Genomic DNA, 71,232 nt, shown 5'->3' on the forward strand with positions numbered 1-71,232 from the left:
GCAAGATTTTCACCAAGCTAGACCTGAGGGGGGCGTACAACTTGATCAGGATCCGGGAAGGCGATGAATGGAAGACCACGATGTTCACGCCTCTGGGCTCTTTTGAATATCTGGTGATGCCCTTCGGGTTGCAAGGGGGCTCAGCCTGCTTCCAGGCCTTCATGCACCACGTCCTGGGGTCCCTCCTCTTCAAGAACTGCCTGGTCTTTCTGGATGACATCCTTATCTATTCCAATGACCCAGTGCAGCATGTGAAGGATGTCAGGGAGGTGTTGCAGCGCCTGAAGGACAACCACCTGTATGTGAAGCTGGAGAAGTGCAAGTTTCACACCAAGGAGGTGGACTTCTTGGGCTACAAGCTGTCAGACAAGGGACTGGCAATGGACAAGGACAAGGTGCAGACCATCCTGGACTGGCACAGCCCCAGGACGCGCAAAGATGCCCAACGACTACTAGGCTTCGCTAACTTCTACAGGAAGTTCATCCAGAACTTCTCTCGGGTCACGGCTCCCATCACCGACTGCCTGAGAGGCAAGCAGAAGTTCAGGTGGACACCAGAGGCACAAGCAGCGTTCGAAAGCCTCAAGAGGGTGTTCGCGTCAGACCAGCACCTGTTCCACGTGGTGCAGGATGCGCCCCTACGCCTGGAGACAGATGCTTCTGATAAAGCTGTGGGAGCGATTCTGTTGCAACTGGACGCCAACAGAGAGTGGAGACCCTGTGCCTTCTTCTCCAGGAAGCTGACCCAGCCTGAACGCAACTACACAGTGTTTGATAGGGACCTTCTCGCGATCCACGCGGCGTTCCAGCACTGGCGACACTTCCTGGTGGGCGCCAAGCACCCCATCCAGGTGTGCACAGACCACAAGAACCTGGAGTTCTGGAGAACGGCCAGGGTGCTCAACCAGCGGCAGATACGGTGGGCAGAGTTCTTCTCGAACTTCAACTTCTCCATCCACTACATCCCGGGGGAGCAGAACGTCAGGGCGGATGCCCTCTCCCGCAAGCCAGAGTACATGGAGGAGGAGTTGCCACCAGCACCCAGGCACGTTTTCCCCCCATCTGCATGGTCATGCGGTGCAGCAGTGGTGAGCGAGGCAGAACTCACAGCACTGACGGCAGCGGATGAATTTGCCACCCGCATCTTCAGAGACCTGAGAGGGGGGAGGGAGCAGGCCAAAGACTTTGAGGAGAAGAGGGGTTTGCTTTTTTACAGGGGAGCCCTGTACCTCCCGACCAAACAGCTGAGAGGTAAGGTTCTCAAGCAGATGCACGACAACCCAACGGCGGGTCATTTCGGAAGGGATAAAACCACTCACCTAGTCATGAGACACTTCTGGTGGCCAGGGGTGCGGGAGGATGTTCGGGATTATGTCAGGGGATGTGACACCTGCCAGCGAGCAAAGGTGGTCAGAGCGCCACCAGCAGGTTTGCTGGAGCCATTAGCCACACCGCACAGGCCGTGGGAAGTAGTGTCCATGGACTTCATCACAGACCTGCCGTCGTCCAGGGGCAAGACCGCAGTGTTGGTGGTGGTGGACCTCATGTCCAAAATGTGCCACTTTATACCGTGTGCCAGGGCGGTCTCGGCAGAAGAGACGGCCAAACTGTTTGTGGACCACGTATTCCGACTGCATGGATTGCCTTTAAGAGTTATTTCGGATCGTGGCCGCCAATTTGTTTCCAGGTTCTGGCGACGGCTCATGAACCTCCTGCAGGTGGAGGTCAGCTTGTCGACGGCTCGGCACCCGCAGACCAATGGACAGGCGGAGCGGGTCAACGCCATTCTGCAGCAGTACCTGAGATGTTACGTCAGCCAGAGGCAAACGGACTGGGTGGATCGCCTGCCACTGGCAGAATTTGCCTACAACAATGCGGTGCACGTCTCCACAGGGGTGTCGCCCTTTAAGGCCAACTATGGGCGCGACCTCAGATCTTTCCCGGAGAGGGAGGGGGAGGAGGAGGAAGAGGGCCCACAGGCCGAGGAGTGGGCAGAGGACCTGGAGACGGTGCACCAACAGCTCAGAGAACACTTGGAGAGGGCCAAGGAAGCGTATAAGAAGGGGGCAGATCGCCACAGGCGGCCGGGAGAGGTCATAAGGGTGGGGGACAAGGTTTGGTTATCCTCGGAAGGTCTTCCCACCAGGGGGCGATGCAGAAAGTTAGCACACAGGAGGCTGGGCCCCTTCACGGTCACGCAACAGGTCAACCCGGTAGCCTTCAGGCTAGCACTGCCGGAGGACATGAGAGTGCACCCAGTGTTTCATAGATCACTGCTGTCGCCGTACAGGGAAAGTACCAGGTTCAGGGACAGCGATCAGCCTCCAGAGGGAGGGGGGGAGACGGGAAACGCCCGACAGCTCAATGAGGCAACTGAGATTTTAGACTCAAGGAGAGGGGTGAGAGGACTGGAGTACCTGATAGCATGGGAGGACACTCCGCCATCCCACAATGAGTGGATACCGGCCACGGAAGTACCTGAGGAATTTTTAGTGGAAGAATTCCACGCCCTGTTCCCCCACAGGCCCAAGCCCTGGCACATGGAAAGGGAGGGAGAGGGGGAGGAGCAGGAGGAAGGGATAGCAGGCAGCAGCTCCCCATGGAGATGGGAAGCGGAATTTGAGGACACGGAAGAAGAGGTGTGGGTTTCACCGAGGTCAACGACGTCAGAGGCAGGAGAGGACTGGCAGAACATTTTTACTCCCACCAGCTCTGATGCCACTGACTTCTTGGGATTTCCGTCTTCTCAGGGGGAAGGAGAGAGATCGCAGGATTGGGGGGAAATTTTCACACCCACAGGCTCGGATGCCACAGACTTCTTGGGATTTCACTCGTCCCCAGCAAGCAGAGAGCCACTGGGGAGGAGGAGAGAGGAGCCTGGGAGGGGGGTGGATGTGAGGGACAAGGGATACAGGGAAGTCCCTCCCATCTTAAGTTCCAGCCCATCACCAAGCGCTGGAGAGAGTAAGGAGAGCTCTGCCTCCAGCGGAGAGTCAGGAAGTGGTGTCCGAGGCTCAGGCAGGGTTGTGGAGCCCATGCCTCAGGTGGGACAGGAAGTTGGACGCACGGGGGGGAGGCCAATCCCCCCAACTCCCGAATTGCGACGCAAACGTAGGGGGAAGAGGTTGGGTCTGCCAAAGTTGTGGTGCTGGAAGAAAACGCGCCAATCGCCATTCGGGAGTTCTGACACCTCACCTTAAGGATGCATTTTTACTGCTCTGAACACTGTAAATAGTCAGCACTTAATAAAAGCCTTAAAAGACCATGCTGGAGTCGTTACTCTAGAGTAGCCATACCAGGCCCTCTGACAGTACATTATCTCAACCATCCTTATACAACTGCCCTAGGAGGTAGAGTGGTGCTGTCCATGTATCGTAGGTGAAAGTGGCTGAAAGAGTAGGAACTTGCTTTAGACCACCCGGGGAGTTGAGAGCAGACCGTGAACTTTGAACCGGAGCCTAAAAGAGACTTACTAAAGGCAGTCCCAGAAGCAGGAAGTATGGATCACGCAATGCACTCTGCTGGATATCCAGGTTCTATTCAGTTTTGCAGGCAGGTGGGGCTTGTCAACCTGGGAAGGTAGCCCATCTAGAAGAAGGAAAACTCTGATCATAAATATCCACTGCTTTGAGGGACATCTTTGGGAGAAGCAAAGTCTAAGGAATTTTTTTTACACAAATCCAGAGTGGAGTCCCTAAGACGGTTGGGTCGCACCTTGTATGCCTCCTTCTGGCAATTCTTACAGCCCAGCTGGTGCCAAAAGTATTGCTCTGCTTTCCTTTCGACCACATCAGCAAGGCTGAGAGGGGGGTCCTGTTGTCTGGGCAGCCCAGGGCCTCCATAAAAGGCAATGGTAAAGGACCCCTGGATGGTTAAGTCCAGTCAAAGGCGACTATGGGGTTACGGCACTATTCTCGCTTTCAGGCTGAGGGAACCGGTGTTTGTCCACAGACAGCTTTCTGGGTCATGTGGCCAGCAGGATTAAACCACTTCTGGCACAACAGGACACTTGTGAGGAGCGCACAGAAATGTCGTTTACCTTCCCGCCGCAGCGGTACCTATTTATCTACTTGCACTGGCGTGCTTTCGAACTGCTAGGTTGGCAGGAGATGGGACAGGGCAATGGGAGCTCACCCCGTTGCGGGGATTCGAACTGCCAACCTTCTGATCGGCAAGCCCAAGAGGCTCAGTGGTTTCGACCACAGTGCCACCCGCTTCCCTAAGACCTCCATACACCCTGCCCAGACTTTCGCCCCAGGGAAGTGACTTTGGTGCTGCTAAGGCAGTGGCTCGACTTCACCCCCTGAGGTGCATTCCATTGCGTCTTGAGACAGATGGTTGCCAGTTTAGGTTTCCTAAGCAGCTGTGGAGGAGTCAAGGACGGCAGATTCCAGAAACAAGCGCGCGCGCACACACACACACACCAAAATGATGCTGCCATTTTTGGGAAACTAATCTGAGTCCAATCCCTGCAGCCCAAGGCAGGGAACCCAATACTGTACCTAAAGCATGCAACACACAAAATCCCACTTCATAGTCTCCACTGATGAGGGTATCGTTACTTCCTTGGGGCAATCTGGTTAAGGTTTAGCATCCAGCTGTCCCAATATTTAAGAGGATTTCCCCCCTAATCTTTGTAACCGTCATGGGCTGGTGGTGGAGAGGAACAGTTGCACGGCCTTTCTGAAAGCCTCCAGAGATTCTGAAATCTCTGGTGGGGAAGGGTGAGACTGAGCCGTTGCACATCTTCTTTGCATGCAAAGGATCCCGGGTTCAATCCCTGCACCCAGGACACCCCTGTTCTGCCTTCTTCTGGGTCCAAAAGGACCTGCACGTTGGCACAGGCAGAGCTAGCTGCTTCAGCACCTGGAGCGGTACACATGCCGTGCACCCGAGGGCGGGGTTAGCCGCCCGCAGGCTAGCTGCCCTCAGGGGCAGGGCAAGCATCCCAAGGCGGGCGCCGCCCACAGCAAGCGTCCCAGGGGGGTGGGGGCGATGTCATCTCCCTCGGGGATGACACCTGGGGCAAGCCGCACCCACCGCATCCCCTTCCTCTGCCAGTGCACGTTGGCAATCGCACATCAATTGGACGTGCCTAAAATGACGCTTGCTTTTGGACCACACTTCTTTTCCCTTGAGAGCTGCATTGCAAAATTCAGCGCTGTGTGACTTTCAAAGGATGAGCGTCTCCCAATTTGCGTCTTGTTTCAGCGAGGGTGAGCTAAGCAGGCCAGCATGGAAATGTGAGTCGAATGGGTGTCTCTTAGCGGGCAGCCGGTAGGTTCCACTTTGCAGAATGATGATTCGTATTCTGCTCGTACCTGCAGGACAGTTTGACAAGTGCACATTCTGCAATGATTGCCTTCTTGGATCAGATCAAGGTCCATCTAGGTCAGCGTTCTGTATTCAGCTTTGAAATATTTCCCAAATACATTATCACTTATCCCCGGCTTCTAACTGCTTGTCAATCTCAGGAACATCTTTTACCATCTCTGTTAGCGTCACCTGTGTTGCTGTGCCAGGTGTTTCTCAGCTGGGTCCTGGTCAAACCCTAGAGCTTCTCTACATCCAAACCTCAACCAGGCTCACAATTTTTTAATTAATTTGTGGGATTTACACATTGAGAATCCCCACTTGTTGTGGGAGGTTATTGGACAATTACCTTAAAAAAATTATTTGGTTTTTCAAACTAAAAGTTTACAGCGATATATCAAACATAGATCATAAAAACCAGGTTCCAAGGAATCTCCTGGACTTCCCTCCTCCCATTTCTGGGTCCTTTTATTAATCATTTCCTCCTGCATCTTTTTTGATGAGCCAAATCTTTTACATCTCCATTGTGTCCAGAATTCACCCTTAAACTACAAGTGATATTCCAATCCTACTAACAATTTTAACTGTTTACAATGGTTATAAATTTCCCCCATTCCTTATTAAAATTTTGGTCTTCCTGATTTCTGTTTCTTCCGGTCATTTTCACCATTTCAGCATAGTCCATCAACTTCTTCTGCTATTCTTCTCTGGTAGGAACAATTACCTTAATATACCTGAAGTAGCATCTCTACCCCCATTATTCAGCTCAGAGGGCCTTTTGGTGGTTCCCTCATTGCGAGAGGTGAAGTTACAAAGAACCAGGCAAAGGGCCCTCCCATCAGATATCAAACAGCTATGTGATGTTTAAAAGAAATCTGAAGTCGTCCCTGTTCAGGGAAGTTCATAGTGCTTGCAGTTGTATTTATTTATTCTTTCTATTTTGTCTTGGGAGTCCCTCAGAGTGGCTTGGACAACCCAGTCAGACGGGCAGCATACAAATAAATTGTTGTTGTTGTTGTTGTTGTTGTTGTTGTTGTTGTTGTTGTTGTTGAAAGTTCTTCTTCACGAAACACATAAACTATGGAACTCCCTGCCACAGGAGGCAGTGATGGCCACGAAACCAGATGGCTCTAAAAGAGGATTAGACAAATTCATGAAGGAGAGAGTTTTTGGTGACCACTAGGCCCAATTGACTACACTCTGTCTTCACAGTTAGAAGCAGCAATGCTTCTGAATAACACTTGTCGGAAACTACAGGAGGGGGTTGCTCCTGGGGTCACATCCTGCTTGTGTGTTTCCCCACAGGCATCTGGTTGGCCCCCGTGAGAAGGGGATGCTGGGCTCGAGGGGCCATCGACCTGACTCTGCAGGCTATTCTTACGTTCTTACCTCTCTAAGAGAGGTCCAGTTTGGGAACGTTCTCATCCTGCTCTCTTGTTCTCCTCCAGAAGGGATGACCGACGTGGTCAGCTCGGCCCGGGACTGCCTGCAGGCTGGCGAATCCTGCACCAATGACCCCAGCTGCAGCTCCAAATTCCGGACCCTCCGGCAATGCATCGCCGGCAACGGCGCCAACAAGCTGGGTCCGGATGCAAAGAGCCAGTGTCAGAACACGGTGACAGCCCTCCTGTCCAGCCAGCTCTACGGCTGCAAGTGCAAACGGGGGATGAAGAAGGAGAAGCATTGCCTCAGCGTCTACTGGAGCATCCACCACACCTTGATGGAAGGTGAGTCGTCGGGGCTCCGCGATGTCGCAGGGAGCATCGGGAAGGAGCAGGCCGTTGGGGGGCAAAGGAGGGTGGAGAGGACCCACTGCATAAGCGCTGGAGGGAAATGGCGGCCTAGGACCCTCGTACCTACGGGACCGCCTCTCCTGGTATGCCCCGCAGAGGACCCTAAGCTCCACGGATAATAACAGTTTAACAGTCCTGGGCCCTAAAGAAGCCAGATTATCCTCCACAAGGGCCAGGGCCTTTTCAGTGATGGCACCGACCTGGTGGAATGCTCTGTCCCATGAGACTAGGGCTCTGTGGGATTTGATCTCCTTCCGCAGGGCCTGTAAGACAGAGTTATTCCACCTGGCCTTCAATTTAGCCTGATCCCCCATTCCTTTTTCCCTTCCCTTCCCACATTAAAACTCTTTCCTGGTCTCCTTGCTGGCCTTAACAGAACTAACTTGGCCATTTAGCCCTGGCGATGCCACATTGATGTTGTATTTTGTGCTGTTTTTGAGCTGTTTTTTAAGTTGTTTTATATTTGTTGTTAGCCACCCTGAACCCAGTTTCTAAACCGGGAAGGGTGGGGTATAAATAAATTATTATTATTATTATTATTATTATTATTATTATTATTATTATTATTATTTCCTCCTGGCTTCCTCAGAGGAACAGACACCAGCAAGGAAACCTCACCCAGAATTAATGGGGCTGAGGCAATGGATACCTCCCAGGCCAATGGTTTTCAACCAGTGCTGGGGCACCCTGGGGGGGGGGCTTGAATGATGGTCATGGGTGCCATGGGCAACACTGGCCTCTGTCCCTCTTTCCTTCCCTCCTGTGATGCCCTCTCACCTCTCTGCCTCCCAAATCCTTGCAAAGCTATTTGTTGCAGTAGCCCTGGCTACAAGCTCCACAGATGAATGGTGCCTGTGGAAGGCACCTCTCTCTTTGGGGTGGGGGGGCAGCTCAGAGACTAGGGGTGGCGGCAGCGGCTGCCTGGAGGACTCCCAAGGAGAGGGGAGAGGAGAGGAGGCTGAGGGGACACTCCACAAGAGAGCATGTTTGAAACGGCGGGAGACTCTGCCAGTTCTACAGGCAAGAGGTGACGTAACTGGGCTCCTGAGCATAGCTGCCAAGTTATCCCTTTTTTAAAGGGATTTCCCCTTATGCTGAATAGGCTTCCTCGCGAGAAAAGAGAAAACTTGGCAGCTATGCTCCTGAGCCCCAGAAAGAATATAGTTGGCCAAGGGAGCAGGGGACTCAAAAAGGTTGAAAACCTCTATCCTAGGCACATAAGAAGGCATCGATTTCTGTACTGCCCTGTTTGCATGCAGCTGCGGTTCATCTTCTGCCAAAAATGACACCATTCATATCACTGTCTGCCATGGCGACATTACATGACTAAGAATAGTTATACGCTTTAACTCTCTGAGAGTTTCATTGCTTTTCAATGACTATTATATGCCTTCAGCTTTCTGTATTCTATCTGTGTCGTTTGAATTTATGTACGCTACCTTGAGTCCTGGCGTGGGTGTAAATAAATACAATAGCAATTGTCATTATGCATCCATCCCAAGGAGGACAAATGGCCAGTAGCTTAATTCTTTATTGACAAAGCACAAACTTGCAGTAGCTCCTAAGGCCCAATAAACATGCACGCACACATGCTTCCGGTGGGCAAGTCGTTGGCTCCACTCTCTGGGCTTGTGCTCAGAGCTGGACTATTGCAGCAATGCACACTCCTGCATGGGAGCTGATGCTGTGCTTGCCTTTTCCAAATCCCTCCTGGGAGACATTGGGGTGGGGCAGAGGGGATGCTGCCACCCCCTTCCCTTCAGGCACTGCCCCTCCCTGCAGCTCCTGGTCCTCTCCACATCCTGCACCTCCTCCCCCATCTCCATCTGCTCATACTCCAACTGCTCCATCTTCCAGCTCTGACAGTGGCCTCGTGGGAGGTGTGAAACTCCATAAATTGTGGACCCCACCCACCCTTCCCCTGGATCAGTCTCTCTGGCCCTGATCATTTCTCCAACCACTCCTCTGAGCCCTTCCAGTTCCGGGCATTACGTAATTTAAACACTGCCCATTATGTACACGGCGTGATTCCGTCATCGTTGCCTTCTTCCGCCCCGCTCACTTCAGCGCAAAGGAAACGCAGTGCAAATGGATGGGGGGGCATGATCAATTGCACAATGTTTGCAGACTGAAAGCAACAGCCAGCGGAGAATACCGATTGTGTTCCCTGGATTGATTTCTGTTGTGGACATGGGACGAGTAAGCAAACACCGGCGTTTTCCACCCTCATTTCCGTTTCCATACGAACACTCTGACATCCTCAACCCCTCCCGTTGGCCTGAAGCAGACCAAATACCATTTTTAAAATCTGTTTATTAACTAGATTCTTATCCTGCTTTTCAGGTAGTTAAGCATTTGTCAGAGAAAGGGGGGGCATAGCTCAGCACCCCACGCTGCATCTGCAGAGTTCAAAATTCAATCCCCAGTGGCATTTCCAGCTATGGCTCAAAGAGAACTCAGCAAGAAACCCTGGAGAGGCGCCAACCGTGATGGCAGGCTATACTCTGCTAGATGAGCCAAGCAACTAAAAAACAACAACCTAGTTTAGAGAGTGTCAGAGGATGTTGTTGCGACTACTCTAGAGTAACGACGCTCCACATTCTTGTCTTTAGACAGTTTTATTTAGTGCAGTCTATTTGCAGTGGAACTGGTGTGTAGAACATGTCTGCTTAGTCAGATGCAGAATCCGGCAATGGACCGCCCCTCGACTTCTTCCAGCATAAGAGTCTCGGGACGGCAAACCTCCTTCCCCTCCTTCTCCTGCGTAATTCCGGAACCGGGGGAACAAAGGGTCTACGCTCCATGTTTTCCTTCTCCCCCCTTCCCCCCCTCTCTTCCTCCCTCACGTGTAGCAGGGGCTCTTCTGTGTTGCCAGAGCCCTGCATCCCTCTTCCTCCTTCCTCACTGGACTCCTCCCCCTCCCCGCTGGCATTGCTGCTATTGGAGGAGCTGCTCTTGATGATGGGAGGAGGATCCCTGTATTCTCTTCCCCTTACAGAGAGGTAAGAACCTAAAGAGAGCCTTCTGGATTAGGCCAACAGCCCATCTAGCACAGCATCCTGTTCTCACAGTGGGAATACCTGTGGGAAACCCGTAAGCAGGATTCAAGCAGAAGGGGCAACTCTCCCCTCCTGTGGTTTCCAGCAACTGGGATTCAGAAGCATCACTGCTTCCGACCATAGCTGCCAAGTTATCCCTTTTTTTAAGGGAAATTCCCTTATGCTGAATAGGCTTCCTCGTGAGAAAAGGGAAAACTTGGCAGCTATGCTTCCGACTGTGAAGGCAGAGCCGAGCCATCCTGGCTAGGAGCCATCGAGAGCCCTCTCCTCCTCCAGGAGTTGGTCCCATCCTCTTTTAAAGCCACCCAATAATTATAATAATTATTCCCTAGTTTGACGATGCGCTGCATGAACTTTCGTTTATCTGCCCTGAACCTTCCAACATTCAGTTTCATTATTTTTGCAAGCTGCCTTCAGTCAGAGTCAGCTGATTTTTTATGCCACCGATCCCACAGGCATATTTGTGTTGAAACTGTCCACGGAAACAAAACAGTCTACACTCTACATCATAATAATATATAGCAGGTGTTTTAATATCCCCGCGACATAAGCCTTGCAATCGAACAATTAACAACCCATTCAAAATGCATCAAAAAGAATGCATGAAGCAGCAATGGGGAATCTCAGGGCCGGTGCTGGAATGTGGCCCTCTCTTTCTGGCCCTCTGGCCACACCCCTCCCTTGCCACACCCCTCAAAGGTTTTGCCCCTCCTTGAGTGCTTTTGCCTAGCTAGAATTTGCCCTGGAACTCAGACAGAGCTTCTTGCTTGCCAGGGCAGAGGACAGAGATGGGTGTGTGAGTGGTTGATAGAAACAAGCCTATTGCATTACGTAAAATTAACACTCATTGCTCCACCTACTTCTGCCTCTGGCCCCGCCCACTGCTGGCATGTGGCCCCTGGAAAGTTGCCCAGCAGGGAATGTGGCCCTTGGGCCTTAACGGTTCTCCATCCTTTGCATAACGATTGCCAGATGGTCAGTTAACAATACAGTATTGGATCGACACCTTCACATGCCAAAAGTATTTAAATTGCTCTGCCTTTATTCTTATTTTGTTTTATTTCCTAAGGGTTATGTGCAACTGGATTGCAGAAAACAAACTTCAAAGCAGTTTCCAAAAAAGAGAAAGCAATAATAAAATTATCGCTAAAAAATTTACAGCCATAATTTAAAACACAGGAAGTTGAAACCACAATAGACTAGCACGAAACAAATTGAAGCTCATATAAACTTTCTAAATATCTGGGTAGGCTTGCCTGTATGCTGTCAGGCTGCAGCCCCTGATGAAATCTACTTCCTCATAGTTCGCTCCTCATTGCCTTGGCGACACAGAAAAGCACCAATCACATGCAGGGCCCAGATCATGTGGCCGTACCCCGTAATGGCATCAGCAGCCCCAGCGGAGGTGCCACTTTGGTGTGAGAAGTGGGCTGCATGATTGATGTTCCATCCATTTATCGAGGCGCTTTGGATCCTGACCAAAGGGAGCCGTTTTCCCCCTGATCTCACTTCCGTCCCGACTCTGCTGCCCTCAACAGAGAGTTTGTCACCATTGATCTCCTCTGCGTTTGAAGTGTCAAATAACAAATTAAACAAGCACACACAGGCTAATTAAACGCATGCTATTAAACAAGAGGCTGCTCTTGGCATTTATTCAGACATTTATTCCCCTTCTGGCTGCCTCCCAGCCCTCCATGATGTCTCCCTTCCATGTCACATTGCCACTGAGCAAAGAGGCCCTCGTGGACATCCTTCTCTAGGAGTGGGGGGGGGGGTGGAATGCCACAATCCTGGCAGCAGGGCCCTTTCACCTCCATACCTCCCAGAGTCCTGACAAGGAGATCTGCCCAGTCCGTGGACTTAAGGGACAGGCAGATCTGCTTCTCTCTGTTCCTTGTTTTTCCAATATTCAGTTCAGTTTGCAAATTCCTTTCTAAGCTCCCCGTGAAAATCCATCAGCAATTTTTAATGCTATTTTGCCTAGTGTCCACGGAGTCCTTTTTCGCGAGTAGTTTTCCCCAATATAATAAGAACATAAGAAAAGCCTGTTGCATCACGCCAATGGCCCACCTGGCCCAGCATCCTGTTCTCAGGTGGTAGGAAACCCACAAGCAGGATTCGGACGCAAGATCACTCTCCCCTCCTGTGGCTTCCAGCAACTGCTATTCAGAAGCATCGTTGCCTCCAACCGTGGAGGCAGAGCGTAGACATCAAGGCTAGTAGCCGTCAATACCCCTCTCCTCCATGCATCTGCATGTGTTACTGTTGACTCATGTCAAGTTTGTGGTCTACCAAGACTCCTAGATCCTTTGTTCTCTGTCCCAGCCTCTTCCAGCTCACTAAACCCTGTTGCATCTTCAGTTTCCAACACCTCCTCCTCCCATTCTTCTCCCTCAGACCACTCATCGCTATCCCACGACCCAGTTCCCTGGCTCTGAGCTTTCTTCCCCTCGGGGTTCCACAGCTGGTACTTCCCTTGTCAATAGACATATTTCATCCGCAGATGAGTGTCCATTTGCAGATGCTAGGCAACCATCTTTCTTTCAGAGTTGCTGCCATTCCATCCTGTATTTAGAAGGAACATTGAGCAGAGGGTGGGATAGACGACTTCACAAGTCCCTTCCAGCTGTAAAACCCTATGATTCTATGGCTTTGTCCAGGGCTGGCTGGATGCAGAGGTGTGTTAGGAGGCACCAGCTGGGGAACCCCATTTATTCCTGACAGTAAGAGCTGTTCGGCAGTGGAATTTGCTGCCAAGGAGTGTGGTGGAGTCTCCTTCTTTGGAGGTCTTTAAGCAGAGGCTTGACAGCCATCTGTCAGGAATGCTTTGATGGTGTTTCCTGCTTGGCAGGGGGTTGGACTGGATGGCCTTTGTGGTCTCTTCCAACTCTATGATTCTATGATTCTATGATTGCCTGAACTATCCATGGCAAATTTGTATCTATGCATATAATTTAGCATATGCAGTTGACGGTACTGTCCCAGCCCTGCCTGAAGATGCCAAGGATTTGAACCTGGGAACATTTCCATGCAAGGCTCTGCCACTAAGCTATGGTCCTTCGCATAGCTGCCAAGTCTCCCGTATTCCCCGGGAAATCCCCGTTTTTCCAGCTGTTCCTAGCTGAAAAAACAGATTTTTTTGTTTTTTCCCCGGTTTATTCTGGCGCGGCGGCCATTTTGGAACTGGGCGGAGCATGCTCAGAAGTGACTTTCTGCCCAGTTCCAAAATGGCTGCAGTGCGACTTCTGGCGTGGCGGCCATTTTGGAACTGGGCAAAGCAGCATCAAAAGTCACTTCTAAGCATGCTCCACCCAGTTCCAAAATGGTGGCAGCGCTACTTCCGGTCTGCTACTTCCGGTCCAGTCCCTTATTTCTCCAACAGCAACTTGGCAGGTATGGTGGCCCGCAGTCTAGAGTTTTCCAGAAGGCCCTCCTCAAAACTGGGCTCCCATCTCCTCTGATAGGATTTCAGCAGGTTGGAACTCTTGAACTTTACAATTCTATGATTGCAATGTCCTGGTTTTCGACAGAATGTTCGTGCACAATTTTGCAAAAGCGTGCAGAAGCACATTTGTGCCAAGCATCTTTTTCCATCATGCAAGAGAGCATTTCCTTTTCCATTTTGGTTTCCTTGCTGGACAAGAAGAGTCTATTGAAGCCCACTGCTGTATACCTAACCCTCCTGCCATCTTTGGTTTATTATGTACCTTGGTGAAGAAGGGAGAAAAAACATTAGCAGAGCCAAGGATTTTAAATAAATCAACACACTGGCTGTGCAATGCTGGCTGTCATAGCTGTGACGGAGATGAAAGCCTGTGTGTTGAAATAATCAGTCTTTTGTTCTCATAAAGACTTTCTCCCCCCGCAACTTTGGGGCGAATGGGAAACATCAACAGAGCACCCCACAAATATGCAGACAAACCGAAGGATTCCAAAGAGGATGTTGGCCCCACCATTCATCAATCTGACGCCCCCTTAGACCACAGCAGAGTTTTTCTGTTGACAGGGGAGGTGGAGAAGAAACCATTGTTGCGAGTCTCCAAACGGAACGCATCCCTCCTGGCTTTTCAGATGTTGTCTGATGTTGTTCTCTGTGACCTTCGCCGGTAGTTCTGGGCCACACATCTTGTGGTGGCTGGTTGGCATGACAACACTTCAAAGCCCTTTTTGAGCTCAGTGTGGGCTTTTCGAAACTGGAGGAGGGGGAGGCAGGAAACGGGGAGGGCAAGAGGAGGAAGGAGGCAAATGGGAAGGCGAAACCTCCTGCCGCCCCTGACTGGGCAACCCCGAGGGCAGCGGCGGTGCTCAGGAGCCGTCAGATGAACGGCAGAGAGTCAGAGTCCACCCACCTGCATTTAGGAACTGAGGAACTGTTCTGAAAGTTGCTGGCTGGATGCCTTTGGGAAAACCCGCGAGCAGGATCTCAGCACAAGAGTCCTCCCTCTGCTCCTGTGGGCTTCCAGCAGCTGAAACTCAGAAGCATCGCTGCCTCTGAGGCAGAGCATAGCCATTGTGGCTAGTAGCCACCTCTCCTCCGTGAGATGGATTGACATATCATTTCCAGTGGTGACTGCATATGATTTTGGATCTGTTCCCCTTCCTCTGTTTTTGGATCTGTTCCCCTTCCTCTGCCTTAGCTGATGGCCATGATTCCAGTTCACCTAGTGGATCTGGTGGACTTCCTTGGCAAATGATCATAGAATCATAGAATCGTAGAGTTGGAAGAGACCACAAGGGCCATCCAGTCCAACCCCCTGCCGAGCAGGAAACACCATCAAAGCATTCTTGACATATGCCTGTCAAGCCTCTGATGCAACAGCTTCGTGGGGCTGCCCCTTGCTCTAACAGCTGCCAGGACACCTCCTCTCCTGCTAAGCACTTGCCCCTCTGGTTTTCTGCTAACATCGCTGAATTTGCTGGACAGCTCCCCTATGTGTCAGGGCTTAACCTGCCTGGGCTTTACCTGGCATCTCCAGGTAGAATCATAGAATCACAGAGTTGGAAGAGACCACAAGGGCCATCCAGTCCAACCCCCTGCCAAGCAGGAAACACCATCAAAGCATTCTTTACATATGCCTGTCAAGCCTCTGCTTAAAGACCTCCAAAGAAGGAGACTCCACCACACTCCTTGGTAGCAAATCCCACTGCCAAACAGCTCTTACTGTCAGGAAGTTCTTCCTAATGTTTAGGTGGAATCTTCTTTCTTGTAGTTTGAATCCATTGCTCCGTGTCCGCTTCTCTGGAGCAGCAGAAAACAACTTTTCTCCCTCCTCTATATGACATCCTTTCATATATTTGAACATGGCTATCATATCACCCCTTAACCTTCTCTTCTCCAGGCTAAACATACCCAGCTCCCTAAGCCGTTCCTCATAAAGCATCGTTTCCAGGCCTTTGACCATTTTGGTTGCCCTCTTCTGGACACGTTCCAGCTTGTCAGTATCCTTCTTGAACTGTGGTGCCCAGAACTGGACACAGTACTCCAGGTGAGGTCTGACCAGAGCAGAATACAGTGGTACTATTACTTCCCTTGATCTAGATGCTATACTCCTATTGATGCAGCCCAGAATTGCATTGGCTTTTTAAGCTGCTGCATCACACTGCTGACTCATGTCAAGTTTGTGGTCTACCAAGACTCCTAGGTCCTTTTCACATGTACTGCTCTCAAGCCAGGTGTCACCCATCCTGTATTTGTGCCTTTCATTTTTTTCTGCCCAAGTGTAGTACTTTACATTTCTCCTTGCTAAAATTCATCTTGTTTGCTTTGGCCCAGTTGTCTAATCTGTGAAGGTCATTTTGAAGTGTGATCCTGTCCTCTGGGGTATTAGCCACCCCTCCCAATTTGGTGTCATCTGCAAACTTGCTCAGGATGCCCAAGTCATCGTGATCTGGTTGGAAGGACTTCGGCGTTCCTTGGAATGTCTCTTAACTTTGGCTCATAGGTGAGCCCTTCTAATAGCTGGAAAGAGGGAGGAGAACTTCTCATTGTATATACTTTCTCTATGCAAGAGGCATCAGTTTGTCAATATCTAGTATGCCCCCCCCCAAAAAAACCCTCACATTACAGGGTGTTTGTGGGGGGGCACTAGTTTCTCAACAGGGGGTGTCCTACAAGGGACACCGAAACTGGTGAAGAAACTCCTCAGGGATTATGCAAAGCTCAAGACCCCAGGATTGAGAATGCCACTGACCTGTACCTAAAGTGAAACTTCACAGTGAATTTGGACATTCCTGGTCAACAGAAACACCCCAGGAATGTTGAGATGAGCAGAAAGAATGTCAATAGAACTAGCAAGATTTCTCAGCGTGGGTCATACAACCCCGGGTTGCGGGGACACATAAATTCCCAATTTCCCTGGCCCAAGTATGACTGGTGGGTGGGATCATCCACCTGTCAATCTCCAGACATGGTCAGGTGACCAGTTTGTGCCTGCACGGACTATCAGCCGATAGTTGGGGCTTGCAAAGCACCGTGCATGGATCCATGCAAGGCTTGGTTTTCAGATCAGGAATTCGAGGGCACAGAATTAGAGCACCCACATATTCAGTTTCCATGTGTCGCTCCTCATCCATCTAGCAGGACTCGCAAAAGATTGACTCTACCTTCCCAATGTTACGATTTCTGCTCCTGGTGTGACCAGCGAGGGCGCAGTCATGTACAAAAATTGTTATAATGGCCTCTTAAGTGTGATAATTAGAGCATTACAGCCTTGGGCTGTTTTTTTATTCCTCCAAACCACTAATTTTTTGGCAAGTATTGAGTTTTTAAAGGGACCTCATAAAAGCGTTAACTCTGGGAGTCATAACTCTTGCCTTGTCAGGGCTGTGAGTGTTTTATGCTCCGTGGAAATTAAACCGGGAGTAAAACAAGGGCACCCAAGCGTAGGCTGGGAAATAGATGGATTAATAAAACACCACTGGGGGCTGGAAGAAAAGGTAGGGAGGCCGGGAAAGGAAAAAAGTGGGGATGAATTACAATGTGAGGGAGGCGGAGAGAGAAAGAGAGGGAGAGGGAAAGAGGAAGGTTGCTTAGGTGGTAGAAAGACCCGTCTTTGGCACCCAAACATCGCCAAACATGTGAAAAGAGTTGGATTGCCAGACTCTGAGCAGGTACTGGATCAAAAATGTGCTCTGCGGTGCGTTTCCCCCCTCTAACTATTCTCCATCAATTGATGAGAAAAGAAATTGCGTTTGAAAATCAGCCAAAGAGAGAAAAAATGTTGGTGGGACTCTCATTGGGGGGGCAGGTTGTGTTGTCATTGTTGCGCTTTCCCACCTTTTGGGGGGGGCTGAGGGGTTTTGTGGCTGCCCTTCTAGAAACCAGCTCTCTGGTGGACTGAATCTTGCAGCTTGCTCAGGTTCCAGCAGTTTCTGAAAGCCCCGTGATATTTTCGGCTGGGCGTTCCTGTAAGCACAGGAAGCAGCAGAGACTCTCTCTCTCAAGCTCCTGAGAGCTGTCCATTGTTGTTTGTGAAGTCTTCTCATTTCACACACAGACACAGTGTATAATAATAATTATTATTATTTTAAGGTACTGTAAAAGGAAAAACTGCCCTCAAAAACAACATCAGTGAGCATGCCCATCTCAGGTGCTTAGAGGCCAGCCTTCCCAATTTCATAGAATCATAGAATTGTGGCATTGGAAGGAATCCCAAGGTTCGTCTAGTGTCCAGCCCTCTGCAATGAAGGAATCTCAGCTGAAGAATCCCTGACAAATGGCCCTCCAACATCTGCTTAAAACCCTCCAACGAAGGAAAGTTCGCTGTGTTTCAAGGGAGTCCATTTCACTGCCGAACAGCTCTTACTGTCAGAAAGCTCTTCCTGAAGTTTAGTCATAACCTGCTTCCTTGTAACTTGAATCCATTGCTTTGTGTCCTAAGCTATGGAGCAGGAGAAAACAAGCTTGCTCCATCTTCCATGTGGCAGCCCTTCAGATATTTGAAGATGGCTATCACCTCTCTGTCTTCTCTTCTCTGGGCTAAGCATCCCCAGCTCCCTCAACCGTTCCTCATAAGGCTTGGTTTCCAGACTCCCTCAGCTTGTCAATATCATCCTTAAATCATGGTGCCCAGAACTAAACCCAGGACTCCAGGTGGGGTCTGGCCAGGGCAGGGCAGAGGGGTACTATTCAGTCACGGAGCAAGCCAATTGGGCACCTGGGGCGCAAGGCAGGGCCAGCTGGGGCAGGACACTCCGTGGGGCCTCTGGAGAGTCTGCCTGCCTCCTCCCACTCAGCCGCCCTACAGCTGAGAGGGAGGCAGCAGACGGACCATTTGGGGCAGCGTGGAGCCTGTGGGCACCCAAGCCACCACATCACTCCCAGGAGCTACGTGCGGCTTGGGGGCACTGCAGGCCCTGCGGTGAGTGCCACCCGGCATTTTGTCACGCCCCTCAGTGGTGACACCAGGGGCAGACCTCCCCCACTGCACCCCACTTCCTCCGCCCCTGGGACTATTACTTCCATAAAGGTAAAGGTAAAGGTAAAGGGACCCCTGACCATTAGGTCCAGTCACGACCGACTCTGGGGCAGTGGCGCTCATCTTGCGTTATTGGCCAAGGGAGCCGGCGTACAGCTGCTAGGTCATGTTGTCAGCATGATTAAGCCACTTCTGGAAACGCTGTTTACCTTCCTGCTGTAGTGGTACCTATTTATCTACTTGCACTTTGAAGTGCTTTCGAACTGCTAGGTTGGCAGGAGCTGGGACTGAGCAACAGGAGCTCACCCCGTCGCGGGGATTCGAACCGCCGACCTTCTGATCAGCAAGCCCTAGGCTCTGTTTAACCCACAGCGCCACCAGCGTCCCTTATTACTTCCATACATACACACAAAAACCACACACACAGCTGCCTGCATTTGGGGACTCTCCTAGGCTATTTGTTGACATCCGTCTGTCTCAAGAGACAATGGACTGCAGCTCCAAGGGTGCAGTCAAACCGCAAGAGAATCGCAGCACATGCTGTGGCTGCAGAGACCTTGCCTATGGGGGCTGTCATAATGAGTTAGGAATACATAGGGAGCAGCCTTATACATTCAGACCAACAGTCCATCTTCTCTAGCATTGCCTACTCTGGCTGGCAGCAGCTCTCCAAGGTTCCAGGCGGTGAGTCTTTCCCAGTCCTACCGGGAGGTCAAATGCAGGAGGCGACTTTGTGTACAGAGCAATTGGCCAACCACTGAGCTTCTTGCCCCCATCATGTTCGCTGTACCAACATGACACCATCGCAAAGCCTTGAAGCTGTAGTCAATCTGACCTCTCCAGTGCCAGCCCTGGACTGGGAAAACAGTGGCGCAGTCCAGCAAACATGATTCATGGTGGTCGAATGAAGCCGAGAGCAGTTCTGAGAGACTGGTGCCAGATTCCTGCCCCCAACGTGGACCTGCAACCTGATGGCAACAAAAAATAATCTCCGCCAAGATGCCCTTTCTTCTCGCATTCTAGCACACCCCCCTTTGGGCGGCTTCTCTTATTAAAAACAATTCGACAGCCGGCTCCGCTTTGGCCTCCTGCAACTCCTCCCAATCTTTCTCCGGCATGAGAACTGGGTCTCCAGGAGTTGTTTCTCTTAGAAATTGCCAGCTCTCCTGCCCTCCGCCTTGTCCCCCAAACGTAGGATTGATGGATGAGTATCAGAGGAAGGGAGCCGAGACAATGCTGGCTTGTTTGCAAAGCCTCGTCTTTCACAGGCGCGAACCCTCGAGAGGCCGTAAAGGCTTCCAAGAAGCCATTTATACAATCAATTATCAAAGCCCTTGTCCTGGGAATTTGTGGAGCGTATTATTTACTCAACACCAAATAAAAGCAAAGATTGCATTTCGGGAACCTGCACATTTGCAAGCGCCAGTGAAATTGTCTGAGGACAAAAAGTGGCCGCCGTCGTTACATAGGCAATTGTCCTCATCCAAGCAAGAGGATGAGTATGTAGGGGCCCCTTTGGACTGAGGCTGTGCACACCCTCCTACTCCCTTTGCATCCAGTATGATCCCAAAGCTCTTTTGGGAAGCGGTAGATACAAAACATTAGGCACAAGCCACATCCATCCTGAAGTTTCCTACGAAATGTTATGTTGTGATGCAATTTCTCCTTGCTAAAAACGGGTTGGTTTACATTTTAAAACAACAATCCCCTCAGCAGGGCCGTCTTAAGCGTATTTGGCGCCCTGGCGCTGTGGTTCACAGATCCCTCCAGCGCCCCCCCCTGCCCCATTTTCCGGTGCCCGGCGCCACCCAGCCTTGCCTTAGAGCCGGCGCTGCTCCTCAGGGTCGCCCCATCCCTGCTTTGCTCAAACGTCTGCGGCTGTTTAAAACTGCTGTTTTCCTCTTATTATACCTCCATCCCTACTGTTGTTGTTGTTGTTGTCGTCGTCGTCGCTGCTGCTGCTGCTGCTGTTGTTGTTGTTGTAACTTTTAAGGGTTGCCATACACCCTGAATCTCCCACACATAGCCAGAATGCGGCATTTGGAAGCCCTCGAAGACAGAGGCCATTGCTGAATCTCTTGCAGATAATTCAATCCAAGAATTATGGGCCTAAAGAAAACACTATCTCTTCTCTGGCCCCAGCCTCCCGCCAATCATTTTCAGCAAATGGCCCTCCCCCACGGCTAGTAACAGAGGTAAATAATTATAGGAGGACAAATGCATGCGGATCTGTGGGGATTTTTTGGTTCCCTTCCTGCAGAGTAGACCCCTCCTGGCTCTCAGAATCCCCGTGGCTTATGTATACTGCCTCTGCCGACCATACAAATGTCCAAACGCACACACTCAACTGTTTTGTTTTTCATATATTAAAAACTTGCTGAAAAAACTATTTACCTCCATAGCATCCAGTGAGGTGAGTGGTTACATTGGCACATTTTACGGTCCTTGGAGCAGATGAAAGGGGGAGCGACTGATTGAATATAATTAGCTTGATGTCTTCTGTGGGGAGTTATCTGCCAGGCTTCTGTGTCATTATCGCAGAGCTCCACTACAAAGGGCAGCCCACAAGGAGAAGGTGTTGTGGTGTGGCGTGAATTGCAAAGGCGCAAATGGATGTGAGCACATGCGCCATCCATGAGGTTAGGGTGGGGAGACTTTAAGGCTGCGAGTTGCGCGACCAGCCGAGCGAGCGAACCCACAGCAAGGTCAGCAAAGCAGTGAAGGACAGATCCACACTAGACATTTAAAGCACATTCAATGCACATTTAAAGCACTTGACTTATCCTTCCATCAATGAATCCCAGGAACTGTAGCTTCCCACCCCCTAACAGAGCTATAGTTCCCAGGATTCTTTTGGGGAAACCACATGCATCGCAGGGGGTTGGACTACAGGACCCTTGGGGGTCCCTTCCAACTCTACAGTTCTATGAAATGTGCTGTCATGGACTGGTTGGACGCAGAGGAATGGTGGGAGGAACCAGCTGGGGAACCACCAAGGGGGAAAGGCTTAGAGCCAAGGGTGGTGGTGGGACAATGATGAAGGGTCAGAGGGAGAAGACTGGGAAGAGGAGGTGTCAGAAGCTGAAAGGGTAACAGGGCTTGGTGAGCTGGGAGAGTCTGTGGCAGAGAGCAGTTCAAAATCAGAGGCAGAGGCTGAAGCAGGAGAGGAGAGAGGAAAGAGGCAGAGATGAGTAGTCTCCCAGAACCAGAAGAGGCATGAAAAGGGCAGAGAATAGATTGGTTGGTTGGTTGCCTGCACACACAGTCTCCGATTGCTTGGGGAAATCCCTGGAGAGGAGCAAACTTAGATGGCTGTGGGGAGGCAGCGACTTTCTGTCTCAGCAACTGATCCATGGGGCAAGACCTACTGAGGATGACCTGCTGTGTTCATTAGGCCTGACACAAGTCTGCAAACACTGTGTTCTTGCTAATGAAGAGTTAACTCCAGTTCTGAACAACATGACTTACTACCGGCTGGCTCCTGACATGTGCTACGGATGTACTTTAAATATATGGTGTGGATCTGAGGGTAAAGGAAGGGAGCCATCTTCAGATCAGGAGTCACATTCCCCCCTAGGCAAACTTTTAGGGGTTGCATGCCCACAATGCACAGGGCCAGAGGTAAGAGTGGGCTACAGGTTACATTTCTTACCTTTGTACAGTAGGCTATGTTTGTCCAGAGCAGGCTTCCTCAACCTCGGCCCTTCAGATGTTTTGAGACTACAACTCCCATCATCCCTGACTACTGGTCCTGCTAGCTGGGGATCATGGGAGTTGAAGGCCAAAAACATCTGGAGGGCTGAGGTTGAGGAAGCCTGGTCCAGAGGGTTCTATGTACCACCCCTCTTCATCCAAGCAAGCCAAAATGGGGAGCGGGGGAGCCCAAGAGGCAGAGCTGAATCTGGCTGGTGAGGAGTCACAGGTGTCTCCCCCTCCTGCTGCAACAAGCTCCCCTCCCCACTGGTCTCCCAGGACCAGAAGAGGCATGAAAAGAGCAGAGGAGAGCTTGGCTGCACACAGGCACAGTCTCTGATTGCTTGGAAGAAGCAAGCTCAAGAACACGCAAAATCATTTGGTGAGGGTTTGGGGCAGGGCCAAAGAGGGGTGTGGCCTATGGAAGGGGTGTGGCTTCTGCAGGTATCCAAGGGCCAGTCAAAGAGAGACCGGGGAGCACATTTGTTGTCTGGAGCAGAGTTTCCCCACCCCTTGCACTACAATTGCCACCATCCCTGACCATAGCTGCCAAGTTATCCCTTTTTTTAAGGGAAATTCCCTTATGCTGAATAGGCTTCCTCGTGAGAAAAAGGAAAACTTGGAAGCTATGTCCCTGACCATTAGCTCTGCTGGCTTGGGGCTGGTGGGTGTCAGGTCCCACAACATCCAGTGAACCATTTGCTCCCTGTCCCTGGACTACAAGAGGGACAGTACTGCCTAATGGTTAGAGTGCTGGACTAGGGGCTGGGAAACCAGGGTTCAAATCCCCACACAGTCATGAAGATCGCTGGGCAACCTTGGGCCAGTCACTCACTTTCAGCCCAACCTCCCTGAGGATAAAATGGAGATGGGGCAGAACTTTGAATAAAGGTGGGAGGAAACTGAGTTTCGGAGGAAACTGAGCAGCATTGAGGCTGTCCCAGTGGCAAGAGGCGAATGGGAAAAACAAGGAAGTGCATCAACAATCAGCTGCTGGGCAGGGAGAATTGATTGAAACCAACCCCAGCAGTCATTATTTAGATCACCAAGCAGAAAGCCTTCATTTGCAATCATTGATTTTAATCCGTTTTTCCCCATGGGTGCCTCAGTTTCCCAACCACCCCACTCCCACCCCCAAGGAAATGTGCATAGTGATTTGTTGATATAACCATTAAAAGCATGTTGATTTACAACCATGCTGAGCTTCTCCCTGCTTTCCGCATATCTTTTCTCCTTGTACTCCAGCAATATGCATTTATTTGGGCAATTATAGATTCCCACCCCACCCCCCTCTCCTTCTTTCCCCCAGATTTTTTTTTTTTAAGGAACTGCACAATTTTTACTGCTTCGGAAAACAGAGGATGGTAAATTGCTTATTGTTCAAAATAGCTCTGCCCCTGGTTTTGTGAGAGGGGAGAGATAAAATAGAAGGCTGAGAAAGCACTCTCATGGAAAATTATCAAAGAGAAAGCTGTGAAATCAATCCAACAATAAGGCTTTTTTTGAAAAGACACATGCAGATTCCCCACTGAGAAGCCACTCAGACCTCATTTCCCTGTCAAGCCTGGTGCGCAGGCTGTAACCCCTAGTGGGTGGAGATAGCCTGGACCCATGTTCGTATGACCTTCATGTTAGACTACTGCAGTGTAGGTTACGTGGGGCTGCCTTTGAAGACTGTCCAGAAAGCTCCATTCGCCTAACATCAGTTGGATGCCTTAAGGATCGCCTGAACACTAAAAAAGATAGAACATAAGGAGAGCCTGCTGGATCGGGCCAATGGCCCATCTAGTCCAGCATCCTGTTCTCACAGTGGTCAACCAGAGACCAGCAGGAAACCCGCAAGCAGGATCCGAGCACAAGAGTCCTCTCCCCTCCTGTGGTTTCCAGCAACTGGTATTCAGAAGCATCACTGCTTCCGGCTGTGGAGGCAGAGCAGAGCCACCCTGGCTAGGAGCCATTGTTGCCCCTCTCCTCCTCCATGAATTAGTCCCGTCCTCTTTTAAAGTCATCCATGTTGGTGGCTGTTATGTATTCAGGGGTCTCTGTTTGCCTGTGCTTCAGTCTGGACTAAGGATTCTGAGCCCCTATGTTCCGATTTGATGCATGATATCCAATCACAGAACATTTCAGGATTTGGGTCCCTGCCATTGGCCCTTAAACTCTGAGTTATGATTCACAGCTTGGAAGTTCAGGCAGCCAATCACGTTCGGAGTGGGAGGGGCCCAGGCCTTCAGAAATGTATATAAGCAGTTGCTTTGCCCCTGTTGTCTAGTTCTGTTAGTTCAATAAAGTTCTTGCTGATATTGCTGTGTCTTGGCTTGTGGGAACCCACCTGCACTTCAGTGGCCATCACTGCCTCCTGTGGGAGGGAGTTCCACAGTTTAACTCTGTGCTGCATGAAGGACTTACTTTTATCTGCACTGAATCTTTTTGAGAATACCGGAGACACGCCTCTTTCTCCCCTGGCTTTTGAAACTTCAGGTGTATATTTTTCAGGCCCGCCTTGTTTTTGTGATTGTAAATTGCTCTGAGCTGTTTCTTTCTGCAGTGGTATTTTCCTCCGGTGACATCGATTTCTGTCTTCCTTAGGGATGAATGTCATGGAGAGTTCCCCTTACGAACCCTTTGTGAGGGGCTTTGACTACGTCCGATTGGCTTCCATCACTGCAGGTACGTCTTCGCAGGGATTTCCCCCTTGTCCCTAGCCCCAGGCAGTCACTTAGAAGTGGACAAAATGGACTTCAGCTCCCTTGTGATCCCAGGAAGTCTCTCTCCAAGACGCCAAGCAAAGCCTTTTCACTTGCCTGAACTGTCTGATTTCTGCCCATGCTGACATAAGCAGGAGAATCAAAGGTTGTCTGCTCCTTCCTTCTTTCTCAGAGCCTTCTCTGCAGTGGCTCCCCATCTGTGGAATGCTCTCGTCAGGCAAGTTCACCTGGCGCCCTCATGATATACCGGTACCTTTAGGCGCCAGGCAAAAACGTTCCTTTTTAACCAGGCCTTTGGTTGACCTGATCAACATCCCATACCCTTTTAAAATGTGGCTCTTGGGCGGGGGATATTATTGGGTTTTTGCTGCTATTTTTATTTTATATACTATGATCTTTTTATGTGAACCGCCCTGAGACCTCTGGGTATAGGGTGGTATATAAATTTAATGATAATTATAATTATAATTAAGCCATAGAAGTACAGTGGTGCCTCGCTTTAAGAATGCCTCGCACAACGAAAAACTCGCTAGACGAAAGAGTTTTGCGCTGCACGAGGCATTCGTAAGACGACAAAATTTTCTATGACCGCCACTTTGTCTTACGAAGCACAGCCATAGAAAGTGGCAAAGGAAGATCAGCTTATCAGCGAGGGAAGCTGACAGCTAATCGTCCTTTCCCAGGGGGGACGGAGCCGAAATGCGGCGGTGCGGCGGCTGCCCCTGCCTGTCTTCCCCTTGGCTCGGGGAAGACAGGCGGGGGCAAGCAGCGCCCGCTGCGATTCGGCTCCGTCCCCCACCGCCGCCTCTAGCCCCGCACCCCAGACACGGAACGCAACTTTGGAGGTCTCCAAAGTTGCGTTCCGTGTCCGCGGAGGCTGGCAAGAGGCGGCAGCGGGAGAAGACCTTCCCCCGCCGCCTCTCGCCCTGCACCCCAGACACGGAGCGCAACTTCGGAGGTCTCCAAAGTTGCGTTCCGTGTCCGCAGAGGCTGGCGAGAGGCGGCAGCGGGGGAAGGTCCTGTCCCACTGCCGCCTCTCGCCCTGCACCCCAGACACGGAGCGCAACTTCCCCTGCCGCCGCCTCTCGCCGCACACAGCTGGCACGGAGCGCAACTTTGGAGACCTCCGAAGTTGCGCTTCGTGTTGGGGGAGGCAGGCAAGGCAGTGGCTGGGAGAAGAGAGCTTCTCCCCCCCCCCCCGCCACCGCCTTGCACACAGCCAACATCGGACGGGGCTTCGGAGACCTTCTCCGAAGCCCCGTTGCATGCCGCTGCCAGTCCCCCAGAGCCTATAGGAACGCATTGATTGAGTTTCAATGTATTCCTATGGGAAACTGGGACTCGCTAGACGAAAAATTCGTTACACGAATTGACCCGTGGAACGAATTAATTTCGTCTAGCGAGGCACCACTGTATAGTATTGTAGAGTTGAAAGGGTCATCCAGCCCACCCCCCCACCCCAATGCAAGATGGGCATTCCGGACTGGCGTATTTCTGCCCCGCAGGCTCCGAGAACGAGGTCACCCAGGTGAACCGCTGCTTGGATGCCGCCAAGGCCTGCAATGTGGATGAGGTTTGCCAGCGCCTTCGGACCGAGTACGTCTCCTCCTGCATCCGCCGCGTGGCCCGGTCAGACACCTGCAACCGCTCCAAGTGCCACAAGGCCTTGCGGAAGTTCTTTGACCGCGTGCCCCCCGAGTACACACACGAGCTGCTCTTCTGCCCCTGCGATGACACGGCCTGCGCGGAGAGGCGCAGGCAGACCATCGTGCCCACCTGCTCCTACGAGGCCAAGGAGAGACCCAACTGCTTGGCGCCGCTCGACTCCTGCCGAGTGAACTACGTCTGCAGGTACGATGCTGCGTTTTGCACCCCATTGCTACTGCAAAGTGGAACTCTTTTTCTGTGGTTCATTTTGCATACCGCCCATCCCTGCATATTTTACATGAACTACACCATTCAGTAAACCATTGTTACATCCATCAAATCTTATTTACACTGTTGAATTTATCTTAATGCTACCGGCATTTTTAAAAGAACACAATTTTCACCCATATATTCAGTAAACATTTTCCAGTCTTCTTCAAACATGCATTCTTCTCGTTCTCTTATTCTGTATGTTAAATCTGCAAGCTGTACGTATTCCATCAGTTTAAATTGCCATTCTTCTTTCTCGCTCATTTTCCATTTGGGGGCTAACAAAATGCGGGCCATAGTAGTAGCATACATAAATAGTCTTTTTTGACGCCTGGGAATTTCCCTCTGAATTATCCCCACCAAAAAGCGCTCTGGTTTTTTGGGAAAGGTACTTTTAAACATTTTTTTCAATTCATTTTATATCATTTCCCAATATTCTTTTACCCTTTTACACATCCATCACATATGATAAAACGTACCCTCAACCTCTTCACATCTCCAGCACTTATCTGATTCGGACTTATACATTTTAGTAAGTCTGCTCAGAGTTAAATACCATCTGTAAATCATTTTCAGGTAGTTTCATGGTATGCAAAATGAACCACGGGAAGAGAAGGAGGGAAGTCATGGATTAAAGGTTGTTTAAATGAATATTTTGAAATGTAATTTAGAACATTTAATAGATAGATAGATGATAGATAGATAGATGAGACAGACAGACAGACAGACAGAGAGAGAGAGAGAGAGAGAGAGAGAGAGAGAGAGAGAGAGAGAGAGATAGGAAAGTGGAACTCTGGAGCCTGAGGTTAAAAAAGAAAGCTCGTCTCCTTTCCCCGTATAGAGGTGATGGAAAAGAGGCCACAGCGTGGGGTTTCTTTTTCATGCAAGCCTTCCCCCATGCACCCAGCCCCTTGGTTCAGAGCACATGTCCAGTCTGATGTGCTTAAGAACCATGGTGCTGGCTATCAGGTCCAGCTCACTGTTAGTCCCAGGCATCAGCAGAGAAAGTAAAAAATAAATAAAAATGTTCTTTTGTCCTTTGTTTTGTACAAAGAGAGCGAGAGAAGCCTTTGACTGGGATGCCCTTGGTCCTGAGCAGGCCTGAGTTATCTGTACATGGCAATAGGCCAATGGGAGCCCCTGTCCTTGCTGGAGCTGCAACGTGGTGTCAGAAATGCTCAATACCCTTGTGTTTTGTGCGTGTGGAAACTCTGCTTGTGTTTGGGGTGAAAGCTGCACAGCATCTTTCTTCCTTGACATTGGCGCTTAGCAGTGCTGGAGCTCACCGGGAGATAATAGATAGATAGATCAGATACCTTCGGAACACATGCTTTAAAAATTGTGTCCATAGTGAAGAATGAAAAGCAGTAGCAGCAACCAGGACGTAGCTGAGGTGACATGCTTCTGAACGCCAATAGCTGGGAATCACAAGTGGGGAATCATAGAACTGTAGAGTTGGAAGGGATCCCAAGAATCGTCTTGTCCAACCCTCTGCAATGCAAGTATCGTTTAGCCCTTGCCGAAAGGTGTGGCAGTGAAAAACACCTGGAGGGCAATCAGGCTGGGAAAGGCTGCCTAGTTGAGGGTCTGCTTTTGATATGAGCGCGTCAAATTGCACAGCAGTTAACTTCTCCCCCTTTGCCTCTCTCCCAGATCCCGCTACGCCGAGTTCCAGTTCAACTGCCAGCCCTCCGCACAGTCTGCGACAGGGTGCCAGAGGGAAAATTACGCTGCCTGTCTGCTGGCCTATACCGGGATCATAGGTACATAACGGGGATTTGTTTAAAATTTGCTTGTTTTCAGTCGGCCAGAAAAATCGCTGCCATGTTAATGCAAACATTGCTCCATTGGTGATTCCTCCATGCTGAAGTTTACAGCCCTAACTGGCACAGAATGTGACTGGAAACCCAGGGTCCTTTGCAACATTGCCAAGCATCAGATCATGTGTAGCCTAATGCTTAAAATAAAAGACATCATCATCATCATCATCATCATTTTACTTACAACCCACAATCAACTGCAACAATCCAGGCATCCCCAAACTGCGGCCCTCCAGATATTTTGGCCTACAACTCCCATAATCCCTAGCTAACAGGACCAGTAGTCGGGGAAGATGGGAATTGTAGTCCAAAACATCTGGAGGGCTGAAGTTTGGGGATGCCTGATCCACACTTTCATTTGACCCATATTTTGATCATATTGTTTACCAATTAATTACCCTGAGTCCAAGAGCGTCCCTCTTTGTTCTGTGGTTGTGCCTTGTGAAAATCCTGTCTTACCCGCTGAACTGAACCTCAGTTAAACAAAAGCTCTCTGGATTTTCCATGCATCTAGTGCTTTTTTTTAAAAAAAAAATTGCCAACTTCCTTTGGCCACATGGACACCCCAGGCATTGACAGCACGACAATGGCACTTTAAACAGCCATGGTTTCCCTCAAAGAATTCTGGGAGCTGTAGTCTGCTGAGGGTGTTGAGAGTTGTTAGGAGACCCCTTGTTCCCCTCCCAGAGCTACAATTCCCAGAGTTCCCTGGGAAGAAGGATGGATTGTGAAACCACCCTTAAACTACAGCTCCCAGAATTCTTTGGACTGTTCCAAGTGGAATCATGGTGCTTTAAATGCATGATATGAATATGGGTGTTTTTATCTGGAGCAGCTAGCTATTCCTGAGCTGTTGCCAGAGTTTGACATAAAATTGGGTTTTTTCCTCCACTCATCAACAAATATTCTCTCTCTCCCCCCACTTCCCACTCCCCATTCCACCTCCTGGCAGGTAGTCCCATCACCCCAAACTACATCGACAACTCGACGTCAAATATTGCACCCTGGTGCACGTGCAACGCCAGCGGGAACAGGCAGGAGGAATGCGAGAGCTTCCTACACCTCTTCACCAAGAATCTCTGCCTCCGTAAGTATAGGCTTGCCATCCGTCTGGAAAATTCCTGACGTGTCCTGGTTTTTCAGGTGTAAAAATGGCATCAGGGGGGATTTTGCCGAAGCGTCAAAATGTCAGGGGAAACCTGACATTTTGGGGAGTTTCCCCCAAAAAAAGCTGAACAGTTTTTGTTTTTGTTTTTTAAAAAATATTTTTGATTTTTACAAATTCATTCACACAGGTAATGTTATAACAAATAATCAAAATTGCACAAGATTCTTCTGAATCGCAAGACTTCCCTCCTTCCCTCTGTGGGTTCTTTAAGTAGCTTTTTAAACTGCATATTATAAGTCCGTCTAATTCACCATCCTGCATTGTATCCAAAATCTATGTATCATTGCAAGAGTTATTTAAAGCATGCCCAAGAGTTCAAGTGTTTGCAGTGGTCTTTCAAGTACAATATATATTTGTCCCATTCTTTGTTGAAGTTTTGATCCTCCTGATTTCTGACTTTCCCAGTTATTCTTGCCATCTCTCCATAGTCCAATAATTTCATCTGTTGGTCTGCCCTGGTGGGTATCTTGTCATCCTTTCAGCTCTGGGCAAGAAAAGCTAAACCATTTAGGTGGTTTTCTAAAATAAATAAATCACTTTTTGAAATATGGGAACCCTACGCTTCTCCCAAGCACCAGAGTTGGGGGGGGGATGCCCCCTTCCTTCTCTCTCATGCCCAAACCCATTGTCAACTCTGAGTAAGGAGAATCCTTCTGCTCCAAAACGGATGTCTCGGTCCTTGAGAGTGGCACAAGGAGGAGGAGGAGGTGAAGCAGGCAGCCAGGCCTTTCAAATGTCAGAGGCAGGGAAGAAAAATCTCTGGCAGGTTGAGCACGTCAAGTCTCATCAGCGTCCTGAGAAGGATGCAAGGCTGTCGAGGCTCAAGGAGATGTGACAAGAGCAGACCTTGCAACAGATTGGATCTCGGCGGCTGCTAAGGACGGAGCGTCCCCTCTTTACAAGAACTCTCTGGCAAGGGCAGGCCTCCTGGCCTCGCGTGTACTAACTTCGCCAGCACAGGGGCCAGACATTCAGTGCCTGGCTACTCTGAGCTTCTTTAGATGCAGGGAGGAGGGCAGCAATAGGTCAGGAAAATCATTGCCTACCTTTAGCATCTCCTGCACACCTGAGTTCAACTACCACATTGTTACAATGGGATTCCCTTATTGCATATCTCAGCCACAGATGCTTACATTTTAACGTTTCAGCGGGATGGCATTGTTGCATTTCTTCATTGCACCTTTTAACTATGCACATGTATATTTTACTCATTCTTATTTGTTATTATTATTTATTAAAGTTGTATACCCATATGCGGAAGGGATGCGGGCGGCACTGTGGGTTAAACCACAGAGCCTAGGGCTTGCCGATCAGAAGGTCGGTGATTCGAATCACCGCGACGGGGTAAGCTCCCGTTGCTCGGTCCCAGTTTCTGCCAACCTAGCAGTTCAAAAGACCGTCAAAGTGCAAGTAGATAAATAGGTACCGCTCCAGCAAGAAGGTAAATGGCGTTTCTGTGCGCTGCTCTGGTTCGCCAGAAGCGGCTTAGTCATGCTGGCCACATGACCCGGAAGCTGTACACCAGCTACCTCAGCCAGTAAAATGAGATGAGCGCTGCAACCCCAGAGTCATCCGTGACTGGACCTAATGGCCAGGGGTCCCTTTACCTTTACCTTTATACCCATATGCATGCCCATAGATCTCAGGAGATGGAGCTGAGGACACATAGTAGAAGAAGGAATCGCCCTCAGGTCCTGTCAGGGACCGTGCTGAGGAGGGTTGCACTGAGGAGGAATGGTGAGAGGCACCCCCTGCTCCTGATCTGGACTCTGAATCTTCCCAGGAGCAGGAGGGCAGTATAGATTCGGAAGAGTGGTTTGCAGAGGGACATAGTTCAGAAGGCAGAAGCTGGGAAATACTCTTTGGGGAACAGCTAGAAGAAGAGGAAACACTGGGAGAGAGGGGGTCAACAGGTTCACCCCCCCCCTTCTCCAAGGACATGGAGAGCTCAGAAAGCGTCAGAACAGAAAGCACAGAGACTACAAACTCAGATTACGAGACATAGATTAATAGGGAGGGAGGAGTGACCCTTAGGGAGGAGAGCCACCATTTCTAGTAGACGTGTTCTTTGTTCTCGCACTGTGAAAGATTCTAAGTGGTAAGAGATTCCTTTCATTTGATCTTTTGTTTACCGCCATGGGGGAGGAAGCCGATTCCCTGAAACCTGACAGACCCATCCCCAGTTGTGCATATCTACACCAGGAGTAGTTTCACAAGAAGACTCTGTTTGTGCCAGGACCGCCCTGAATATGCTCAGAGTCCATATTCCCCTCGGGCTTACAAGCCATGATAGAGGAACCACAGTCTGCCCTGCTATGCCAGAGTCAATGACTGCTAAAATAAGCTGGGGCCCTTTAAAGTTAGATGCTCCTCCTGCTAAAGTTGAGGCTTTTAACCAAGGTTGACCAGCAGCTCCTATTTAAGGCTCAGTCGGAGGCTGACTGGCGCTGAAACAACATTTAAGTGCTGCTCTTGTAGAATCTATAGCCTGAGCTGTCCGGTGTCCTTGCCTTGCCTGCTGCTCGAAAACTCTCCAAAGTCTCAACAAGTTAAATTCCCGGATTAGGGAGCAGCTGCATCATGTCTCTGGTGCAAATGCATGCAAATTTATGTGCATTAACTCTCAGGCACCATGCCGGGCACAGCCTGCCGTTTCACACTGCTGCAGTATATTTCGAAACATCGATAAGTGATCCTTGGACAATTAGGCTGTTTTCTAGCATACCTTTCACCAAAAGAACACAAACACCCTTTTGGCTTTTAAATCACAGGAAGACAGGCTGTTGCAGAGTAAATTGCAGTGTGAAATCAGGTGAAAATGGGGATGGGAGAACACAAGGGAGCGTTCCTGGCCACGAGAAGTCCTGTCTTACAAGCATATCCCACGACATCACCTGTAAATGAGGAGACGGGTTGCTCCAGAAGCATTTCTGAAACTGGAGCCTAGAAACCACACATATCAGATTAATATCTCTGGCCCTCGGCACGCAGCAAGGGGGCAGAGGGAGTGGAGATCTTTAAATGAAAAAAGGACCAGGATACATAAATCACCTCCCTCCGTCTCCATAAGGCAGTTAAATTATTCACATTACAAAGGAGTGCACTTGGAGAGTTTTAGGACTTTAGAGAAGAATGCATATTACAGGGAGACCACATCTAGTGGGTAAGGATATGAGAGAGAATCCCCACATGTTCCCAGAGCCCAAATACAAACTGGGCCTTGCTCAGCAAGCAAGGCGGCAAGCTTAAAAGTTCTTTACTTGTGGGGTAGCCGCAATCAGACCTGTTTCCAAAGGAGATTTTAAGCTCTTCATTGTGCTTCATTGGCCGCCCACAAGCTTTAGAGTTTGGAGAGATGGAGGGGAAACTTCTCTCTCTCTCTCTCTCTCTCTCTCTCTCTCTCTCTCTCTCCACTTCCCCTGTGCCATGCATAATTTTATAAACCCCATATAATAATAATTTTTTAATTTATACCCCGCCCATCTGGCTGGGTTTCCCCAGCCACTCTGGGCGGCTCCCAACAGAATATTAAAAACATGACAAAACATCAATCATTAAAAACTTCCCTAAACAAGGCTGCCTTCATATGTCTTCTAAAGGTCAGGTAGTCATTTATCTCCTTGACATCTGATGGGAGGGCCTTCCACAGGGCAGGCGCCACTACCCAGAAGGCTCTGGTTCCCTGTAACCTCACTTCTCGCAGTGAGGGAACCACCAGAAGGCCCTCGGAGCTGGACATCAGTGCATACCTGCCAAGCTCCTGCCGGAAAAATAAGGGATCGGCAGACTGGAAGTAGCGCTGCCGCCATTTTGGAACTGGGCAGAGCAGCATCGAAAGTCGCTTCTGAGCATGCGCCGCCCAGTTCCAAAATGGCCGTCGCGCCAGAAATTGCTTCTGCACATGTCCAGAGACTCCAGACATGAGCAGAAAAAGCCTCCCCCGGCCGGTAAGTAAACCGGGAAAAAACAAATCTGTTTTTCCAGCTGGTAACGGCTGGAAAAACGGGGGTTTCCCGGGGAATATGGGAGACTTGGCAGCTATGCATCAGTTTCCAGGCTGAACAATGGGGGTGGAAACGCTCCTTCAGGTATACTGGGCCAAGACTGTTTAGGGCTTTAAAGGTCAGCACCAACACTTTGAACTGTGCTCAGAAACGTACTGGGAGCCAATGTAGGTCTTTCAAGACCGGTGTTATGTGGTCTCGGCAGCCACTCCCAGTCACCAGTCTAGCTGCCACATTCTGGATTAGTTGCAGTTTCCGGGTCACCTTCAAAGGGAGCCCCACGTAGAGCGCATTGCAGTAGTCCAAGCGGGAGATAACTATCATTACATTCAAAGTATGAGGCAGCTTCCTGTGTGGAAACGAGGGAAACGATCCTGCTTTCCTCTTTCAGAGAATGCCATCCAGGCCTTTGGCAACGGAACGTACCTGAGCACCGCCCTGGGCTCCTCCACCCCTCCCACGACGCAGATGCGCAAGCAGGAGAGGAACGCCAACAAGGCAGCAGCCACCCTCAGAGAGAACATCTTCGAACAGCTACAGCCCACCAAGGTAGGCAGAGGGCGCAGCCCAGGGGACAAGCATGGTAGCCATGAAAGACCTTTTCATCACCATCCTACCTTACACAGAGGAAATTTGAGCAGACACAGACCAAGGGACACCCTCCTTGGACCATCAACCAGCCTCGCTCCCACCCAGAGGCTGCTTGCAGCCTTTGCAGCGCCTTTCCAGAAGTTCTGACAACCAGTTGTGTCATTCAGAAAGAGACCTAGGTGGTATCCAGTGCAGGAGAACAGCTAGCACAATGACCACCAGCTCCTCAAAGGAACTTGCCCTCCCTCTCGCCGTGAACGGGCGAGAGGTCTCCTCCAAATCTGTTCCGGAGATTCCCCCAATCTTCCAGAGCAGATCTCGTTCTAGAAGCAAGCACACAAACATTGCAATACGTATAGAATCGTGGAATTGCGGAGTTGGAAGAGGCCACGACAGTAATCTAGCTCAACCCCCTGCAATGCAGGAATCTTTTGCCCAGCATGGGTCTTGAACCCACGACCCCGAGATTAAGAGCCTCATGTTCCAACAACTGAGCTATCCCAGGACAAGCAAGTGGCATGAGCTGCCCTAACTTTCACCAGCGATATTTCATTATGTACATGGACCCTAAAAGGGTTGCACTAGATATTCTGAGATGCGTATTTGGGGAGGGGAGGAGCATTTGCGGGGCAGAAGTGGGGCGGGTGGGATGGGTGCTTAACCCTACCTCACCCCCCAGTTGTCCTCAGTGACTCTCCTTACCTCAACTATTTCCCCCTTCTTCTAAAGTCAGGTTTCCCAGTCAAGTGGTGTGAAACCCAGTGGAGGGAGAGGATTCAGCGGGAGAGCATAGGGAAGGGAGAGGGTTAAGCACACCGGCACACACCCGCTGCTTCTTTGGCAGAAATGCTGCCCCTACTTTGCACTCAAGAAGCAAACACAGGATGAGTGAGCTCAGAGTCTGTTGCCAAGAAACTGCTTCCAGCTTTGATTCATTTTTATTCCATGAAGTTGTAATCAGGAGGAATTCGAACCAGTTCTCATTTAAAGGCGAACCTCACTAATTTGCACTAAGAGCCAAAGCACAATTTCTTTGAAATCTGCATGTCCCTGAATTTTGCCGGGCTACTTCTCCAGCCAAGTAACTTGCATATATTGGGGGGAAGTGCATTTAATGTATGCATTAGTGAAAATTGCTTGCATTGCAGTTGGAGGAAATCCCTTTGCAAAATTGTGCGTTTAAGGAAAAGAATGCATATGAAAATGTGAGCATTACGGTAGGGAAAATTTGCAATAAGATGCTGATCAGTTTTGACGAGGACCTTCTATATACAGTGGTACCTCTACTTATGAATTTAATGTGTTCCGAACGCACATTAGTAAGTCGAAAAAATGTGTAAGTCGAATCCCATAGGAATGCATTGAGAGAAAAAATTCGTAAGTAGAAGCAACCCTATCTAAAAATTCGTAAGTAGAAAAAATCCTATCTAAACCGCATCCAAGATGGCGGACGGAGCTCCATTTGTAAGTAGAAACATTTGTAAGTAGAGTTATTCGTAAGTAGAGGTACCACTGTATATATTTTTAAACAATCACAATCTGATGTGAAAATGGGGAGAGCTGAACCTACGATTGGAAATGGGGAAGAACTGAAATTGATAGATCCACCTGCTTCTAAGAAGTTTTTTGTTTTCCCCCTTTGATTTGAAAGTCATGCATGCCCCAGCAACAGCAACAGCAGCACCAGATCCAATAAGATTGCCTTGCTGGGAATTCTTTCTTTGGCTGCTGCCGCCGTTTCTTCCATGCTCGGAGCTGAACTACCTTTGCCATCTCTAACTCCTCCTGGCACCCAGCAGCTGTGGGATAAGAGAAGAGCTAAGCCGATTAGACAGCAGGAGCGGGAGGTTTCAAAGAAACGGCATCTAACATCCCTACTTGTGAAGCTGCATCTCTGTCTGAGGAGCCGTCTCTCCTGAAACTGGGAAGGGAGGGAGATTTTTCCCCATTGAATCAAACTCATTTCTGCGTGCCCCCAAATTTGTGCCACAAAGCAGGAAAGTCAACAGATTTCCACAAGCAGACTGTGTGCATCCCACACGTCCAGTATTTGGCTCTGCCCAATGTGGAAGGCGGGGGATGCGGGTGGCGCTGTGGGTTAAACCACTGAGCCTAGGGCTTGCTTATCAGAAGGTCAGGCGGTTCGAATCCCGGCGACGGGGTGAGCTCCCGTTGCTCGGCCCCTGCTCCTGCCCACCTAGCAGTTCAAAAGCACATCCAAGTGTAAGTAGATAAATAGGAACCTCTCTGGCGGGAAGGTAAACGGCATTTCTGTGCGCTACTCTGGTTTGCCAGTCATGCTGGCCACATGACCCGGAAGCTGTCGGCTGGCTCCCTCGGCCAGTAAAGCGAGATGAGCGTCGCAACCCCAGAGTCGTCTGCGACTGGACCTAATGGTCAGGGGTCCCTTTACCTTTAATGTGGAAAGCAATGGTTCTGCACACCACCCAGAGAGACAAACTAGGTGTTGCTTTGGTGCACACAGGCTTCTCGCTGCCCTAATGGTCTGTCCACCAGTTCAGCTGTATGGCGGCTGGCAGGTTCCTTGTCACAAGGCATGTGATCTCCCCCCAAAAAGCTCACCAACTTTGGCTCTCCAACAAATGCAATAAAGTCAAACCATTGTTGCAGGCAAAAAAAAAAAATCAATGTGAGGGGAGGGAATGTGGGGGGGGGTGACAAGAAATTTCCCATGCCGGGTACCAACTGACCTTGCTCAGGGGCTACCTTAACTGTGTCACTGTCTTGGGGGGGGGGGTGAGAGATGTCAGGTGATGGCTTCAAAAAGGCACCGACACTGAACCTCGCGTTGGTTATTTGCAGGCACAGTTTGGATCAAAACCACACCCGCAAATAGACTTTCATCTACGGATGAAATATGTCTATTGATAGGTGAGGTTTGAATCCAAATGTCATGGACCGGCAGGATGCAGAAGAAGGGTGGGAGGCAAAAGCTGGGGAACCCCCCAGGGGAAGAAGGCTCATAGCTCAGGGCTTGGTGGTAGGATGACAATGAGTGGCCAGAAGGAGCAGACTTGGGGGGAGGCGGAGGCGGAGGAAGCAGAAAAGGTAATAATAATAATAATAATAATAATAATAATAATAATAATAATAATAGTAAAGGTAAAGGGACCCCTGACCATTAGGTCCAGTCGTGACCGACTCTGGGGTTGCGCGCTCATCTCGCATTATTGGCTGAGGGAGCCGGCGTATAGCTTCCAGGTCATGTGGCCAGCATGACAAAGCCACTTCTGGCAAACCAGAGCAGCACATGGAAACGCCGTTTACCTTCCCGCTGTAGTGGTTCCTATTTATCTACTTGCATTTGCATTTTGACGTGCTTTCGAACTGCTAGGTTGGCAGGAGCTGGGACCAAGCAACGGGAGCTCACCCCGTCACAGGGATTCGAACCGCCGACCTTCTGATCAGCAAGCCCTAGGCTCAGTGGTTTAACCACAGCGCCACCTGGGTCCCAATAATAATAATAATAATAATTTATTATTTATACCCCGCCCATCTGGCTGGGTTTCCCCAGCCACTCTGGGCGGCTTACAACAGAAAAATAAAATACAATAATGGATTAAACATTAAAAGCCTCCCTAAACAGGGCTGCCTTCAGATGTCTTCTAAAAGTCTGATAGTTGTTTTTCTCTTTGACATCTGGTGGGAGGGCGTTCCACAGGGCGGGCGCCACTACCAAGAAGGCCCTCAGCCTAGTTCCCTGCAACTTGGCTTCTCGCAACGAGGGAACCGCCAGAAGGCCCTCGGTGCTGGACCTCAGTGTCCGGGCAGAATGATGGAGGTGGAGACGCTCCTTCAGGTATACAAGAGTTTGGAGGCATGCCTCTCCCAGGCCTTCCTGAAGATGCAGTCGGGGGCTGACCCTGGGACCTTCTGCACTCAGAGCAGAGGCTCTACCCCTGAGCTATGGCATTTCCCTCGAGGAGAGAAGCACAGGCAAGAGAGCAGAAATGCAGCTAAATCCATAGCTGCTGCAGTTTTCCCTTGTTGCTGACAATTCTTTGGATAACCAGAACGAAGATGTAAGCCTGGTACCCACCGGCGTAAGGTGTGTGTGTGTGTGTGTGTGTGTGTGTGTGTGTGTGTGTGTGATATGCTTAGCACAAAGTGTTTGTGTAACTCAGATCTAAGACCTCGCTAGCTGCAAAGTGTTCAGATCTGAACATGGGCTATCGAGAGTCGAGACTCACCTATTCATAATGGCCTCGGCTGTGAGCCGCGGCTTAATATAGCAGACGGCTTGTTTGATCACCTTGCCTCAGACGGATCCTGGTACCTATTTTGGGGCTCTGACAGCAGCCACTAAGAGGCTGCAGGTGAACCGCCAGGCACACACTCGCTTTGGCTTATCTCTGTCATCTCCAGGTGCTGCCATGCCCCACATAATTGATCACAAGACAGTGCCATAATGGCAGTGCCTATTAACTTGGGGGGGGTCCCCTTCAAGTATTTTATTGGGGGGCTGAAGGGACCTTGGCCTTGGGAGTTGGCTCCTATGTTTGGTTGTAAGACTGGGGGGAGGTAAATATCCATCTTTTGTGCTGCTCACGTTATTGCTTTGTTGTTCTTTAGAAATACTTTAGATGCTTTCTTGTTGTTGAAATATATAAAATAAAATAAAAAATCGTCCAGTAGCACCTTAGAGACCAACTACGTTTGTTCTTGGTAGAAGCTTTTGTGTGCATGCAGGTATCTGAAGAAGTGTGTATGCACACGAAAGCTTATACCAGGGGTAGGCAACCCAAGGCCCAATCGCCTTCTCAATCCGGCCCACGGATGGTCTGGGAATCAGCATGTTTTTACATGAGAAGAATGTGTGTTTTTATTTAAAATGCATCTCTGAGTTATTTGTGGGGCATAGGAATTTGTTCATTCCCCCCCCCCCTAAAAAAATATAGTCTGGCCCACCACATGGTCTGAGGGACGGTAGACCAGCCCACGGCTGAAAAAGGTTCCTGACCCCTGGCTTATACCAAGAACAAACTTAGTTGGTCTCTAAGGTGCTACTGGACAAATTTTTTATTTTTATTTTATATATTTCGACAGTGTCAGACCAACACGGCTACCTACCTGAATCTTTCTCTTTGTTGTAAGGGAGAGACACAAAACCTTTGATAGACTTTGAGGGCCGCATTCCCTTCCTGTCAAGCTTTTCTAGGGGCCACATCCCAGAAGTGGGTGAAGACAGAGGAGGCTGGTTCATCTGGGCAAATGGGGCACCCTGCCTGCCTTCATCTATCTCCCACCTGCCTGCCTGCTTTCTCACAGCTAGCTAACAGGTGGCGCTGGCCACCAGCTTCCTCCCAAACACAACATGGAGGAGCAAAGGAACGAACTGCCCTCCATTGGCTCTGTCGCCACCTGCTGTTGCCTCCAGGAATTTCACACAACCAGTGGGCACCATGCACTACGGGGGGGGTTTCAGATCCACACTATACAATCAATGCACCACACATTTATTCCTGCATTGCAGGGGGCTGGACTAGATGGCCCTTGGAGTCCCTTCCAGCTCTACAGTTCCTTGATTCTACGATTCCGTATCAAACCACAGTCCCCTGTTCCCTTCCCTTGGGTACAGTTCCTGGAGCGGTTTAGCAGTCAATCTCTCTTCCCAGGGAACTGTAGCTCTATTATGGGGATAGAGGCCTCCTAACAAGCCCAGCAGCACCCTTAACAAACTATGGTTCCCATGATTCTTTGGGGGAGGCCTTGCTATAGCGCAGGTGGAGCCGCAGACTAACAAAACAAGGTCCTGCGTGAGTACCTGGAGGCGGTTGGAGGATGGATGGCGGCTAACAGATTGAGATTGAATCCCGACAAGACAGAAGTACTGTTTGTGGGGGACAGGAGGCGGGCAGGTGTGGAGGACTCCCTGGTCCTGAATGCGGTAACTGTGCCCCTGAAGGACCAGGTGCGCAGCTTGGGAGTCATTCTGGACACAGCTGTCCATGGAGGCACAGGTCAATTCTGTTTCCAGGGCAGCCGTTTATCAGCTCCATCTGGTACGCAGGCTGAGACCCTACCTGCCCGCGGACTGTCTCGCCAGAGTGGTGCATGCTCTAGTTATCTCTCGCTTGGACTACTGCAATGCGCTCTACATGGGGCTACCTTCCGGTGACCCGGAAACTACAACTAACCCAGAATGCGGCAGCTAGACTGGTGACTGGGAGCGGCCGCCGAGACCACATAACACCGGTCCTGAAAGACCTACATTGGCTCCCAGTACGTTTCCGAGCACAATTCAAAGTGTTGGTGCTGACCTTTAAAGCCCTAAATGGCCTCGGTCCAGTATACCTGAAGGAGCGTCTCCTCCCCCATCATTCTGCCCAGACACTGAGGTCTAGTGCCGAGGGCCTTCTGGCGGTTCCCTCGCTACGAGAAACTAAGTTACAGGGAACCAGGCAGAGGGCCTTCTCTGTGGTGGCACCCACCCTGTGGAATGCCCTCCCACCAGAGGTCAAAGAAAACAACAATTACCAGACCTTTAGAAGGCATCTTAAGGCAGCCCTGTTTAGGGAAGCTTTTAATGTTTGATGGATTTTTGTATTTTGATGTTTTGTTGGAAGCCGCCCAGAGTGGCTGGGGGAACCCGGCCAGATGGGCGGGGTATAAATAAATTATATTATTATTATTATTATTATTATTATTATTATTAATCAGCCAGGTGTTAACTCCCTGCCTTTACTGGTTTTCTCTTTCCAGGTATCTGCAGAGGAGAAGCTTCTACAAGATGCCACCCACCTAGCTTCTGACGGCTCCAGCTCAGCGCTGTCACTGGCCATTAACGGCTGGTTGGTGATGTGGTGTTCCGCTTCTACCAGTACATTCCTCCTGGCGTCCATGTGAATTGGAGCACGCCCACACTCAAGCGCCGTGACCGGACTGCTCTCCGTTTGTCTGTTTTCGAATCGGGGAGCTGGGGCAAAAGGCCTCGCCAGCTCCTGGCTCCCTCCCTCTTCAAGGTTATCAGGAGGAAAGGAAAGATACTCATCTCATCAGCTTGTTTGTCGACACCTTCCTGGGGAGCCATAATGTGTTCATCTGTGGAAGGACCCAGAAATCAGTCCCTGCAAGGAACCGCCTGATCCATCGTGGGGCCCGTCCTAAGGACTAATTCACACAGCAAGGACTAATTCACATTAGCTTATTTTGCCCCCCCCCCAATATTTAGCAGGTCAGTCAAAGTTGCCTGCTTTGGTAGGCCGAAACAGTCTTAGGAACAACCCCAGCACAGTAGGATTTTGCTGCCATCTTGGAAAACCTCCCAAGAATGGGTTGAAGTAGGCTATGGCCCCGACTTCTCCATGTGTTGAGTCAAAGAACTGAACTGCTTCATCATGCCAATACTCCCATCTTGAGGTAGCGACACCACTCAATCAATCTCCATTTTGGTTTTTTTTTAGAAGGGGAGGGGGAGGGAAGAACTGAGCGCTTTGTCCTTGAGACCTGGGTCTCCAGACTCAGAATGAGACAGACAAGTCTGGGTATCTTAACTCTCTCCTTGGCCACAGTTTTTGGGTGGGAAATGGGGTCTATATCTGTTGAGCAGAGGGCTTTGGTTTGAAAATCCATGCTTGTTTGGAGCTTCATGAGGAGAGTTTAGACAGGACCAGCGGGACTGAACTTCTGAACCACCCATTCTTACCAGCAAGGCATTGACTTGGTTCCAGCACAGCACCTCCAAGGATAAAACCACACCTCATCTGGTACTCTACAAGAGAGCAATTGTAGATGTACCTGGAATCCTCCCATGCAACAGGTGTGTGTTTCTTCAGCCTGGGTGGCCCTTCTAGACTCTTGTATTGAAGCCCGATTCATGCTCCTGATTCACTGAAATGCTTCTGATTCACTGTATTTGAGAGACTCTCCCTTACTCTCCTCAGTGATCTTCAAAGGAGAGTTTGGTATTTACCGCAGGAAACCCACCTCTGTAATTTGGTCCAGGAAAGAGATTGCAGGACAGAAGTCTTTAAAAATGTTCATCTCAAACATTTCAACCGTCTGGTATTTTGAGATCCCCAAACAACACATCTTGCACATCCAAACATTTGCTGCCGGTAAACAGAAACCACTGGGATCAGAGACAGAATGTCACCTCCAGGACCGATGTCCAGATGCACGAATTGACCACTCAGCCAAACGTTTGAATTATCTTCTCGGAAAAGGACTGTTTTGGGTTGTGAGTGGATGTAATGGATATTCCATCTGTGGCGGGTTCTGGTCAGCAATGGCTGACCCACTGGTTCAAGGGAGCATTTGTAGCAAGCGATGGTCCTGGGAGTGTCAACTGGGTCTATGGGGGCAGGTATTACTCTTTCCGCCATTCCAACTTGCCTAGCAATGCATTACATCTACCATTCGTGGTCACGGCTCATGTGAGTCAACCATAGTTAGATTCCGACACAATATTTTGACCCCAATTCAAGACAGAGGTTAGCCCCCATGGAGAGCATTCTGATCAAGGGACTTAAAGGCCCTGAACCTTGTATTGAAATGTGGCCTCCCTCTTCTTGTGCACAGATTATTTTTTAAAAAACAACAACACAGAAATTGACCTCATACCTACATTCCACAGCTCTCCAGGGCTGAACATGCAGGCGTTTGTTCTTACGGAAGGGAATGCTTTCCTCTTCACGTGTGCATCAGAATTCCGGCATACCCAACAAACTTGTTTGGTGGTGCACATGAGCACACAAATTTGGAAAAGCTAGAAAATGCAGGGATGATCAGCTTGGGGGAAGGGACAGAGGGAGCTCATTCCAGTACATTACCATCCCATCCACCTACAAAACATGACGAGGTATCATCTTGTATATTGGCCACCAGCTGGTTCCTTGATTCCCGGCCCAGAGATGGATTTAGGGGCAGGGGCAACTGGTTATGCCGCACTGGGCACCAAGCCTAGGGGTGCCGCAGACCGTCACAACTATAATGTAGTGAATATAATGTAGTGACCCAGGTGGCGCTGTGGTTAAATCACTGAGCCTAGGGCTTGCTGATCAGAAGGTCGGCGGTTCGAATCCCTGTGACGGGGTGAGCTCCCGTTGCTTGGTCCCAGCTCCTGCCAACCTAGCAGTTCGAAAGCACGTCAAAATGCAAGTAGATAAATAGGAACCGCTACAGCGGGAAGGTAAACGGCGTTTCCATGTGCTGCTCTGGTTTGCCAGAAGCGGCTTTGTCATGCTGGCCACATGACCTGGAAGCTATATGCCGGCTCCCTCGGCCAATAATGCGAGATGAGCACGCAACCCCAGAGTCGGTCACGACTGGACCTAATGGTCAGGGGTCCCTTTACCTTTACCTTTAGAGCAGGACAAAAGGCAAAGAGGCAGGGGGCACCCAATTCTGGCCTCACAAAGGGCACCACTGAAGTCTGAAAAACCAAAGTCTGCCCTGCCTGGTTCTCTGAACTGGTACTGCATTTCTATAGACTGGTTCAGCCCAAAGTATCTTTCTGCCCCTTGCAGTCTGAGACACACATCCTAAAGATATTCTGCAGCTGGGTCGAGGAACCTCAGGCCCAGAAGCCAGCCTACTGCACAAACACAAAATTCGCAATTGTTGCATCACTCATTCTTGCCCCTCTGGTCCCACCTGCCTCTGGTATGCGGCCCTCCAGAATGGCATGTGGCCCTCGAGTGGAAAGGGATCCCCCAGCCTAGTTCTGCAGCACTGCAGAGCAGTGCTTGCAAGCCCTCCTTTGCAACGTCGGCAAGCGGTTCTTCGCTGCTTATCTCGTGTTTTTATCCCGTGAACCGCCCCGAGATATTTTGACGAAGGGCCGTATATAAATCCGATGAATAAATAAAACAAGTAAATAATAAAGGTTAGCGTTTCCTCGGTTCACACACCCCAGAAACAGCCTAGTTCAGGGATGTCCAACCAGCAGATCGCGATCTACTGGTAGATCCCCAGCCGATCCTGGTAGATTGCGGGATCCTTATCGTGTACAAAAAGTTACCGGGGGGGGGGGAGAGCTTAAAAACTGTGCAATCCTCCCCCAAAAAGCTCAACAACTCTGGGCAATTCACCCACCCCACGCTCGTTCCTCGTCCCTCCAATGACAATGGGTAGATCACTGCCAGTTTTTTTATACTGGGAGTAGATCGCAGTCTCTTGGGAGTTGAACATGCTTGGCCTAGATCAGGGGTCAGCAAACTTTTTCAGCAGGGGGCCGGTCCACTGTCCCTCAGACCTTGTGGGGGACCGGACTATATTTTGGGGAAAAATATTAACGAATTCCTATGCCCCACAAATAACCCAGAGATGCATTTTAAATAAAAGGACACATTCTACTCATGTAAAAACACCAGGCAGGCCCCACAAATACCCCAGAGATGCATTTTAAATAAAAGGACACATTCTACTCATGTAAAAACATGTTGATTCCCGGACCGTCCGTGGGCCGGATTTAGAAAGCAGTTGGGCCACATCCGGCCCCCGGGTCTTAGTTTGGGGACCCCTAGCCTAGATGTTTCAGGTGACCATTTGGCCACTTGCTTCAGCTTGCCCTTCTGAGGACACTGCAAACATTTCAAGTCCTTTGCGGTGATCGATGCTTTTCACATTAAGGCAGAAGGTAACTGATGGAGCCCACTGACTCAGAGCTCCTGGTTTCGTTTGTTCAGACACATCAAATATTCACCTGACATGCTGCAAATTTTCCTGGCTGCAAACCAGAGACGGAGGGCTCAGCATTTTCTTAGCACTTGGTCGCCAAAGTGGTGGAAAGAAAATCTGGGGAGAGCACTGAAATCCCAAAATAGGAACTCAGACTTCTGAGTCTGCTATCAAATTTTGGAAAATTACTAGAATTTAAGTATTTTAGAAAGGGGGGCAAGTATTACAAAAGAATCTGGTGGTTATCATCACCCGGATGAAGTGGTGTCTTCTGGCTGGAGAAATATGGGGAAAGGGGAGAAGGTTTAAAAAGCAGGTGGCTGCAACCAATATAAACTCATATTTCCGTTGGCAGTTGTTGAATTGATTTGCAGATTATTTTTCTGGAATGTGATGGGTGCCTAGCTGTTATTTATCCTAAGAGATAAAAATTAGCTGTGTCCCTTTCCAACTCTACAATGCTATGATTTTATTATTCTCCCCCTGCCCTTCTCCCAGTTTTCATTATGGAAAAACCTACGGCAGAGCCTAAGAAATCCCAGAATGAACCTAAAGAGGTTTGGCAGAGGAGAATTCAGGCATTTTTAAACTTTGCACATTCCCTTGCCCCTTGAGGGTTTAGAACATCTTTGCCACCCTGTTTCCAAATCTAGCTTTGCCCACCAGGCATAAACCGAGTTGAATCACTACTCTCCACGTTCAAACCAACGTAGCTCCTTTTACTGGAACGGGAGAAAAGCGATCCATAATTCCATCAATCCTATTTGTCTTCTGGATGACACCTCATGAGAGCTAGAAACTTGCAATCTAAAACAAATAGCAAAGCCAATGATTTGGGAGGGCGGTATATGGGGGAGGCGTTGCCAGCTGCGGCTGCAGGTCGAAACATCTGGAGGGCACCAGGTTGGGGAAGGCTTTTGTAGGATCAGAAGAGGGCCCTGGCAGGACCAGGACAAAGGTCCATGCTAACTCACATCCTCTTTCCAGCAGAGGTCCGTCAGGTGCTGCCGAGGCCATTCTGTGTTGCTCATCCTCATCCTCTTTTCTTTTCCTTTTCAGCACAGCTGAAATTAGTCGGTGGTATTACTAAAAACAGAGATGCCCAACAGGGTTTCCTCCAGGTGTTTCTGGAGAGCAGCTTCTATCACCCTGACCCTTGCTGGCCAGAATAGGGTGCCATCTCGCCGCAAACCCCCTTCTCGTTTTTTATTTCTTCGGACCACCCCCTCTTTTGTTATCTTATTGTTTTCTTATTGCCACCTCCTTAATCCTGCCAATTGCTCTCCAAATTACCGCTCCTGTTTTATCTACGCATCACTTTACATTTTGCAAAGTGCGCTTTGATGCTTCACGCACCGTATTTTTCACTCCATAGGACACACCTGACCATAGGACGCACCTAATTTTTAGAGTAGGAAAACAAGGGGGGGAATATTTTGCTTTCTTTAATTGTCCTAGGCATAGCAGCCAACTCCTAGAGGCCAAGGTGCTTTTGCCTGCCCCCGCCCCAAATTAAATATTTGAGGAAGCTTCTTTTGCAAAGGGGGAAAGCTCCATTTTTTGAGGATCAGCTCACAGTTGTGCATCTTTTTTTGCAAAGGGGGAAAGCTCCATTTTTGAGGATCAGCTCAAAGTTGTTGAGCTTACCTTGCAAATGGGAAAAAATCCTGTTTTTATGGGGTTCAACTCACAGTTCTGCAGCTTCTCTAGGAAAGGAAAGGGACCCATTTCTACAGTTTCCAGACAGATAATCTAATCAGCCAGTCACATGTCTCCCTCTGCAGACAACAACTGAGGCCTAGGCAAGAGGCCGGGAAGGGAGCTAGCTCCCTTATCTCCCTCCCTGATCTCTTACAATCAGCTGCTGAGCGGGTTCCTTTCAACACTCTCTTTCCCTCTTGTTAGCCTTTAGCTCTTTTTTTTTTTTTTAAAGCACGATCTGCCTTTCGCCCCTGGGCAATTCGGCTCCAGGGACCACACATTTGCTCCATAAGATGCACAGACATTTCCTCTTACTTTTTAGGAGGAAAAAAGTGTGTCTTATGGAGCGAAAAAATACAGTATTTCTTCTTCACCCTGAACAGCAAATTGCTTTCATGCCCATTCTACAGACAGGAAACTGAGGCTGAGAAATACTGTCCGAAGCCAAATACCATGTCTTCTGAAGGGGTGAGCCTCACGTTACCAATCACTTTCTCTCTGCTTTTCGAGGAAGCTTGGCTAAAAGGTCCCTAATTTCTGGAAATGCCGTCTTTGCCCAGACACAAAGGGATAGTAACATTCTGCCAATGTCTACATAGACCTGCCTTCTGTTGATTGTGACTTGTGATGGGTATTAGGAAAAGACACCCTACGTTTACACCCAGAGCATGGGCACTGCTCTGGCAGTGGCCAGGTAAAAAAAATATATAAGGTCAGTTCTGATTCCTACGTTGCAGGAGGTTGGGCTAGATAGCCTTGTGGTCCCTCCTGGCTCTGTGGTTCTATGATTCTAAGATGTTCTCATCTCTGCAATAAGACAAAACACAAAAACCTTGATGCTGGAGAGGTGCTCCCAAGATCACACATGGGTTTATAGGGGGGTTGGTTATACTTTTGGGATCTAATCTGTACTTTCTGTATGTATCAGTATTAAAAAAAATGTACCCTGAAATAAAGCAGATGTGGATTCTTTTCCTGAATAGGTTGGTCACCTTTATGTTGCCTCTTTAAGAATTTAGGAACATGAGGACTTTCGGGGTGGGTGAGACCGTACAAGGGAGTACATGGGCACGAGGGTTTCCCCCCCAATGAAGTGGCCGAATGCCAAAATTACAGGTTGAGGAAAGAAGGCATTCAATTTGATGGTCTGTTTGTTGCCTGCCCTTCACCCTAAGGTCCCAGGAGGGTTTACAGTAGGGGTCAGCAAACTTTTTCACCAGGGGGCCGGTCCACTGTCCCTCAGGCCTTGTGGGGGGCCAGACTACCGGTATATTTTGGGGAAGGGGGTATGAACGAATTACTATGCCTCACAAATAACCCAGAAATGCATTTTAAATAAAAGCACACATTCTACTCATGTAAAAACACACTGCTTCCCAGACCGTCTGCGGGCCAGATTTAGAAGGCGATAGGGCTGGATCTGGCCCCCGGGCGTTAGTTTGCCTACCCATGGTTTACAGCATTAAAATACAATATCAAAACACCAGGAAGAACTTTCAGGCAGTAAGAGCTGGAAGGGACTCTTGCAAAAGGTTGTGGACTCCCATTCCTTGGAGGTTTTTAAGAAGAGGTTGGATGGCCATCTGTCATGGATGCTTTAGCTGAGATTCCTGCATTGCAGGGGGTTGGATGATTATTATGATTATTTATTTATTTATTTATTTATTTATTTATTTATTTATTTATTTATACCCCGCCCATCTGGCCAGGTTCCCGCCACTATGGGCGGCTTCCAACAAACTATTAAAATACAGAAATCCATCAAACATTAAAAGCTGCCTTGAGATGCCCTCTAAAGGTCTGGTAATTGTTGTTCTCTTTGACCTCTGGTGGCAGGGCATTTCACAGGGTGGGTGCCACTACCGAGAAGGCCCTCGGCACTGGACCTCAGTGTCCGGGCAGAACGATGGGGGAGGAGACGCTCCTTCAGGTATACTGGACCAAGGCCGTTTAGGGCTTTAAAGGTCAGCACCAACACTTTGAATTGTGCTCGGAAATGTACTGAGAGCCAATGTAGGTCTTTCAGGACCGGTGTTATGTGGTCTCAGCGGCCGCTCCCAGTCACCAGTCTAGCTGCCGCATTCTGGGTTAATTGTAGTTTCCGGGTCACCTTCAAAGGTAGCCCCACATAGAGTGCATCGCAGTAGTCCAAGCGAGAGATAACTAGAGCATGCACCACTCTGGCGAGACAGTCCGTGGGCAGGTAGGGTCTCAGCCTGCGTACCAGATGGAGCTGATAAACAGCTGCCCTGGGCACAGAATTGACCTGCGCCTCCCTGGACAGCTGTGAGTCCAAAATTACCCCCAGGCTGCACACCTGGTCCTTCAGGGGCACAGTTACCCCATTCAAGACCAGGGAGTCCTCCACACCTGCCCGCCTCCTGCCCCCCAAAACAGTACTTCTGTCTTGTCAGGATTCAAACGGTCAGGATGACCGTTGGGGTCCCTTCCAACTCTACAACCCTGTGCTCCCTTTTAAAGTTCATTCTCAAAAGATGAGACGTTTTTCTTCTTGGAAATGAAAACCCTAACAGGAGTCGCAGCTCAGACCAATGAAATCAGACGAAGACGACACAGAGGCGTGTTGGCATGTTGCTGTGCCCCAGAAACAACAACGGGAGCGGCAACAGATGCAAGAGGGCAGAGGTGACTCCCCAATGAGATCTCTAGCTGCAAGGCAACCTTTCTCTGAAGAAGAAGCAAAAGGACGGCAAAAGGGTTGGTTTCGGGAGAGTGTGCTGCTCTTTCACCTTGAGATTGATGAGGGAAAGCCTGACTTGCGGAGGGCTTTAGTTGAAAGAGGCCTTCCAGATCATTCCACCTCGACCCACTTTCTTATTTGAAATCTGCACCGGCACCAGCCGATGAACCGATGCTGTTATATCACATACCCTTCCCTCAGATGAGAATAGGGACTCCTCATTGCCCCGCAACTGACCCTCCTAGACCCCTCATATTTTGTGTCCACCACCCACCCACAGAACATTTAAAATATCTCAAGGGCTGTCACACGGAAGAGGCAACAAGCTTGTTTTCTCCTGCTCTGGAGGGTAGGACTCGAACCCATGGCTTCAAGTTACAAGGAAGGAGATTCCGACTCAGCACCAGCTTTCTGACAGTAAGAGCTGCTTGACAGTGGAACGGTATCCCTCAGGAAGCTGTGGAGTCTTCTTTCCTTGGAGGTTTTTCAGAAGAGGCCTCGGATGCTTTAGTTGAGATTCCTGCTTTGCAGGGGGTTGGACTAGATGACCCCCAGGGTCCCTTCCAGCTCTACAAATCTCTGATCCTAAGGTCCATAGCTCAGTAATAGAGCCCCTACCTTGCTTTCAGGCAAGATGGCCACCTGCCAGGGGTCCCTCCCTATCCTACAGTTCTGTGACTCTACGCAGAAGGTCCCAATTTCAGTCCAAAACAGCATTTCCAGCTTAAAGGATCCAGTAACACACGCTGGAGGCGGGTCACACCCACACCATACAGGTGAAACTTGGGAAATTAGAATATCATCGAAAAGTGGATTTATTTCAGTAATGCAACTTATTATTTATTATTTATCTTTTAATTTTTACAAATGCTTTCTTTTGGAAATTCCACAGTAATAAAACAAATAGTTACAATAATGCAAAAATAAACAAAAAAAATTTCATTAATTACATTCCTTTTATAATTGACCGGCCTAACGACAAATAATTACAGTTACAACAAATAAAGGCTTGACATATCTTGCTTTGCGTGTCATGCATCTATCCCATATACTGGTTTCACCTTTTAAGTTGCATTACTGAAATAAATGCACTTTTCGACAATATTCTAATTTTCCGAGTTTCACCTGTACTTTCAAAGTACGTGGCTCCCCCCCCCCCAATCCTGGGAACTGCCAATTCTTACAGGTGCTGGGAGTGATAGTTCTGTGGGGGTAAACTACAGTTCCCAGGAGAACCTTTGGGGAAGCCATGTGCTATAAATGGAATGTGTGGATGGCTGCCCATCAGAGCAGCCAAACTGGGCTAGATAGATGGGTGCTTCTATGTCTTCCACGTGAGCCTGAAAGCAGTGAGACTGCCTTCGCTCTTGCAAAAGTCCCAATTAATTTCCACAGTTGAGGCTTGTGCCATCAAAGCTTCCAAAGAGCCTTCGTTTTACTTTATTTTTTTTCTGAGGGGGTGGTGATGGAGGGGGGGGGGCAACGTGTCCCTTGCCAGCAGAAGGAGCCAACTTTATTGGCAGCTATCTCAATTGCTGGTTCTGGCTGTTAAGAAGAGCCAGCTAAGAGGGGCGAAAATTAATGGCTCCTCATTATTCCGAGTCGCTGGTACATTTACAGTCTATCACTCGCTTGGAGTGCCTCTTGAATGCGCAATAAAAGGAAGCGGCAGTAAGATGTTGCCCGCTTGTCTGATGAGCTCCTGCTAGCGGCTGCTCGGCCGTGAGATCCGAACGCCTCCATCCTGTTCCATACCCTCCAACATTCCTCTGATGAAAATAGGGACGTTCCATTCCAGAATGATAATTTTACTATTTATACCCCACCCACCTGACATGGTTGCCCCAGCCGCTCTGGGCAGCTTCCAACATATATAAAAACATAATAAAACATTAAACATTTTAAAAGAAACCTTCCCTATACAGGATTGCCTTCAGGCGGCTCATAACACACACACACACACACACACACACACGGCATTTCTCCAATGAAAAGAAGAACATCTTAAGTTAAGGAAAAGCGGGGAATTCTGGGATCAAATCAGAAACCGGGACGGCTTCTCTAAATCAGGGACGTCCCTGGAAAGTAAGGACACTTGGAGGGTATCCCACGGGGCTTTGATCTCTCCTGGGTTGGTGTGAGGTTCTTACACCGAGGTTGGATGGTCATTTGCCAGGAGTTATTTACTTGTGATTGCGGCATTGCAGGGGTTGGACTAGATGACCCTTGGGGTACCCTTCCCAACCCTACTGTTCTGTGATGCTATGACTGGCCTTTCTTGCTCCTGTAAAGAACAAGCAAGTGGACACACCAACCACTTTCCTCCTGTTGGATTTGTCCTGTGCCTGCCTCTACCACCTCACCAGTCTTCACTTCCTGTCAGGTCCAGGGCCTAACTGCCCTGTGATCCTCAGATGATTGAAGGGCTGTATATAAATCATATTTAAAAAAAAATATGGGCAGAGACGAGGAACCTTGGACTCCAACTCCTTTCAGCCCCAGTCTGGATGGCCAATGACCATGGGTGATGGGAGTTGTAGTCCAGCCACAACTGAAAGGTCATTATTCCCCCCCCCCAATCCTTGGCTAAGGTGTACCTGTCCATCTTTCACCCGGTAGGACCCCCAAAATCGGCATCCTTTCCTTCAAGGAAAAGCATTGCCTGGCTTTTCCGTGGCTGTCGCCCGTTCCCTGTAACGCAAACCACCGCGGCAAAGGCAGCTGTGTCTTTGAGCAACCAGGTGGGCCTCTTGTTTATGCTTATTAAAATGTTGTACATGCTTCTTCAGAGCCGAGACGGATGGCGGGAGGCCAGAGGCAAAGAAACAGAGACGGAATTAGCAGTTGCACAGTGGCCACAGTTCATCGCTCCTTTTGCCAAAGAAGAAAGCGAATTCAGGGAAGCTCATTCTGAGGAGAGTGATTTGAGCGGAGGCTCAGGAATATTTCTCCGCTCAGATTTGAGGGTAGGGGGGTCAGGGAGGAAGGCAGGAGTGGAGAACGCTGTCAGGGCTTCAGTAACATCCAGACTTTTATCCTGACCTAACAAGGTCTGCGTGTCACTGGCCGGCAGGGCCTCATTGTGGCAAAAATAACCAGACGGCTTCATTTCGGCACAGAGCTGCCTTCTCGAAAGCCTCGGGGGGAGAGGGTAGCTTGCGAGTCCAGAAACATTTATCAGTCCTCAAGCAAGTGTTTAACTTGGCCTCGGGCAAAGGATGCTGCAAAGAGCTCGAGAAAGGCATGGCAGATTACAGGCCTGGCCATCAAGGGTCCCTTTTCTCTGTGTGGAATGCATGTTTTTAAAACTAAATATTGGTACATGCCACCCCAATCTCAAAGTTGTTTCCTTGAAATGAAGGTCAGCAGAGACTGTGGCGTCGTTAGGATACACAGTTTTGTTTGTGGAAGCTGAGCATAAGATAGAGGGGGCTCACGGCATCGACACCCCGACAAATCTTGCTTCAATCAATCAATCAAAATACTTTGTTGTTGTTGTTGTTTAGTCGTTTAGTCGTGTCCGACTCTTCGTGACCCCATGGACCAGAGCACGCCAGCAGACACTCCTGTCTTGCACTGCCTCCCGCAGTTTGGTCAAACTCATGTTCGTAGCTTCGAGAACACTGTCCAACCATCTCGTCCTCTGTCGTCCCCTTCTCCTTGTGCCCTCCATCTTTCCCAACATCAGGGTCTTTTCCAGGGAGTCTTTTCTTCTCATGAGGTGGCCAAAGTATTGGAGCCTCAGCTTCACGATCTGTCCTTCCAGTGAGCACTCAGGGCTGATTTCCTTCAGAATGGATAGGTTTGATCTTCTTGCAGTCCATGGGACTCTCAAGAGTCTCCTCCAGCACCAGAATTCAAAAGCATCAATTCTTCGGCAATCAGCCTTCTTTATGGTCCAGCTCTCACTTCCATACATCACTACTGGGAAAACCATAGCTTTAACTATACGGACCTTTGCAGGCAAGGTGATGTCTCTGCTTTTTAAGATGTTGTCTAGGAGCAATGACAAAATACTTTCTTCGACCAATAGTCAGACAGAGAAATATTGCTTCCTCACCACCACCCCTGGAACTGCAAAGCCAAGCTTCGCCAGTTCTAACTTTTGCCAAATAACGAGTGTCAATTTGCTGTTGGGCAATATATCCGTACTTTACATGCCTTGTACTTTGAATCATAGAATCATAGAATCATAGAGTTGGAAGAGACCACAAGGGCCATCCAGTCCAACCCCCTGCCAAGCAGGAAACACCATCAAAGCATTCCTGACAGATGGCTGTCAAGCCTCTGCTTAAAGACCTCCAAAGAAGGAGACTCCACCACACTCCTTGGTAGCAAATTCCACTGCCGAACAGCTCTTACTGTCAGGAAGTTCTTCCTAATGTTTAGGTGGAATTTTCTTTCTTGTAGTTTGAATCCGTTGCTCCGTGTCCGCTTCTCTGGAGCAGCAGAAAACAACCTTTCTCCCTCCTTTATATGACATCCTTTTATATATTTGAACATGGTTATCATATCACCCCTTAACCTTCTCTTCTCCAAGCTAAACATACCCAGCTCCCTAAGCCGTTCCTCATAAGGCATCGTTTCCAGGCCTTTGACCATTTTGGTTTCTCTCTTCTGGACACGTTCCAGCTTATCAGTATCCTTCTTGAACTGTGGTGCCCAGAACTGGACACAATACTCCAGGTGAGGTCTGACCAGAGCAGAATACAGTGGTACTATTACTTCCCTTGATCTAGATGCTATACTCCTATTGATGCAGCCCAGAATTGCATTGGCTTTTTTAGCTGCTGCATCACACTGCTGACTCATGTCAAGTTTGTGGTCAACCAAAACTCCTAGATCCTTTTCACATGTACTGCTCTCAAGCCAGGTGTCTCCCATCCTGTATTTGTGCCTTTCATTTTTTTTGCCCAAGTGTAGTACTTTACATTTCTCCTTGTTAAAATTCATCTTGTTTGCTTTGGCCCAGTTGTCTAATCTGTTAAGGTCATTCTGAAGTGTGATCCTGTCCTCTGGGGTGTTAGCCACCCCTCCCAATTTGGTGTCATCTGCAAACTTGCTCAGGATTCCCTCAAGCCCATCATCCAAGTCATTGATAAAGATGTTGAACAAGACTGGGCCCAAGACAGAACCCTGTGGCACCCCACTAGTCACTACTCTCCAGGATGAGGAGGAGCCATTGATGAGCACCCTTTGGGTTTGGTCAGTAAGCCAGCTACAAATCCACTGAATGGTAGCATTGTCTAGCCCACATTTTACCAGCTTCTTTACAAGAATATCATGGGGCACCTTGTCAAAGGCCTTGCTGAAATCAAGATAGGCTACATCCACAGCGTTCCCTTCATCTACCAGGCTTGTAATTCTGTCAAAAAATGAGATCAGATTAGTCTGACATGACTTATTTTTCAGGAACCCATGCTGACTTTTAGTGATCACAGAGTTTCTTTCTAGGTGCTCACAGACTGTTTGCTTAATGATCTGCTCTAGAATCTTTCCTGGTATTGATGTCAGGCTGACTGGGCGGTAATTGTTTGGGTCCTCTCTTTTCCCCTTTTTGAAAATAGGGACAACATTTGCCCTCCTCCAGTCTGCTGGAACTTTGCCTGTTCTCCAGGAATTTTCAAAGATTATTGCCAGTGGTTCTGAAATCACCTCTGCCAGTTCTTTTAATACTCTTGGATGTAGTTCATCTGGCCCTGGAGACTTGAATACATCTAAACTAGCCAAGTATTCTTGTACTACCTCCTTACTTATTCTGGGCTGTGTTTCCCCTGCTGAATCATCTGCTCCATATTCTTCAGGTCGGGCGTTTTTTTCTTTCTTGGAGAAGACTGAGGCAAAGAAGGCATTGAGGAGTTCTGCCCTTTCTCTGTCCCCTGTTTGCATTTCACCATCTTCTCCTCTGAGTGACCCCACTGTTTCCTTGTTTTTCCTTTTGCTACGGACATACCCATAAAAGCCCTTTTTGTTGCTTTTAACCTCTCTGGCGAGCCTGAGTTCATTCTGTGCTTTAGCTTTTCTGACTTTGTCTCTACACATGCTGGCTATATGTTTGAATTCCTCTCTGGAGATTTCCCCCCTTTTCCATTTTTTGTACATATCCCTTTTAAATCTTAACTCAGTCAAAAGTTCTTTAGATAGCCAGCCTGGCTTCTTTAGGCACCTTCCATGTTTCCGTCTCATTGGTATTGCCTGAAGTTGTGCTTTTAATATCTCCCTTTTAACAAACTCCCAACCATCATGAACTCCCTTCCCTTTTAGTATTACTGTCCATGGGATTTCACCCAGCGTTTCCCTAAGTTTTCTGAAGTCGGCTTTCTTAAAGTCTAGAATTTGGACCTTAGTATGCTTGGTTGCTCCTTTCCGCTGGATAATAAACTCCAGAAGAGCATGGTCACTCCCACCTAATGATCCTGCCACTTCTACCCCACTAACCAAGTCATCACTATTGGTTAGGACCAGATCTAAAATGGCTGATCCTCTTGTTGCTTCTCCCACTTTCTGGACAATGAAGTTGTCTGCAAGGCCAGTGAGGAATCTGTTCGACCTTATGCTCTTGGCTGAGTTTGACATCCAACAAATATCAGGATAGTTGAAATCCCCCATTACTACTATCTCACTTCCTTTGGAATGCTTGGCCATCTGTTCCAGGAAGGCATCATCTGTGTCCTCAGTTTGGCTTGGGGATCTATAGTAAACTCCCACAATGAGATCACTGTTGTTTTTCCTCTCCCTTAATTTTGACCCAGATACTCTCAATTTGGCTTTGAAGTTTTAAATCCTGGATCTCTTCACAGGTATACATATCCCTAACATATAAAGCTACTCCTCCTCCTTTCCTGTTTGGTCTATTTCTCTTAAATAGATTGTATCCCTCTATTACTACATTCCAGTCATGAGACTCATCCCACCAGGTTTCAGTGATGCCTATTATGTCATATTTAGTTTGCTGTACCAAGAGCTCAAGTTCATCTTGTTTATTTCCCATGCTCTGTGCATTAGTATACAGACATTGAAGACTGTTGATCATTCCCCCATGTCTCTTATTTAAGGATATTTTCGTCCCACCACTAGGTCTGCATGCTGCTTGCTCCATTTGGTCCTTGACATTCGGATGATCATCTTCAGCATTTGATAGACTCCTACCTTCAGGACCACTGTCTCCCTCCCCCACATAAGTCAGTTTAAAGCCCTCCTGATGAGGTTTTTGAGTTTCGTGGCAAAAACATTCCTCCCAACTTTTGTGAGGTGCAGTCCATCACTTGCCAGAAGTCCATCTTCAAGAAACTGCAGACCGTGATCTAGGAATCCAAACCGTTCCTGTTTGCACCATTTGCGAAGCCAGTTGTTCACTTCCCCTATTTTTCCCTCTCTCCCTGGGCCATGTCGTTCAACTGGGAGGACAGAAGAGATGACAATTTGTGCATCTAATTGCTTCAACTTCCTGCCCAGAGCCTCATAATCATTTTTGATCTTCTGTAAGCTATGGCTTGCAGTGTCATTGGTTCCCACATGCACCAAAAGGAAGGGGTATTTGTCGGTGGGTTTTATGATTCCTTGCAGCCGTTCTGTTACATCTTTGATCTTGGCCCCAGGTAGACAGCACACCTCTCGAGACATCTTGTCAGGCCCACAGATCACTGCTTCTGTACCCCTCAGTAGGGAACAGAAGGTTTGATGAGAGCCACCCTCCTCTCGGGAATCGTTGGGTGATGGGATTTGGAGCAGCAAAGGTCACCGAGGGACTCAAAGATGAGAGAAAGGTTGGGGGGGGGCTGGGAAGAGCGATAAGAAGCTCAAACGCAGGTGAGCTGCAAAGCCCTGTGAGAATTGAGAAATAAAGGAAGCTTGGGCTAAAGTAATGTTTGAGACAATGGGCTATTATCTCTTTTCCCCAGCCACTCATTTCCCTCTCTCCTCATTAACAAGCTAAATCGAATATGCATAAGTATGCCAGGACGTGGGGGGGGGGGGGAGCCCGTTTTATGTGCTGTCCATTGAAGTGGGACCCATCAAAGGCAGATTCCCAACTCGGACAGAAATAAAAGCAATACTTTACTTTCCAATTTGGCTTTCTTTCTTTCTGGAGCACTCCAGTCAAGACAACCATTTGTTACCACGAGACCCGGTTCAGCTCCCTCCTAGGAGTTAATGTATGCTCAGGGGCCACGAGGCAGGAAGGTTAATGGTCAGAAACTAACCTCCCGGCCGCATTTGGCAAATTATCTGGAGAAATCAGCCGGTGGAAACTGTGATAGACTCCAAGATCAATCAATTTCAAGGGGAACTTGCTGCGTTTTCCCCGTCTGTGGGTGGGAAACCAGACCTCTCCCACCCACCCCCCAGCTCCTATTCCCAGACTGACTTCCATGTATCTCCTTTGCTTCGGCGTAGATTTTATGATGTAACCAGTTACAAATGGTTCACCTCACAGGGGAGGGTAGCCCGAGGCCAGACTGCCAAGCAGGAAAGCGCTTGACTCATCCAAGGAGGAGATGCAAAGAGCCCGGGGAACCCGTTGTCTTCCAGAACAGCCCTTATCACATCAGATTGTGCATAGGAAGAGGCTGGCTGCCGCATCAGGCCAGAGGCTCATGTGGTCCAGCATGCTACTTGCACAGCAGCCAATGAGATGCTCATTGCAGGAAGCCCACAAACAGGACCTGAGCACAACATCACGCTCCCCAGCTTCAATTCCCAACAACTGATCCACAAATGCAGAATGGTGCCAACAACGGAATAAATTGTATTATTTTCTGATTACTGTCCAATAATGGCCTCATTATAACAATACCAATTTATAATAAAACTGTAATACCAATCATCCAAAGACCGAATTATATAATTTAGTTAAAGTGGCCCTCCACATGTTAGATTTGATTATTTTCTTTATTTCAGCATTCCGAAATCTTGTTAGTTTCAATTACATTCCGGTCATAATAATAATCCCTTAGACAACAACTGCAATATTAATAACTTCTATTCGTATCGACCCATTAAATGATTTATAAAACTTCAAGTGAGGAACTCAAACTATATCCTTCTTCTTCCGGTGTGTGGCAATTATTCTGTCCATGGTGTTTCTTCCTGTCCTTGTAAGATGTTATGTCTTTCTTTCCCTGAATTGTTGTTGTTATCCGTCATGCTTTGGGCAGAGCTGATATCTCATTGTTGTTCCAGAAATTTCTCCATTGCTCTGTCCCGTGCTTCATTGTTTTGCACTGAGAACTTTAACAACAGCTGCAAAAGTTGCTCCCAGTAAATAAACTGTTGTCACGATTTCTCCTCTCAGCCTGGGAAGAAGAGCGGTCTGTCGAACTGCAGATGGCTCAATGAAGAACCTTATCAGTTCCTTGGCAGCTCACAGACTCATTTCATCCTTTCTTCCAGCTGAAGATGTATGGCCAGATATCCTTCCAATTAAATTAAATTCCAACTCCTCTTAGCATTATTCAGTTCACTTCATAGATAATAAAGGATGGGTAAGAGTCAGTTCTAAGTTTCCACCGTAAACCTTTTGCAAAATGGAGCTTCCCATCCTTTCCCCTTTTATACACATAGTTCCATATGATCTTCCATATTTATAATCAAATTTCTTCCATCCTCGCTTGTACAAATATAATTTGAACTAACATTCAGAGGAGGGTTGCCGAATCATAAATGTAGAAAATAAAATTTTAAATAAAGAAACTGTAGGCTTCCCTCCCCCCGTCTTTTGCACCAAATGAAGTCTTATCTCAAATTCAAACCTTAAATTCCTTGCAGTTGGTTTGTTCCACAGTTTGTGATCTCATCTCTTCCAGCACATGCCTGTACTTTAGTCCAATTAAGCTCTAATTAAAAGGAGAACCTCTGCTTCTTAATGGTGGCGGTGGAGGGTTTTCGGCAGGCGGAGAGCTTTCGCACTCAGCGCCTCCCTGCCCCTCGCATTCCATGCTGGAGCGAGAGCCAGGTACCAAGACGAACTGCAGGTGAATGAAGCCTGTTCCCCCCCCCCCATCCCTGGGGAAAATTTGTAATATTTTTTTACCTTCAATCATCCTTGTTTTTCCTTCGCCAACAATCTCTTGCTGTTGTGGGGGTTGCCTCCATTAAGGCAGAGCAGAACCGGAAGCCAACTGACTTGGCAGGGGGGACACTTTGATCATGAACAGTGGAGGTAAAGGCAGATCTGGGGGAGCAGGGCCGGTTTGGTTGCACCAGGCGTGGAGCTTCTGGAGCACCTCAGCAGGCATGCAACTATGAATCAGAGTTGGAAGGGAACCCAAGGGTCATCTAGTAGTCCAAACCCCTGCAATGCAGCAATCTCAGCTAAATCATCCCTGACAAATCCCATCTCTGCTTAAAAACCTCCAATTAAGGAGAGTCCACCACCTCTTGTGGGAGACTGTTTTACTATCAAACACCTCTTACTGTCACAAAGTTATTTCTGTTGTTTAGTTGGAATCTCCTTTCTTGTAACTCGAAGCCATTGGTTTAAGGTGCTACCCTCCAGAGCAGGAGAAAACCAGCTTGCTCCGCTTTCAGTGTGAGATACTTGAAGATGGCTTTCGTATCTCCTCCGAGTCTCCTCTTTTCCAGACCAAGCGTAGCCAGCTCCTTCAACTGCTCCTCATAAGGTTTGGTTTCCAACCAAACCTTCTTGGTTGGTCATCTTGGTTGCCCTCCTCTGCATACCTTCCAGCTTGTCAACATCCTTCATAAATTGTGGTGCCCAGAACTGGACACAGGACTCCAGGCAGAAGACCAATGGAAAGTGAGAGGTCGGGGTGGCACTGGATTTTGGTGGCACAAAGGGCATCACTGAAATTCGAGATGCCAAGGTCTTCCGTTGGTGGAGGAACAAAGGAGCCATTGTGGTTAGAAACTATAGATAGCTCCCCAGAGCAGCACACAGGGGAAGGAGAGGGAAGATATTTTTTCATCTGGCAAGAAGAAATGCTTGTGCTGATGGACCATTAATAAATGTGTGACACTGAATTCCTCCCATGCTTAAATTCGGGTGGATTATTCTTATTGCTAATGTGATCTGGCTTTCCTTTTCTCTTCGTTACACTTGACACACATATAGAATATTTAAAGCTATTTGAGCAACTCTAATCACAGTTTCCTCTCCAAGATGAGAAATAAACACAGGATTTGATCTCCCCTGAAAGCTTCATCCCAAATTAGCCAAGGAATATTTTTGGAGGATTATGGGGGGAGATACTCTAACCAGCTCCAGAGTAACCCAGATGGCTCCAAAGCCTGTTTGCAAACTCTGAGCGCAAGAAAGGAGACCTCTTCGAAGGCTGGATTACCTGGCTGGGCTGAAGGAACAGCCGGGGGTCACCCACTGAGCTAATGGAGGGCGAATTAAACGAAAGGGGAAGAGCTTCTGTGTTACTCTTCGTCCCTTCTCTCATGCTACAAAGTCTTGATGCAGGTTTTAAAACCCACTAACTCCTTAAAGAAGGACCATAAAGAAGGCTGATCGCCGAAGAATTGATGCTTTTGAATTATGGTGCTGGAGGAGACTCTTGAGAGTCCAATGGACTGCAAGAAGATCAAACCTATCCATTCTGAAGGAAATCAGCCCTGAGTGCTCACTGGAAGGACAGATCGTGAAGCTGAGGCTCCAATACTTTGGCCACCTCATGAGAAGAGAAGAATCCTTGGAAAAGACCCTGATGTTGGGAAAGATGGAGGGTACAAGGAGAAGGGGACAACAGCGGATGAGATGGTTGGACAGTGTTCTTGAAGCTACGAACATGAGTTTGACCAAACTGCGGGAAGCAGTGGAAGACAGGAGTGCCTGGCGTGCTATGGTCCATGGGGTCACAAAGAGTCGGACACGACTAAACAACAACAACAAACTCCTTAAACCACAAGGTGAAAACATGAACTTTCTAAGAATTGCTCAGATCTCGGCAGATGGAAATACAGGGTGAAAGAAATGCACTAGCACAGGCATCTCCAAACTTCGGCCCTCCAGATGTTTTGGACTACAGTTCCCATCATCCCTGACCACTGGTCCTCTTAGCTAGGGATCATGGGAGTTGTAGGCCAAAACATCTGGAGGGCCGCAGTTTGGGGATGCCTGCACTAGCATAAGAACATAAGGGCCCTGCTGGATCACACCAATGGCCCATCTAGTCCAGCCTCCTATTTTCAGATGCCTGTGGGAAAACCCACAAACAGGATTCGAGCACAAGAGCAACTCTCCTCTCCTGTGGTTTCCAGAAACTGGCATTCAGAAGAATGATTGCCTCCAAATGTGGAGACAGAGAGCACAGACGTCATGGCCTGCAGCCATCGAGAGTCCTCTCCTTCTCAATGAATTTTTTTCTAATCCTCTTTTAAAGCCATCCAAGTTTGTGGCCATTGCTGCCTCCTGTGGCAGGGAGTTCCAGAGTTCCACAGCCCAGCAGCTTGTGAGGCATCTTTAGGTCAATGAGCCCTGGATTCAAATGCCTGCTTCCATGAAACACGCCACGAGTGACACACACAGCCTAGACTACCCCGCAGGGCTGCTGCAACGATGAAATGGGGAGAAGACCCAGCCATTTTGTCCCACACTGCTGGGAGGGAAAGGTGGGGTGTAAATGCGAGAAATACACGGTAACCAAAAAGGAGGCAGCCATTCTTAACCAGATCGTCTTCTTTTTATTCCAGAAGGGAAAAAAGTTTTTGTTCATTATTTACTTTTATTTACATACATATACTTCACATTGGTGTTTTAAAATGCACGTATTCATCACCTCGTTCCTGCTTTTAAATTAGCTGTTATTTTCTTTTTTACAATACAAAAAAATACCAAAAAACCAGCAGCCCTAAAATGCGTATTTTTATACCATCCCCACCCCAGCAATGAAATACTTTACAATACTTACTCGTTATTTACATATGAATGCAATAAAGGCTAAATTATACATATGAACAAAACTAAGCTCAGGTCCAAATACAGAAGAATAGTGTTTTTCCCCACACACCAGAAAAAGAAAGAACTGTTAGGGGGAAGAGAAACAGAAAGAAATTCCTAAGAGAAAATTAGTTCAAGAACTCTACAGAAAAGACCTCTTTGTGCACAAATTTCAGAGTAATAGAAATGTAAGGGCTTTTCTCTTTTGCTGTTTCAAGGGCCCACATTATTTGACACACCATGACAAATTTCACTTAATTTCCCCCATCCCGGTTTAAGTGCTGGAGCAGATTCCTGACGCGAAGAGACCAGGCTCAAAAGTGTTAAAAGCATTCTGAATATGGAAGACGCAAAAGAGCAGCTTTCTTTTTCTGGGAAAACAAAGAAAGTTTGTTGGAAGAGTTTTGCAGAGAGGCGGGAGGTTGGTTGGGGGGGGAGTGGGCAATGTGAAGCAGCACGGCTAACCACATCCTGAATTTTTTTAATTCTAAGCTGCTAGGAAAAGGTAGCGACTGGTGCCGCGATTTATGAGAAGAACAGAAAGACAGAGCGCTGTGGGCCTCTTGGCCGAAGACGCTACACACAGAGCAGCTGCACCAAAGGAGGAGCCAACCTGCATCTATAAGACGCAACCCAGCAAAAGTTATTTCAAGTCAAGTAGCAGCTGAAAGGAAGAGGAACCCGTCAAGACAACTGACCTGAATCCCAACTTCTTCAATAGGTGTTAGAAGCGGGGAGAAGTTAGAGAGAAACTAGCAAGCGGTGTTTTTGGCAATTAAATAAACCATGTTGGTGGTGCCCATTGGGCTTCGATGGCTGTAGGTGGAACTGGCCTGCGGAAAGGCAGTCTCTTTTTCTCTCTCTGAATATGTTGCTGTTGCCATCATGCCCCAACTTTTGCCAGCTTCCCAGATGCATTTGGTCGGGCCCCTTGGGGGAAAACCAGGCTCCTGGACTGGGTGGCTCCTCAAGTCCGACCTTGAAGGGCTCTGTTCACAAGCTCTTGCCTAGATGAGGCCTGCAGGGAGTTGTCCTCTTAAGGAACAGCAAGGCTGGCCAATGTGGTGCTCTCCAAAGGTTGCTTGCTGGGAGTACAACCCCCACAACTCCTGCCCATTGGCCACGCGAGCGTAAGATGATGGGAGTTGCAATCTCACCTCTGGGCAGCACTACATTGGCAACTCCTGTCCCGGGCGATATTTCAATACCCATAGCGTCTTTCAGGGCCTCATGCACAGCCAAGTTTTTCACTCAACTGCTGCACCGCAACAAGTCACTTCTGCTCCTGTTCCACGCTGGGGAAGCCTGCCTTGTGGGGCGGGCAGCGTCATTTCCTACGCGGCTACGGCAGACAGGCTTGTTTGGGTCTCCATCCTTCCCAGCCCTGAACGGCAAAAGCTCTTCCTCCCCAAATTTGGGGGTCTCCTTTTCTTTTTCCATTAGGAAATCTGAGCTGGGTCACACACAGGCTTGAGTCCCCGGACACTTGGGAGGGAGACAAGTGAGTCACTGGTTTGGCAAACCAGCACAACTGGGTGCTTTTGGCCAGGTCGCATTGGAGCAAGCAGCTGTCAAGCGATACCAGACAAGGTCTACATGCTGCTAGTGAGATGCGGCGCTGCAACATGCTGGCTGTGGACCTGGGGCTCCTATCCTCACCCAGAGATCTGTGCATAATACAAGGCTTCCCCACTACCAGGGGCTCAGCCTGCAGGCTATGTTTGCTGTGTGCATGAATATGTTATCACCCTAAAGGTAACAAGGAGTCGCTACGGCTAGGACGGTTTGCAGCGGGCTTTGGTTTACAGCTATTACGAGTGAGGAAATCCAATTCTGTGTTGGTGCCCTCTTAATGTTTACCTAGGGCAGCCATCGCCATCCGGGGTCCTGCCAGATATTTTGGACTGCGTCTGGCTGGCAGCGGGTCAGGCAAGCCGGACCTATGACAATGGGAAAGAGTCCAGAAAGCTGGGGGTGTGTGTGTGTTTGAGATAGAGATTGGAGGTGCAGCCAGTTAGGATCTGAGCTGCTCCTCCTTTCTGAAACACATTCTCAACAACCCTGTAAGGTGGCACAGAATTGCAGGTGGGGGGGGGGGAGAGGATATATGTATGTCTAAGAACACTTACTGAGTTCCTGGGAAGGGTTGGATTCCTGGTTCACAGCTCAGCTTCTTTGCTCCAACGCTACACTCATAGCCGAGGCCTCAGCCTTCATTTTATAGATATACAGATACTGTGTGTATATATAAAGCCCACTTCCGACAGTAATTCCAAAAAGCGCACTGGAAACCAAGTGAATATATTCTCACACATCGGCGGTCTCCGTGGGGGGATTTCTTTCCTCCTTCTTAATACAGTGTGCATGGTAACTAGAAGGCAGCAGATACCTGTCAAGGGGTGTTTTCACAGCCTGTCATTCTTCAAGCGTTTGCAATTCGCCACAGTTAGGTTACATTATTCATGGATAAGATCCAGGAGGGGAGGAAAGAGAATCTCAGGCACCAGGCAGTCAAGAGACAGCCGGGGCTTTGGCATCTGTGACACAGAACATTTGTGGCCTGACAGCTCTGAAGGGCACGCAAGACGCATCGCCAGAGACACTCGCCTGCCTTTGTGTACAAATCACAGGTCCAAATGGAACACCTTAGAAGTTTCTTGGATGGCAGCAGGCTCCAGAGGAGATGACTGACCGAGGAACTGTTTGAGAACAGAAACAATTATATATATTCCAGATATTAAAGAGTGCCCCCCTACAGAGATCTCAATTCCAGCTGCCTCCAGAACTTCAGAACTTTTAAAATTCAGATTTTAAAAGAATGGCTTGAAAGGCGAATCTCTGTAAAGGATCCTAACTCCTCCCCTCCCAAGGGGAAACATCCCTACATTGAAAAGCAGAATATAGCTGGCACGAAACACCAGAATCAGCTGGGGGAGTTGCACGAGGCCTGTTCATTTCAAGGTGTTCCCGCACAACTTCCATCGATTTCAGGTTGGTCTGTCGGTGCAGGTGGGTAGTCCATGGAAAATGGGGGTCGCAAAGGCCTTCTCTGATACAATAGGTTATTTCTTAAATCAACTTGTATGCTGTTTATGGGCTCAGCAGAACTAAGACCCGAAGTTCTTCAAACAGATCTCCTCCTTGAAACATGCACACACTTTTTTTTTTGGCAAATAATTTTACTTTCGTATTTTGGGAGCATTGCAGTCCACAGTGGTTGGATTAACTCTGCAGGCTTTCCGTGATTTTCGTGGTGCAGCTCTGTTTGGGGATTGGAATTCCCAGTTCTGCTTGAGTGGTGGTGGTGGGAGAGAACTTTGCTAGCGCCACTCCCCTAACTCCTCAGTGTCCCAACGGAAGCGACACTGGCAGTATAATACTGGAGCAAACTGAATGGGAACAGCTCCTCCACTCCCAGATCTTCAGATCTGTGATCCTAACTGGAAGATCCAGGAGAAGGGTGCTTAGCAGGAAGTGGGCAATGGATCTTGGTTCATCCCGGACTCTTGTCAACCCCTTTGCAATGGCAGATTCAGGCTCTTTTCTACCGCACACAGCCTCCCCCAACCTGGCACGCTCCTTAATGTCGCAAAAATGGACTTTGAGAGGTAATTTGCCACCTTCCACTTCTCCCCAAGGACAAGTCAATTCAAGTGCAGCTTCAACAAACCAAATTGGGGAGGGAGGGGGAGAGAGATGCTATTTTAATTGTACGTTTGTTCCAGTTCTGTAGGGTTCAAGAAGTAGAGGTTCATTAATATGCACAACGACAACATTTCTGGCCGGAAAGTCCAGAACAAGAAAGCTTTGGTCGCTCACCGTTCGTTCATTGCGAGATGCAAATGAGCTGCTAATTCCAGTAGCGCAATGCGCATGCATGCACCTCCAAGGAGTCTGGATCGTTGTCTTTCTCATCTCCACTCCCCCCCCCCCGTCCCCATGAGTCCGCTCAAAGTACAGCTGTAATACATTACTGCATTCAAGAGAGGAAAAGGGAGTAGAGGGGGGAAGGGATGCTATTGGGAGCAGCAGCCACACTTAAGGGCCAAACCTAGCCTCCTCCTCCTCCTCGGCTACAGCAGCCTTGATCCAGCAGTGCCTTGTGCCTAGATGAGATGACCGGGTGGCACAAGGGTTTCTCCAGTCAGCGCGGGCTCCCGGCTGCTGGAGTGGAAGCAATGCTGCAGGGATGGGGGGCCTTTGCTATAGGCGAGGCAACGGGAACGCTCTCCATCAGCGGCAAAAGTACAATTGCATCGCGACTCTTGCCATGACTAATGGACTGGCTCCCACAACCCCCTTCCAAGGGCTGGGATGGCATGCACCGTCAAGCGGACGCCAATGGTTCCATTGCAAGTGGGACACAGTTTGGGCAAAATGGGATGGTGCCCTGACTATCCCCGCCCTCCTTTTGGAAGCCCGGTTGCTCTCTTCTGAACACACATGCAAGTGATCTTCAGAGGGAACGCAATAGGGGTTAAGAGCAAGTGAAAACCTGAGTTATAGCAACTTCGAACCCATGTCGACTCTGCAATGCCTGCTCGATTTGGAGAGACCTCAGTGCCAAAGCCAACACTTCTTGCTTCTCTGGCTGCCAAGCTAATAAAGCCCCATGTTTCTGCTGATTTCCGCAGAATGTACAACGGGCAACCCAGATAACTGCCCAGGATTTATCAAGGCCAGAGCAATGTAAGTGGCTCTCAATCTGCAATGGCAGTCCAGCCCCTGGGCCAACCAAGAGGCAGCTGCCACCGAGAAGCTGCACCTCGACTTCTTGAGAAGGCACTCAAAGGGTGCCACCCAGTGCCACACTCAGGTCTCCCAGCCTCTCCTTGGGGCACCTTTTGCCAACCTGGCGCCCTCCAGATGCTTGGGACTACAACTTTCAACAGCCCCAGCCAGGACAGCGTGATGGGAGTTGTAGTCCCAAACATCTGGAGGGCGCCAGATTGGCAAAGGGATGCTTCAGAGTAATTCAGACCCTAACCTTGCACCAAGCAGGGGTACACTTGCCCAGTGTGCAGGATTATTGATAGGTACTGGGGGTCGGGGAGGAGGAGCGAGCAATGCAAGCCGTTCAAACAGAAGGGATGACTCTTCAGAGCACACCCACTGTAATGCAGAAAGTGGTTTTCCCCACGTTCGTTCTCAAGTGAGGTCAAATAAAAAGGGGTGTGGGAGAGGGGTGCCCCCCAAAGAGGAAGCATCAATGCGACATCTGCCTTGAATGGAAGCAGATGCACGATGCGAAATGACAATAAAGAGGAAGCATTCCAGCCCCCCACCCCACCCGGCCCCCCAACAACCACCCCGGCTCCATCAGCCCGAAACAGGTTAGTGTCTTTATGCTCCACACCCGTTAACTGGGTACAGTGCGGAAAAGGCCACGGATTGCCCAGGGTAACTGAGGAATGTAGTTACGCAAGAGGCCAGCTATGCTAAATCCCCCTTTGCTTCCTTGGTTCTATTTAAAACCTTGGGAACACTTGCACACAGATCTGCCACATTGATCCACGTGAAAAACATTAATCTTCCCAGAAAAGGGAGGGTTTTTTCCAGGCAATGTGCTGCACTGCGTAGCACCCAGCCATACTCAACAGCATCCCTCAATTTAATACAGTCAGGTGGATGAAAATAAAGCGGCAAACATAACCCCAGCCCCAATGAACGCATTGTATTTGGAACAGAGCTCTAAATAAGAGAGAAATAAATAGAATTTTTTACAACACTGGGTTCCTGGAGGAAATTGAGTTAGCTTCTCCTTAAATCCTGGGGGTTTAACTGCCGAGGGCAGAAAATTATCTGTAAGTGCTGCAGCTTTTCTTGTACAACCAAGGAAGGGGTTGGGGGGGGGGGAAGAGAGACTCAAATACCACAAAGCGCTTTCCACATACAAAAAGCCAAGTGTTCTTTGTCTTCCCGTGGCTTTTCCCTACTGCCAACCTTCAGTGGTAGAAGAGGCGGACGGATAATGGACTCACAGCCAACGGCCTTTAGCTGGACAGGGGAGGGAGATGTAAAAACGTGGGAGCCAGGTGGGCACGATGGGATCGGCAAATCTAAGACGGAGTGGATGTCAAAACAAGGCCAACTAAGACAACGCCAACAGGAAGGGCTGGATGCTCCCCAGAAACATTGCGCCCGGTGCTTCGAGGTGTACTTTTGCGACACAAACCTTGCAGAAAAAAACACCTCTGTCCTCCTCCCAGGTAATCCCTTGTGTTTAAAACCCTAAAGAGGCAGTTCAGATGTCCATGCATCAAATACAGGTCCCGGGCTGGGCTGGAGGCTGCTGTTTGCGACTTCGTACCGCTCCTGACTTCTCTTTGTAGGCAATAGGCATTTGTTGTGAAATGTCCACCAAAGCACTAGCTACTGCAAGACCTGGAAGGAGAAGGGGGAGAGCAGGGAGTTACAGGCAGAACGAAGAACAGGGGAGCCCAGACAGCATCACCACACCCATCCAACTTAAGGCTGCCCAGAGACCTAGGGAGGTTTCTGCCTCTTGGTGCTCCATGCACCCTGGGCAGATTCCTTGCACCCACCTCTGACGCAGCTAGTCTCCACACTCAGTGGAAGGTGGACCAACCCTTGGCCAGGATTCAGAGGATGGGGTGGAAGCTGGCTGGAAAAACAAAGCACTGCTCCCTAGAGTAGCACGATGGCAACGCTAGCTTCCAGAGAGAACCCAAAGCTTACAGACACCTCTTAAGGCAGGGTTACTCTGCCCTTGCGGAGTTAAGACTTCCCCTGCGTGCATAGTCAGGCTTCGGTGAAGAGACAAGACTAATTGCATTTCCAACAGTTTCTGCATATGCTGTTGAGGGAAGTGAGGGGCAGCTGTGGCTCGTCAACCTGGGAAGATAGCCCATCTAGGAGAAGGAAAATTTGTATCCTAAATCTCCATTTCCGTGCAGGATATCTTCGGGAGAAGGTAAAGCCTACACAGATCCAGAGTGGATCCCCTAAGATGGTTGGATGGTGCCTTGTATGCTTCCTTTCAACAACTCCTGCAGCCAAGTTGGTGCAAAACACATCGCACTGCTTTCCTTTGGACTAAACCAGCAAGGCTGAGAGGAGAGTCTTGTAGTCTGGGCAGCCCAAAACCTCCACAAACACTGCCCAGGCTTGCGCCCCAGGGAGGTCTCTTTGGTAGTGCCAACAAAAAGCACTCTCAACAAGACTGGAAGCACATGCAGAAAATGAGTGCCTCTATACCGACAGCAGCGCTTGCTTCCATGTGCTGGGGCGTACAACATGTCAGTTATATACCAGCCCATTGCAATTCCCGTACATGGGCATACAAATCGGCACAAGCAGCCATCCACGTGAAGGTGCTCTGAAAGGAATGAGTTGCATTTAAAGTGGCCCAAGGAAAGAAAAGCAGAAAAAGGGCCGGGTGATCTTAGACATCAAATGGCTGTAGGACGGGGGCAGCCCTCCCAATGTTACTGGACTACAACTCCCAGCATACTGCAAAACATCAGAAGGGCACCGTGCTGTGGAAGGAGGGTGGCTGCTTACCTGATTGCCCTGGTGGGGGGATACCTCCCAGGCCTCGTGGCAACCTCACAAATACCGAAAGAACAGCAGCTTTGTTGCCAAAACAGGGCTCCAACGCTATGGGTTTGGGGACAGTCTGCGGTGGAGAAAAGAGAGCATAATTTACTTCATGCCAGTTTCACCTGATTTTGCCAACTTAGGAGCTGACCTCTAATCTTCAACCAAACCACAATCCAATCTGCAGCCACGAACTTCATGATGTGATATACCTGGACGGAACAAACACAAGGGTCCTTAAGAAGCACGCACAGAATGGAACAGAGGCAGCATCCCCTTTTTTATTTTTAAAGTCAAGGGAAAGCAATCAGCAGCTGTGTTTTCTTGCATCTGATTTATTTATCTTTGCTCAGCTTACTTTAAGCGATCTCTCCATGGTTAAATACAGGTTTGTGTGCACACATTCCAAGAATCAATTCAGCCAATACTTTTTAGCAGGCGCAGCAGAAGCCAAGGTTCATCCGTGCCTTTGCATAACTGGGGAGGAGGGTGACGGCAGGGTGCAGCAGGAAGAGTCACACCGAAAAAGAGCATCTGAATTACTAGCTCTGGGAGTTGGAGCAGAACGAACACTTGGAGGGTGACAAGTTCCCCATCCTCAGGTACAAGGCAACTCATGGGAGCATAGGAAGCTGCCTTATACAGAGTCAGACCCTTGGGTCTGCCAAGCTCAGTATTACCTACACTGGCTGGCAGCAGCTCCCCAGGGTTTCCCGGAAATCACAGACACAGGTGGCATTCCAAAGTATGAAATTCATTTTTCTCTCTCAAGCTCATGCCGCAAATCTCTAGCCCTCTGCTCTGTCATGCTGGTTTCTTCTGTGTGGCTCCTGAAACATGTCTAACATGCACGTAGCAGGGCTCCAAGACCCCGTGGCCGAAAAGGTAAGAAAATAAACTGGCAAGTGTTTCCATCTATATTTCACTTTGATAGATCAGCAGCTCTTTTTAATGGGGCATGTAATTAAATCGAAAAGCTACTAAGGAGCTGTATCTCAACATCTATTAAAAGTAGCAGAGTGTTCTCAACAGCAAAGTAGCTGGGAATAAGGCACAAAAACTTGGGTCTTTGTGCGAGCAAACTATCAGAGAAGCAATTACAAAAGGAAAGGAAAACACTGTTCTGCTTAGCGGCTGGTACGTTTTGTTGCTTATAAAGTTTCAGCTTCAAGCAAGTTCTTTTTATGATGTCCTAAACGAAGCAATTATTGCCTATTTCGTTAGGTGAGGCATTATAATGCA

The 71,232-nt window shown here is 48.9% G+C and overlaps 2 protein-coding genes across 3 annotated transcripts in view; one reads left to right on the forward strand and one right to left on the reverse strand.

Moving 5' to 3' along the window:
- The first annotated feature begins 6,766 nt into the window (after positions 1-6,766).
- On the forward strand, positions 6,767-41,350 carry GFRA4 (GDNF family receptor alpha 4). Its single transcript, XM_035101175.2, has 7 exons — positions 6,767-7,040; positions 24,865-24,945; positions 26,489-26,834; positions 28,554-28,663; positions 29,673-29,807; positions 34,284-34,441; positions 41,207-41,350. The coding sequence occupies exons 1-7, from the start codon at positions 6,767-6,769 to the stop codon at positions 41,348-41,350; spliced, it is 1,248 nt and encodes a 415-aa protein (XP_034957066.1).
- Positions 41,351-65,588: 24,238 nt separating this feature from the next.
- Positions 65,589-71,232, reverse strand: part of ATRN (attractin) — a 161,917-nt gene continuing 156,273 nt past the window's right edge. For both annotated transcript variants that reach the window (XM_060278333.1, XM_035101162.2), the window contains exons 28-29: positions 69,955-70,069; positions 65,589-68,814 (exon numbers count right to left, since the gene is read on the reverse strand). In XM_060278333.1, coding sequence (XP_060134316.1) covers positions 68,690-68,814; positions 69,955-70,069 — 240 coding nt within the window. In that variant the 3' untranslated portion in view covers positions 65,589-68,689. The remainder of the gene's footprint in view (positions 68,815-69,954; positions 70,070-71,232) is intronic.

This window comes from Zootoca vivipara, chromosome 9 (assembly GCF_963506605.1).
Source record: "Zootoca vivipara chromosome 9, rZooViv1.1, whole genome shotgun sequence".
In the NCBI taxonomy this organism is placed as follows: Eukaryota; Metazoa; Chordata; class Lepidosauria; order Squamata; family Lacertidae; genus Zootoca; species Zootoca vivipara.

What these genes read in the sequence shown, in the direction of transcription:
- GFRA4 (XM_035101175.2), top strand. Translation starts at nt 6,767, where the DNA reads ATGACCGACGTGGTCAGCTCGGCCCGGGACTGCCTGCAGGCTGGCGAA. An exon ending in ATTGGCTTCCATCACTGCAG is followed by an intron (nt 24,946 to 26,488) that starts GTACGTCTTCGC and finishes TCTGCCCCGCAG; the next exon opens with GCTCCGAGAACGAGGTCACC. An exon ending in GGCCTATACCGGGATCATAG is followed by an intron (nt 28,664 to 29,672) that starts GTACATAACGGG and finishes ACCTCCTGGCAG; the next exon opens with GTAGTCCCATCACCCCAAAC.